Source organism: Crinia signifera, chromosome 2 (genome assembly GCF_055691185.1).
Source record: "Crinia signifera chromosome 2, ASM5569118v1, whole genome shotgun sequence".
NCBI classification, from domain to species: Eukaryota; Metazoa; Chordata; class Amphibia; order Anura; family Myobatrachidae; genus Crinia; species Crinia signifera.
The window spans coordinates 71139842-71211930 of NC_139218.1; the positions used below are offsets into that span (position 1 = coordinate 71139842).

At 45.5% G+C, this 72089-nt stretch overlaps 1 protein-coding gene across 1 annotated transcript; it reads left to right on the forward strand.

Moving 5' to 3' along the window:
• Positions 1 to 17499: 17499 nt before the first annotated feature.
• Positions 17500 to 30346, forward strand: DHRS13 (dehydrogenase/reductase 13). The gene is made up of 5 exons (XM_083172350.1): positions 17500 to 17929; positions 23922 to 24040; positions 25811 to 25934; positions 29080 to 29391; positions 29618 to 30346. The coding sequence occupies exons 1-5, from the start codon at positions 17800 to 17802 to the stop codon at positions 29878 to 29880; spliced, it is 948 nt and encodes a 315-aa protein (XP_083028476.1). The 5' UTR covers positions 17500 to 17799; the 3' UTR covers positions 29881 to 30346.
• Positions 30347 to 72089: the final 41743 nt, after the last annotated feature.

The window sequence follows — 72089 nt, forward strand, 5'->3', positions numbered from 1 at the left end:
ACTGACTGCAAGGAAAGGGTAAGTAGGAGGCTGCAAGCGACTAGCGAGGCAGGAGGGATCCTGGTCTGAATAAGCGAGGCAGTGTCCACGGCAACACTGTTGACCGGAACACCGCACTCTGCTATTTTAAGTCCCTGAAGCCGCCGGAGATCAGTGGCGGTCGGCACACGCAGTGTATCCACACACGTACGGCACCCCCGCCACCTGGGGGCTATCAGTTGAGACGCCGGCACCCCTAAGCTGCACCAGTCCCCCTCTCCGAAAACCCACAGAACAAAGTATGTGCAGCACATACTTTTTGTACCGTACTATGTGATGCGCGGGAGTGCGCATCGCATAGTACAGAACGAAGCCCGCGAAAACGGAGCGTGTATGTCGTTTTTTGTTTTTTTTTGTCTTTGAATACTTCTTTTTTTTTTTTTTTGTCTTTGAATACTGAATTGTATGCATCAGTTATCACTTCCTTTTTTAAGTAAATGCATTTAAGATTACCACTGCATTATTTCTACTATTATTTAAGTACAATACACTGTCCCTTCCATCTTGAGTAGCTTAAGCAACTAAGACAAAGCGCAACACTAACCTGCGATTTCTTTAAACTAGGAAAGTGTCGGAGTTGGGAGTTCTCTAGAGGTTCTCCATACCTTGTTTTTCATGATGACTCAGTGGAATTTCATGCTTGTGCAGGGTTTTTGCCAAAGGTGGTTTTGTCTTTCCACGTCAACCAGCCTATCATGGTTCCGGTTTTTCTGGAGGAATCTCCAGTGGCTAGGTCCTTGGATGTTGTGTAAACACTCTGCATTTATGTGGATAGCATAGCACATATATGGAAGACCAACACGCTATTTCTGCTTTATGATGCACAGAAACAGGGTTGGCCAGCTTCTAAGTAGCCTTTCGCATGTTGGATTTATTGGCAGAGTATTTGTATGATCGCGCTGTGTGGTTGTTAGACGACACACTTAGAAGATATAACCAGCTTTATATTCATTCAAGTGATAAGCTTGCAGTGTACAACGGTACTTCAGTGGTTAACTTCACATGCAATATAACTGATGCAGGAATCACAGTCACAGGTGTTACTTATCTGATCCGTTCAGCTTGTGCAGGGTTAATGGCAATGACCGGTTTACACTGGCGGTATCTCTCCCAGTAACGCTGCTGCTACACAGGATGGATCTCCCTGTGTAAGTGACACGCTGGTAACGAGGAATACAGCGGGGCTTGCTATTACACGCTCCGATGCACGTGGAGCGGTGAACCGGCATGGAGGATAGGACACACGCGCTAAAGGCACACACTATCACTTCCTGACTGAGAGGAAACCGCGCTGCCAGCAGGGTCAGGGGACTCTGCCCTGCTATTCGCTTTGCAAGCTGTCACTCAGGGTGACACTCTAACTACAGTGGCTGCAGAGGGACAAGGCAGTCTGTAGGCTGCTCACTAACCAGGGATATGGAGACAGACGTGGAGCGCTGCTTTCTAACACTCCCCCTCGCTCAAGGCTGTCTTCGGCTACATAAAAGAACATGATACAATACTTTGTCCTTTGTTATACCTGTAACCGAAAAATATGGTTAGAGAGAAAGACACTCAGAACATCAAAAAAACTTCAAATCAACATTTTTGGATTTAAACAAGTCCACAGTCCTTCACGAACTTAATAAGCAAGTTTGTTGACAGTCCTTTTGTAAGCATGTCAGCAACATTCTCTCCGCTTGCAACATATTCGACATCGATGGACTTGCTCTCCACTAGTTCTCTGATGAAGTGATGTCTAATCGCGATGTGTTTTGACCGTCCATGGTGCTTGGTACTACAGGAAAGATCTATCGCTCCCCTGTTATCACATGCGATGCTGATAGTCTCTTCTTCATAGAGTAGGCCTAATTCACACAAAGTCTCTTTGATCCAGAGTGCTTCCTTAGATGTCTCTGTAAGAGCCATGTACACGGCCTCAGTTGTTGACAGGGCAACAGTTGGTTGCTTTCTACTTGCCCAGCTAACTGCTGCTCCAGCCAATGTGAACAGATAACCGGTGTGGGAACGTCGATCATCTTCATCTGCTCCCCAGTCAGCATCACAAAAGACCTTTAAATTTGAGTTGTCTGTCTTTGTGAACTTTAATTTCAAGGAACTTGTACCTTTTAGGTATCTCAGAATCCTCTTCACTGCGATCCAGTGTTGCCTTCCAGGATTTATCGCAAATTGGCTCACCCGACTGACTGCATGAGTGATGTCTGGACGGGTTCCAATACTTGCATACATAAGACTTCCAACCACGTTTTTGTAAGGAACATCTTGCATTTCCTCTACCTCTTCTTGTGTGGTTGGTGACATACCTTTTGTCATCTTGATACTTTTGTCAATTGGTGTATTTACTGACTTGGATTCTGCCATCCCATACTTCAAAATTGTTGCCTCGATGTACATTTGTTGGTCGACTGTGACTGTTCCCTTTTGTAAGTCTTGAACAATTCTCATTCCCAATAAATGATTGGCTGGGCCTAGGTCTTTCAACTTGAATCTCTGTTTCAGTTGATCCCTCACACCTGCGATGTGATCTTCGTGACCTGCTATAAGTATATCATCCACATAGACTGCTATGATGAACAACTTTTCTACCAGAGTTTTGTGATAGAGGCAGTGGTCAGTCTCTGATCTAATAAAATTAATTTCAGGTAGTGCTGCATCCAATTTTATGTACCAGCAACGACCACTCTGTTTTAGGCCGTATATGGATTTCTTCAGAAGACACACCTTCTCTGTCTGGAGCTCATCCTCATTGTAATGATCTGGCGATTCCATATAGATTTCTTCAGCCAGTTCTCCATTTAGGAATGCTGAATCGAAGTCTAGTTGGTATAGCAGTAAGTTATGTAAGGTGGCGACTGCAATTACTAATCTAAGAGTGTTATACCTTGCAACTGGTGAGTATATCTCCCCATAGTCAATTCCGGATCTCTGTGTGTATCCCTTAGCAACAAGACGGGCTTTGTAATGGGCAACTTCTCCGTCCGAATTTAACTTCTTGCAGAAGACCCACTTGTTCTTGACTGTCTTGCGGTTGCTTGGCCTATCTACTATGGTCCAAGTGTTGTTCTCTTTCAGTGCTGATAGCTCTGTGTCTATTGCAGATTTCCATTTTGCCCAATCACTGCACGCTTTCGCTTCTCGAATACTCTGAGGTTCACTGAAAACAATGTTCGCATACTCTTCATCATACCTTCTAGCTGGTATGCCCTTGTTGCTTCTTACGGAAGCCCTGTTTGTTGGTTCGCTTCCCTCCTCTGTATTTTCCTTTTCAGGCATGCTTTCTATCTCGCATACCTCTACTAGTGCTTGCTTTTCTTGCTCTTCTGCTTTTGTGAGTGGTGCTGTTTCTTGAAATATCACATCTCTTGATTTCAGAAGACGTCTGTTCTCTGCATCCCAGAGCCTGTACCCTTTGCTCTCCTCACAATAGCCTAGCAGTATGCACTGTTTTGATTTTGGGTCGAGTTTCTTTCTCTTCTCCTTTGGTATATGCGCATAAGCTCTGCTCCCAAAGACACGGAGGTGACTGATGTCTGGCTTCTTCCCAGACCAGGCCTCTAAGGGGGTCTTTCCCTTCACGGCCACTGTAGGTGTTCTGTTTTTCAGGTATACTGCAGTAGATACAGCTTCTGCCCAAAAACTCTTCTCCAGGCCAGCATCGTTTACCATTGCTCGTGCTCTTTCAACGATTGTTCGGTTCGCCCTTTCACTTACGCCATTCTGTTCAGGCGTATAGGCCATCGTTAGCTGATGCTTTAAGCCATTCCTTTTGAGAAAATCAGTTAGTGCTTCATTTTCGTACTCTCCCCCATTGTCGGATCTCAGGGCTTTTAGCTTTAGGCCCGTCTGAGTTTCCACTAGGTTCTTGTACTCCACAATTTTCTTGACTACTTCACTTTTCTTCTTCATGAAGTATACATGTGTCATCCTTGTGGCATCATCGATGAGAGTCATGAAGTACTTGTAACCACTGGTTGACTCCTCTTCCATCGGTCCGCACACATCTGTGTGCACCAGAGCTAACTGTGATTCTGCTCTACCTGCTGACTTGGGAAATGGGTTGCGGACCTGCTTGCCTTTTATGCAACTCTCGCACACAGGTCTTTCGGTGTCTTTCACTGTGATCCCTGTTGCCATCCCATCAGCTAATTTCTGGACATTGTCATATCCTAAGTGTCCCAAACGCCTGTGCCAGAGTTCCATCGACTCATTTTCACCAGAGGCTGCCAAAGCTACACATTCATCTGTGTCTAGGACGTATAGTTGGTTGCATCGGGTTGCTGAAGCAATTACAGTCCCTCTTTCATTATGCACCATACACCTGCCCTTTGCAAACTGGACTCTGTAGCCTTTTGCCTCGAGTACGCTGATAGCGATGATGTTACTTCCCAATTCTGGTACATACAGGACGTCTTGGATATCTGTGACTACTGTCTGTCCCTCAATTCTTAGTCTCACTGTGATTGTCCCAACACTTGATGCAGTAAGGACCTTTTCACCAATCCCTGTAACTGTTGTGGGTGTACACTGTGTTAAAGAATTGAACCACTTCTTGTTGCAGCTGAAGTGTCTAGAGGCTCCCGAGTCCATATACCAGCAATCCCTCCTTGGCTTGTCTGCTACATTCAGTGCTGACTCGTTCTTCTTGTCATGTCGCTTGTGTGTACCACTAGTGTTCTTCATCCTGCATTCTGAAGCCTTGTGCCCTACTTTGTGGCACACATAACATTTGAACGTGCATTTCTTGGGTTTTGCACCCTTTGCTACTAAGGCAGAACCCTCAGCTATGGCGTCCTTGTGAATTCTTTCTTGGAACTGAAGTAGCTTAGCCCTCACAACTTCTGTTGTAAGCTTGGTTTCATTTGACTCTAGTGCGACAACTAGGAAGTCAAATTCTTCTGTCAAGTTCTGCAGCATTACCATCGCCACTTCTTCCTCATCCACTCTTGCTCCTACACATGCCAATTGCTGAGCTATCGATAGTATTTTATCGATGTAATCGTTCATGTCCTTGCATGCATTGAACTTTGTTCCATATAGTGTGCGTCTCAGACTTATCCTTCTCATCAGGCCTTTATTCTCATAAGCACCTTGTAGAGTTGTCCACATGTCCTTAGCGGACTCTTTCCCACAGATTGTAGAGTAAACATGCTGCTCCACAGCCAGGCCTATCGTGCAGATAGCTCTGTCTACCTCTTCTGGGTTTGGACTATCTCCTGGGGCTATTGTGACCTTCCATAGCTTCTCCCTTTTAAGCTGCATTTCCATAGCAAACTTCCATGTAGTGTAATTCTCTGAGCCCTTGAGTTTAGGAAAGTTCATGCTATGCCCTGTGCTGTGCATTCTCGTTAACTCTTTCACAAATGTCAATTCAGAAAGATTTCTTTGTGTTCTTTTATGTACTGCGCTAGCACTTGGTCTTTAGGGGGTTAATCTTCGCGCACGTGACGTGCTGGGCCCATAACCTATTGGCAGAGTATTTGTATGATCGTGCTGTGTGGTTGTTAGACGACACACTTAGAAGATATAACCAGCTTTAGATTTATTCAAGTGATAAGCTTGCAGTGTACAACGGTACTTCAGTGGTTAACTTCACATGCAATATAACTGATGCAGGAATCACAGTCACAGGTGTTACTTATCTGATCCGTTCAGCTTGTGCAGGGTTAATGGCAATGACTGGTTTACGCTGGTGGTACCTCTCCCAGTAACGCTGCTGCTACACAGGATGGATCTCCCTGTGTAAGTGACGCGCTGGTAACGAGGAATACAGCGGGGCTTGCTATTACACGCTCCGATGCACGTGGAGCGGTGAACCAGCATGGAGGATAGGACACACGCGCTAAAGGCACACACTATCACTTCCTGACTGAGAGGAAACCGCGCTGCCAGCAGGGTCAGGGGACTCTGCCCTGCTATTCGCTTCGAAAGCTGTCACTCAGGGTGACACTCTAACTACAGTGGCTGCAGAGGGACAAGGCAGTCTGTAGGCTGCTCACTAACCAGGGATATGGAGACAGACACGGAGCGCTGCTTTCTAACAGGATTTGTCTCTCTTATCCTCCAAGCATATTCGGTTGCCTCTTGACCCGTACAGTCTTCTGTTTACGCTCATTTCACTTGGTCGTGGGCTCTTATTGGTTGTCTTCTTTGCTGCTGTAATGTCGCTTTACAGTATGTTTGTTAAATTTTATCGGTTTGATACCATTGCAGCTTCTGAATCTGATTGGCCGAGCGGTGTTGCAGGGATCACAGTCTCCCACCCAGAATGGGAGCTCTGGGATATCCCCAACGCAGTGTTCCCAATAGGTAAAAGAAAAATGGGATTTTGCTACCCAACCATAAATCCCTTTCTTTGAATCCTTAGGGGACACTGGATGCCCACTCTGCGCTGTTTTCTATCCCTGCAGTTTTTGTTGTGATACAGTTGCTTTGCCTCGGTCTGTTCGTTTTTTGTTTTTTTCTGGTTTTCTTTCCTGGCTCTTAAGTTTGTCTCCTCTGTAGTTGATTCTGCCATCTTTCCTCTGGCACAGTTTCTTAACTGGTCGGAGGAGGATCCTGCCATACATATTTAAAGGGCCTAATAACCCATCTATACCCCAACATACATGCAGTGACTCGGTGTGTGTCCAATATGCGCTCAGAGATCCAGTTTTAGGGTTTTTGTTAAAAATACTTTCAACATCCAATGAGAAAATGCATCGATCTATGTAACTTCAAATAAATAAATAAATAAAATCACAAAGGCAGGGAGTCTTTGTTCCTTTAAGAACATCCTTACCCAGAAATGGTAGTTGGAGCCAAGGTGGTCAGATAGTGCAGGGTGATTTCTCTGGTTAGTCACAGCCTACATATATTGATGCATTTTATTATTGGAAGTTGAAAGTATTTTTAATAAAATAAACCCTAAAACCCAAGGCACTTCTATGTCTGAGCACCTATGGGACACACGCCGAATTACTGCATGTACCTTTCACTATTGGTCTTCTAGGGAATCCACAGGTATGTGTAACAGAGCGGTACGTGGGAGAGGAGTATCAGATTATATTATTGTGATTTATACCCCAATGTGTTATATCAGCCTCCAGTGTCCCTTATGGAATCAGAAAGATTTATCGGTAAGCACCGAAATCCTGCTTTCTGTGTAGCAGTGAAACAGGTCTTTTGCTACAAGCCAAGAAGTATTTTCAGCTCTCAGAAAGATTCTTTAGATGATGGTCGAATATGTTTGAGCTGAATCTGAAAAGAAAAGAGGGGTTGGATAAAGTGGACATCTTATTGATAAAATATATTTCATAGTACTTGGGTTTATCTATTTTAACTACAGAAGTGTGGGATGGGGATATAGTCAGCATCTCGACCACCGATGGGAGACTGGCGTGTGAATCCGGGCTGCTAGGATGTTGAATGGTGAGTCTGTGGGAAGCCGTAGCGTGCACATGGGGAAGGGGGCTTAGGTTTAGGCACAACTCGAGGTGGGGGGGGGAGGCATTTAGAAGGGGGCTAGTTAGGGTCAGGCTGTGGGGAAGGGAGGATTAGGTGGCTGGAAGGGGGGTGGTACATTTTACTTATCTGGCCACTGTCGAGATTCCCTACTTCAGAATGCCTGCTTCTGGATCTTGACCGTCGGCTATCCATCTATATCCTGTGGGAGGAAAGGTATTTGAATGTTCCCCTATTTGATAATGATATAAACAAATGGTTGATAAAATGCATGCAGTGGGTGGTGAACCGAACCCATCAACTTATGGTACTCTAGCTGCTGTGAAACTATACATCCCCACATGCAATGCTATAGATATATGCCCCTTTCCCACTGCAGGTATAAAACGGTAATTTGCCGATTTTTCAGCGTAAATTACCGTTTAAGGCTGCAGTGGGAAAGTGCCAGAGTTGAAATACCGGTTAAAGATAACCGGTATTTCAACCCGTTTTAAAAGCAGAGTCCTACACGGTTAAATACCGTTTTTAAGGCAGTGGGAATGCCTTTTAAACGGTATTTAAACTCCAGGCAGTCCCTGAGCCTAATGAGAACTAGTAAGTTCCCACTTGGCATGTGTCATGAGCGCCGTGCATAATAATAAGCCGCTCATTACATATGCGCATATGTAATGAGCGGCTCATTATTATGCTCTGCGCTCATGGTCTCTGAGGTGCTCAGTAGGAGGGAGGATGATGAGGAGTGCTGTGATGCGGGGAGCTGGCATCCCGGACTCTCACGCAGTGCACAGTGCTCCTAAGTCACTTACAATAAGTTCAGTCAATGGAAAGGTCCCACGCTGCGCAGTCGGTCCCTCGTCGCCGCTTTCCTTCAATGGTACAGGGTGTCCGCGGTGTCGATAATACTGGCGCACACTGGGTGGTGCCTGGTGTGTGCTCCCTTACAGCCGGGCTGCAGGTGCTGACAGGCGGCTGTAAGCAGTGCTGCAGGGCGCCGGAGCTCAGACACAGCGTGCACGAACTCCCGGGGCGCTAAGTGATGACGTCACCGGGAGCGAACAGCGCTATGGAGCTCCGGTTGCTATGCAAGCGGTGCTGAAGCCTGTGGGTTGCCCGATGTTACAGGGGGTCGGCTGGTCTCAGTGTCACCGACTGGGATTGCACAGCGCAGCACACTGGATGTTGTGAAGACTGGCAAGTGTCTGTGTCCTTCTGGGTGCTGGACTGGAATGTATTTTAAACGGTTCACTGCAATAGGAATGGTACTTAAACGGTATTTAAAACGGTAATCTGCTGCAGTGGGAATGCTAATACCGTTTTAAATACCGTTTAAAAATACCAGTACTTAAAACGGGTCTGCAGTGGGAAAGCAGCATTATAAATGTCCTGATAAACTGGAAGGACCTGCTGGAATGTACAGTTCCACAGCAGCTGTAGCGGTACATACTGCTTACACCTGAAAGTGGTGTATGCAATGTTTTTCTCCTTAGACATTCAACATTACAAGTCAATAAAATGACACCATTAAAACATATGCAAATATTCATAAAAGTAAAAAATGAGTACTAGAGAGATTTGTGCCTTCCTATATTATCTTTTGAAGCCAGCTTGATGATTTGTTATCTGTTATTTGACCAAGAGCCAATTTTTTGGGGGCCAAGTCTATTTGAAAACGAGTGACCTGCGATGTGCTAACCAGTGAAAGTGCAGGTGAATATCGGGAGATCAGCCTGTACCCCAAAAATGGCAGCTAACATAGGATAACAGTATAGTGGTACATGGGAGAGTATTATAAAAAAGATTTTGGGGACTTAAAATGTGGTAAATGTGTGTAATATGCATTTTATTAAAGCCAGCTTTTTTGTGTAAAATAAATGCACTCATAAGATTTGGGGTACATGAAAATGAGTACAAGCATACATTTGAACTGATTAAATATATATATTTTTTTTAAACCTTGCAAGAAATAACCGATACACTCATCCCAGTCATATCACCCCAATAAACCTGTCCCATACCTTATACCCTCGGATCCATAACATTGCACTTTTTTTTTACACCAAAACTGACATCTCATTATTGGCTAATTAAAAACTTCAAAGAATCTAATTAGTCATCAAGGAGGGGGGAGGGGGGGAGGTTCTAAGCCCTGAAATAAGTATTCTCCCCAACTTTTCACCTGGGCAAAGTGGGCAAAGTTGGTGAAGAGAGCTTTATCATATTAAAAAAAAAATAAGATAGCCGCAATAATGCGGTTTGTGAAAAAAAAAAATTTCACAAATTTTACGGCAAAACAGATAATCTCATCTAATATCCCCCTTATATCCCCCCTAAGCTGCATCCTTCCAGGCAGTAGTAGCTAGATGAATGTGGCAAAAGAGTGAACTGTGACATGCAGCTAATTCAGCCAAGATGGTTTGTAGGTTGAAAAGGATTGGGATAGTTTGGTCCACACTAGCATGTTGGTCGACATGGGTTTAGTTCGACAGGTCAATAGGTCAACACGAGCATTAGGTCGACAGTCAAAAGATCGACATGGGTTTTTAACTTTTTTTGACCCCATCGCTCGCCATGCTTTAGACACGGTGCCTTGCTGCACTCGGCACACTATTTTATTCTCCCACCACGCCCTAGTGGATGATAGGGCATGAAATACCGCTTGTCAGCTCAAAAAAAACAGTGAAAAACCCCATGTCGACATTTTGACTGTTGACCTACTGCTTGTGTTGACCTAATGACCTGTCGACCTAAACTCATGTCGACCTTGATCCAAGTCAGCCTAGAACCGTATCGACCTATCTCTATGTCGACCTAATGGTGTTGACCGACATACTGTAGACCCAATGACCGTATCCCGTTGAAAAAGTGCTCTATTCCTAAAAATGTTAAACCTTCCACAAGGGGACTTTGATATTAAAGAAAGTATTAATGCTTCAGATCTTCCATTTTATTTCAATGCTCTAGAAAAAAATAATTATTATTTGGTACTTGTGTATTATCAGGGCGCCGGCTACGCTACGTTTTCAACGTATGGCTAAGCTACGTTGTCTGCGTAGCCGGCGCCATGATAATACAGGAGGCAGGGTGATGTGGTTTATACTTACCCTCCTCTGGGCGGCGATCCCCGATGACTTCCCGGCAGCAGCGACGGTCACTCCCCGGAGGCAGCGACGGTCAATGCCCGGTGGCAGCGTTCAGTCACCCTCCTCCGGCACTCGCAGCAGACGCTGTACGTAATTCGGCGCATCACATGGTTTCCCTGCTCCCCCAGCGGCACTACGCTAATTGCGTACAGCGTCCGTGGTGAGTAGTTTACGTAGCCAGCATAGTGCTGTATTGGTATTCTGAATACACCACTACGTCAACTACGTAATGGGCACCCTGATAATACACAAGTACCTATTATTTTTCTCTAATTGCCTCAGGAAAAACAATGTCTCTCTTTTCATTTGATTTTAAGGGTCCAACTTTCCAGCAATCTGTAAAAATCTGGGTACACCCATATAGATTTATCTGTCCAATCTGTCTAGTGTGAACAGAAATCTGGTAATGGATGAAAGCAGATGACAATCAACCATTTGCTCCCAAATGCTGGAAATGGACCAAAATAATTATATGGACAAATCTGTTAGATCAAATTAATTTAACCAATTTTAATGAATGAACATTGTCTGTTTTCCAGCGTTTGGGAGATTTCCAGATTTTTGGTCCCACCAGAGAGATTGGACAAAAATCTTTAGATGTGTACCAAGTTTAAGAGATGCCCTAATGCTGAGGTGGCAAAAGGTTTTTCACTATGGCCCTAGACTTGTCAGTAAGAATATGCTCAATATTGGACATGTACCATAAGTGTGGATAAGAGATGCCTTTATGTTGAGATGGCCAAAGCATTGATTGCAATCGATTGTCAGCTGTGGACATGTGATGAGTTGAATACGGTGGCAGGGGATAATCAGGTTTATTCTTATTGGCTAGCTGCACCAACCTGAAGCCGCTGGGGCTAGCTGAAGCTGCGGCTGTCTCTAGTCATTGTTACAGCAAACGCCAATAGGAATTAGGCTGTTCTGACATTGTCATTCCTATAAAGCCAGATTGAAAGGTAGGGGTGAGGGGTGCATGGCTGCCGCAGCCAGGGTCCCTCTGCATACCAAGACTGGCGGGCATAGCAGTAATAACTTATAACCACTAACTGAGGCTGCTGCTGTGGACTGCCATGGCTGAGGGCAACAAAGGACTTTGAGACTGATGGTAACCGCTTAGTCTTTATGTGGAGTGTGGCAATTTAATGTATATTTTATCTGTTTTTTTCTTGTGGCAGACGTGTGTATCCCACCCCCTCCCCACCCACCGGCTTCAAAAGTCTGGCCACCTACTGAAGTCCACCAAGGGAGAATAAACCCCCTCCCACCCAAAAATAAAGTTTTTTTGGTTCACATTATGAAATAAACGAGTGTGGGTTGTTAGGTCTACACCAACTAGGTCGACATGGGTCTAGGTTGGCAGGACATTATGTCGACACAAGCATTAGGTCGACTTGGGCAAGGTCAACAGTCAAAAGGTCGACATGGGGTTTTCACTGTTTTTTTACCCGAATGTCGACATGGACACAGTTTGAAGTGCACCGCATCCCCTCGCATCTCTTGCTTCGCTCGCATCGCTTCGGGCACACTGTTTTATTCTTCCATCACGCCCTAGTGGATGGTAGGGCATGAAATACCGCCTGTCTTCACACAAAACTGAAAAACCCCATGTCGACATTTTGACTGTCGACCTAGCCCATGTCGACCTTGACCCATGTCGACCTTGCTGCCTGTTGACCTAGTGGTGTTGACCCAATGCTTGTCGGCCTAGTTGGTGTAGACCTAATGACCGTCTCCCAAATAAAACCCATCCAAAGCTTGTATAAACAAAACCACAAATCTTTCTTGATTTGTGTTATATCAACAGTTAAGTCCCATACACATTAGCGGCACTAAAAGATATCACTCAGAAAGGACTTTGGGCAATAACTTTTACTATATCTTCTAGTATGTACAGGCAATATCATTAACAACCTTCTTTTTTATTTATTTACCGTTTCTTATACAGCACAGCAGTTCCGTTTCGCTTTACAATGGTAGACACTGATAAAACAAACTGGGTAACGACAGACAGACTTGGAGGTTAGAGGGCCCTGCTGCAAGCTTACAATCCTCTTCCTCCTGCATGTATAGATGAGGGAGGTCCTTGTTAACAATTTCCATGCTGAAGCATGCTCTCCAGCGGTCCCTGCCTCTCCTCAAACCCGATGCCGCAGGAAGCACTCTCTACGCCCCCCACCTGCTGATTGCAATGAGCGATTGCATTATCTATCGAATTGCAGGAGCCATCGCATGTGGTATACCTCCTAAGTGTATGGGCTACATTAGATTGAGTTTTTGTTCCTCCGTCCGATGCTTTGTGGAGCTTGAGGTTTTTAATTTGGTATTAAGAAGCCTCATGGATTGTACATATGAACCAATGCATACCTCCCAACTGTCCCTGGGCTGGCAGCAGGTCTCCCGCAGCAGGGGGGGGGTACAGTTGGGAGACCACCCTGTCACCCGTGAATTCTGCAGCCTGAGGGGCTGGGGACATAGACAGCAGCTCAGAGAGCCACTAGCCATGTCCCACAGCGGCAAAAACAGGGGTGTGGCCTTGTGGGGATAGGCCATGCCCTGTACTGCTAGGTCACGCCTCCAACATTTCCGCGTCAGGTGTCCCTTTCACGCCTGCCCGATGTTGGGAGGTATGCCAATGCTTGAAGTTTCAGGTGGATGACACTACAAGTAACATTCCTAGAGCCAACTATCTCTGCAAGAATTGTTGATTTGCAAGCACTATAGAACAAATAACCCTTTCTATGATAACTAACCCAGTTTTTCTGTCAATAGTCATTATAATTGTTTCCTTCAATCGGGAGGCTGTTCTACAATCCATTTATCCACAGCCAGTAAATGAAAAAGATCGCTTAGAATACTCAGTGTTTCCCAAACCAGGTGATAACGCGCCAGCCAATTAGCCTCTAACTGTAATTTTTGAAACCCAGCCAGTAATGTGACGGTTAGGGCTGGGCCACACTATGGGCGGGATGTATTAAGGGAAAAATGCTGTAAAACCCCCGTTTTCGGGTGTTTTACCGTATTTTCAAATGTACTAAGACCCGGCACTCCGTCTTCGCCGGGCAGGGTATCGCCATCTTTGGGTGGCGATACCCTATAGAAGCATAGTGGGTGCTCTCACAACATCTAGAGCAGTGTTTTCCAACTGTCACGCTTTTTGTGGGGAATAGACGCTGTGCACATGTGCATGGCCATTGAGTCTATTCAGAGGGTCTGGGGGCACAGCCTGCAGCTTACACAGTGCTGTCCATGCCCCGTAGCGATAGAAAATGGGTTCTTTGCCTGCAACCATGGCATCCCAGCAAGGCCATGCCCACTTTGACAAGCCACACCCCTTTTTTTTGGACGTGTGCCATTTTCGACGACTGTTAAAAGAAGGGCTAATTCCAAGACGGACCCAGGTTGCACTGCAGTGTGAACGGATACCTCGGGTCCTGTTCATAGTATGGCGGAAGCAGTGCCAGCAGTCATACAGTGTCAGCTCCCAGCGCTGCCTCCTCCTCCACCCTTGATGATGCTTCGCCCCACCCCATCTGATGTCAGAGAACCGTCTCATTGCCGGATCACTGTTGGGGGCTAAACATCGCAAATGACTGGTTGCTCCCGGGCAGAGCTGTCCTTAGGCAAAGGCAAACTAGGCAATTGCCTAGGGCATTTGGAATGTCTAGGGGGCATCAGCAGCTTCTGCTGATTAAAATGATATGCAGCATGCCTATATTCTGTGTGTGAGTGAGGCTGTATCTGCATATGAATTAGTGTATTCATGGAAATCACTGTAACATAGCATTCCGTATTCAGGTACAGCCACAGTCGCACACAGAATATAGGCATGCCGCATATCATTTTAATCATCGGAAGTTCCTTGTGTGTGCTGGCCATAACAATGCAAATAAGACGAATTTTCAGCAAAAAAGGCACCCAACGTTAGCAGAACTGGCCAGGAGCTGCATGGCCTATTGAGTCAAGATGTATGAGGAAACATCTGTATCCAAGCAGAGGCAGAGGTCACAGTGTTAGCGGCTGTGCGAGTGCTGTCTGCGGGTGGGTTGGTTGTGCAATAGTGTTCGGCATATGTGTAAGGGGCATTATGTGTGTCATGTATAATTGCATTAAAAATGTGAGACATGTGTAACAGGCATTATGTGTGTCATGTGTATAAGGACATTAAAAATGTGCAACATATGTGTATTGGGCATTATGTGTGTCATGTGTATAAGGGCATTAATAAAGGTTGGCATAATGTGTAAGGGGCATTATGGTTATAAGGACATTAATAATGTGTGTCATGTGTAAGGGGCATTACTGTGTGGTATTATCAGGGGTGCCGAGAGAAAAGGGTAGGGGGTACAAATTACCCAGGCCAAAGTCTGATGGAAGGGCCCAGTGGAGGCCCCGTGCCCTATCCCCTTAAGTGACAGCAGCAGCTGCAGCTCTTCTCCTCTGCCCAGCACACACTGCTTTGTGCTGGGCTGCAGTGTGGCCATGGAGGTGCTTAAAATACAATATTTTCTCAGGATTTTTTTCCAAGGGTATAATGTGAATAATGTGAGGCGTAATGTATATAAGGTAAAGTGGTACTACTGTGGGATGTAACGTGAATAAGGAACACCATCGCATGATATAATGTGAATAAAGTTGCACTACTGTGTGGCATAATTTGAATTGGGGGTACTACTGTGTGGCCATGCCCCTTCCCAGCAAGAGCACACCCCTGTTTGGGCTGAGCACCGAATGTGTGCACTGTTTCTATTTAAAATATTGCGGGTAGGGGCACGAAAATGATGACTGCTATGATGAGGGTTGATGGTGCTGGGAAAAGGGGAGCAGGGTCAGAGGCGGAACTAGTGGCGGTGCTAGGGGACACCAGCCAAAATCTTGCCTAGGGCGTCATTTAGGCTAGGGCCCGCTCTGCTCCCGGGTTGGACCGTGTCCCTGGAGCGATGTGAAAAGGGTATTACAACACACAAATACCCCAGGACACTGTGCAGTGTGAACAGCGGTGCAAGTAGAATTTTTTTCTTGGTGGCACTGATAGCCTCCACCAAAAATGGGCGTGACCATGTGTCATGAGGGGCGTCTCACAAAGCTAGAGGAGTGACTAAATGACAATAGTAGCATGGCATCAGGAGCCAGGGAATGAGAAACAGGGAATGACTGGGGGTGGGTGTGCTCTTGCTTGGGGGAGAGCTGGGCAACTTTTGCTTACAATTGTGGAGCCTGCTCTTCATGCTGTCGGCGCCGCTGATGCCTATCAGTGTGCCTGTCAGTGTGACAGGCTAAATCAACAGTAGCTGCATACAGCACCAATCATAACGCTGGGTGGGTGGGCTGCGGATGCATTATATTTAGACTTAAAATAAAAATAGAATTGACAGTGGGTCAGGGGGTAAGTGGTACTGCGTACCTGCAACATATTTCTTATACCCCTTTCACACTTGCAAAAATATCCCGGGTTTTTGCACATGAACGAGCATCAACCCGGGATTTAGTGCAGTGTGAAAGGGTCTAGGACGAATATCCCGTGTTCAGCATTCCGGGATCTCTACCCAGGTCCTGACCTGGGTAGAACCCGGAATCGACACGGGATGCGGTCAGCGTTACCCAGATCCCGTTCACTGCAGTGAAATTGCCTCCCAGCGCCGCCCCGGCCAAGCCTCCACATGACGCCACCTGCCCGACTTCATTCCGGGTCGGGTGGCCAGTGTGAAGGGGTACATTCCCGGGTAGTGTCCCAGGAAGCATCCGGGAACACATTCCCGGGTATGATCCAGGTGTGCGAATGTGAAAGGGGTATTACAGGTACTCCGTACCTCGTCGTACCCCCTAACTTGCAACACTGAGTGTGAAAGGAACTGTTGGAATTTGCGATGTGAAAGGGCTATTAAAGGAGTATGAGGTAAGGTTGATAGCATGTTGCTCCACAACGGTTGTGGAACTATACCAGAAAAGGTACTTATGTAGTATCTGGGCTGCCGATCTTTTGATTGTATGCCTTAAGTTAAGGCATACAATCAGATGCGATGCGATATCGCATCACATCGCATACGACCATATCGCATGCGATGCTATGCGATGACCCGATTTTTCCATAGGACTCAATGTTAAAATGGACTGAGTCCATTTGAACATGGAATTCAATGGGAAAAAGGGGTCCTTTTCATACCCCTACTATCCAAGTGGGCATGGAGTTGGATATAAAGCTGTGGCGAGCGTAGCGAGCCACCGAGCCCGAAGCGTGGCGAGCGAAGCGTGGCGAGCCCCGCGAGGGGACGGTATTCTGTGTCCCCTCGCGGGGCTCGCTACGCTTCGGGCTCGGTGGCTCGCTACGCTCGCCACAGGTTTATATCCAACTCCATGCCCACTTGGATAGTAGGGGTATGAAAAGGACCCCTTTTCCCATTGAATTCCATGTTAAAATGGACTCAGTCCATTTTAACATTGAATCCTATGGAAAAATCGGGTCCATCGCATCGCATGCGATATGGTCGGGTGCGATGCGATGGACCCGATTTCAAAATCGGCAGCCCAGTTACTGCATAAGTACCCCAGAAAAGTGTGGCAGCATGCTGCATGCTGTAACTTGTCATGTCAGCAATGAGCCAAAGGCAAATTGTTCTAGGATGGATAGTCTGGAAGTCACTGAATGTCCCAGGTGGAAGTAGCAATGAAAAGCAGAACCTCCATGTAATGCAAGCAGCACTCTGTGATACTCTGTAGAGGACGCAGCGGCAGTACAAAGAAGGACAAGTGGAGTATACTGTTGACAGTGACTGTGACAGTGATTGGCACAGGGCACAGGCCGGTTAGCCTATGCACAGCGCACAGGGTACAAACGCAGCAGCTGTCACGTGACGGGACTTTTGTCACTCAAAAGCCCTAGTTTGTGCCCGTTGGGCCGCCGTAGCGGATAAGTAGCAGCGTGCAGAGCGGCCCGGGCGGCTCTGTACTGTACTGTAGCAGTGAGCACTAGTTACATAATAATAAGGGATAATGTGAGGCCGCTGTCCACTGTCACACTGCTGTAGAGGGGGGAGGGCGCTGATCATCAGACACGAAGCGGCCACGCCCCGGGAGATTACAGGGCAATCTGCTGCCTGGCTGTCCTGAGTCCTGAGAGAGACGCAATCAGTCAGAGTACAAGTTCTAGGTACTGACAGCACTCTCCGGGGAAAGAGCAGGAAACATGGCGGTCACTGTCATACTTGGGCTCGGAGTATCCGTGGGGCTCTACGTCTTGATCTACTATAACTTCATCAAAGGCAGGCAATGCAAGAGTGACACCAGCCTGAAAGGGAAGACTGTCATCGTGACAGGTGAGCCTGGCACACACCTGCACAGAGAGCCTGGCACACACACGCACACCTGCAAAGAGAACCTGGCACACACACCTGCACAGAGAGCCTGGCACACACACACCTGCAAAGAGAGCCTGGGACACACACCTGCACAGAGAGCCTGGCACACACACACACACCTGCAAAGAGAGCCTGGCGCACACACACCTGCACAGAGAGCCTGGCGCACACACACCTGCACAGAGAGCCTGGCACACACACACACCTGCACAGAGAGCCTGGCGCACACACACCTGCACAGAGAGCCTGGTGCGCACGCACACACCTGCACAGAGAGCCTGGCGCGCACGCACACACCTGCACAGAGAGCCTGGCGCGCACGCACACACCTGCACAGAGAGCCTGGCGCGCATGCACACACCTGCACAGAGAGCCTGGCGCGCACGCACACACCTGCACAGAGAGCCTGGCGCGCACGCACACACCTGCACAGAGAGCCTGGCGCGCACGCACACACCTGCACAGAGAGCCTGGTGCGCACGCACACACCTGCACAGAGAGCCTGGCGGGCACGCACACACCTGCACAGAGAGCCTGGCGGGCACGCACACACCTGCACAGAGAGCCTGGTGGGCACGCACACACCTGCACAGAGAGCCTGGAGGGCACGCACACACCTGCACAGAGAGCCTGGCGGGCACGCACACACCTGCACAGAGAGCGTGGCGCCCACGCACACACCTGCAAAGAGTGCCTGGCACACACCTGCACAGAGAGCCTGGCACACACACACACACACACACACCTCTTCTCCCTCTACACCACCTCTCTGGGCACCCTCATCAGCTCCTATGGTTTTCATTACCACCTTTATGCTGATGATACCCTAATCTATCTCTCCTCCCCCGACTTATCCCCATCACTCCTGTCCAAGGTCTCCGAATGCCTCACGGCCATCTCAGCCTGGATGACCCAACGCTTCCTGAAACTAAACATGGCCATCCCCCGAACATCCCCTCTTCTCGCACTATCTCCATCAGCATTGGTGAAACCGAGATCACGTCCACCGACCAAACGCGCTGTCTCGGTGTCATCATTGACTCCTCCCTCTCTTTCACCCCCCACATTCGTGCTCTCTCACAGTCTTGCCGCTTTCACCTACGCAACATCTCACGCATCAGACCATTCCTCTCCACTGACGCGACCAAAATTCTCATTCACTCTCTTGTCTTCTCCCCCCTTGACTACTGCAACATCCTTCTCTCTGGGCTACCTCTCACCCGCCTCGCACCTCTCCAATCCATTCTTAACGCTGCTGCTAGGCTCATCTTCCTCTCCCGCCGCTCTACCTCCGCCTCCCCCTCTGTCTATCTCTTCACTGGCTCCCCATTCCTTTCCGAGTTCTCTTTAAACTCCTCACCACCACCTACAAGGCTCTCTCCTCCTCCACAGCTCCCTACCTCTCTTCACTGATCTCTATCCACACTCCCTCCCGTCCTCTTCGCTCCATCGCTGACCGCCGACTGACCTCTCACCTAGTCACCTCCTCCCACTCCCGTGTCCAAGACTTCTCTCGCGCTGCCCCCCTGCACTGGAACAACCTCCCGCCACCCATCAGGCTATCTGATTCCCTTACCTCCTTCAAGTGCTCCCTCAAAACCCACTTTTTTCGACTATCCTATCCCTCCTCCTAACCTCTTTTGATCCTCCTATCCTGCCTCTGTTCCCCTCCGTTCCTACTTATCCTCATGTATTTCGTTCGTCCACCCACCTATTTTTAGTATGTTAACTCTTATGAGTAGGGTCCTCCTTCCTCACGTACTCACCCTACCTCATTACCTCACCTGTGCTCCTGTCCTGTTCTTCCCTTCCTCTACTTCATCTTCAGTCTCCTCGACAATTTTGACACCTACTTCTGAACTGATGCTGATTTTAGTTCTACCAGCTATACCCCTATTTATACTGTATTTTTCAACACACCCTGTACGTTACCTTGTAATTTGTTTTTTTGTTTGCTATGTACGGCGCTGCGGACACTTTGCGGCGCCTTATAAATAAACGTACTACTACCTGCACAGAGAGCCTGGCACCCACGCACACACCTGCACAGAGAGCCTGGCACACACCTGCACAGAGAGCTTGGCACACACGCACACACCTGCACAGAGAGCCTGGCACACACGCACACACCTGCACAGAGAGCCTGGCACACACACACCTGCACAGAGAGCCTGGCACACACACACACCTGCACAGAGAGCCTGGCACACACACACACCTGCACAGAGAGCCTGGCACACACACACACCTGCACAGAGAGCCTGGCACACACACACCTGCACAGAGAGCCTGACACACACACCTGCACAGAGAGCCTGACACACACACACACACACACACCGGCACAGAGAGCCTGACACACACACCTGCACAGAGAGCCCGACACACACACACACACACACCTGCACAGAGAGCCTGACACACACACACCTGCACAGAGAGCCTGGCGCACACACACACACACCTTCACAGAGATCCTGACACACACACACCTGCACAGAGAGCCTGGCGCACACACACACCTGCACCGAGCGCCTGGCACGCACACACCTGCACAGAGAGTGTTTTTTCGGAATACTTCAGATTTTTTTGATTCCCTGCCCCTTTTTTTCAAACATACCTCATCCCCAATGTCCACGGCAGCCTCAGGGATACTCTTTAGCGGCATCTTTGGTCCCAGGGGTGCGTTTCAAGAGTGCGCGGGCGCGCCGGTGATGTCACCGGTGTGCTTGCGTAATGCACCTCTGGGACCGAAGATGTTGCTGAAGAGGATCCTAAAGGCCTCCAGGGATGTCAGGTGACCATCGGGGCACCACCAGGGGACCAGGTATGTATGAAAAAAATCCCTTATCCAAAATGCTTGTGGTCCCGAGCATTTCGGATAAGGGATACTCAACCTGTACTGCCTCACAGCACTGAGATCATGGGTTTGATTCACACCATTGCTCTAAAGGTGCCCATACACGTTACAATTATTGTATACAATATTTTATACAATATCGCATCTCGGTTTTGCGATAAGATGAGATCTAGTACAAAGCACTGCGGAATCTGTGTGCACTATATAAGAAACTGTTAATAAATAAAATAAATAAAATAAATAAATAGTACAAAAAGTATGTGCATACATACTTTTTGTACTAGATCTCATCTCATCGCATCGCAAAACCGAGATGCGATGAGATGCGATATTGTATACAATAATTGTAACGTGTATGGGCACCTTTACTGTGTGGAGTTTGAATATTCTCCCCGTACTTACGTGGGTTTCCTCCGTGTACTCCGTTTTCCTCCCACAATCCAAAAATATACTGGTAGGTTAATTTGCTCCCAACAAAATAACCCTACAATGAATGTGTGTGCGTGTACATGTGGTAGGGAATATAGGGGCAGATGTATTAAGCCTTAACAAGAGATAAATGCAAGGGTGATAAGGAGAGATAAACGTCCAGCCAATCGCCTGCCAACTGCCATGTTACAGGCTGTGTTTGAAAAAAGTCAGTAGGGAGCTGATTGGCTGGACGGTTACCTCTCCTTATCACACTTGAATTTATCTCTTGTTGAGGCTTAATACATCTGCCCCATAGATTGTAAGCTCCACTGGGGCAGGGACTGATGTGAATATTCAAATATTCTCTGTAAAGCGCTGCGGAATATGTGTGCGCTATATAAGAAACTGATAATAAAATAAATAAGTGATAGAATCTGATTGGTTGATATTGGCAACATCACCTCTTTTATTTTTTTAGAAACTTTAGTAAAATGATCCCCTAGTGAGGGGGTTAGTGGCGCACAAGAGGCGTGAACCCTGCACAAGACCAGGGTTGGAGACTCGGAGTTTAAGATCCGGATCAGCCCTTTCACACAGGTGAAAACCCCGTGTAATAGAGCAAATCTCAGGTTCTAAATTTTAGACCAGAGATTTGCTCTCCTGTGTGAAGGGGGTCTGACAGCAGCCTCTGAATAACCCGGTATTTCAAAAGCCGGTAATTACCGGGTCATTCGGCCGCCGCTGTCTGAAAGCATTATTAGTGTCTGGTAAAAGGGGCACACATCTGCACATGATGGCTGTCATACTTTTTAGTGGAGGGTAAGAGGGGCACACCTACAGCAGAAGGCAGGCACACTCCCAGTTATGGATGAGAGGGGCACAGACATACAGAGAAAGCCTATTACTAAAGCTTAGAAAATTTACTAAAGCTTTTAAAAATAAAGAGATTATGTTGCCCATAACAACCAACAAGATTCTGTTTTCTTGGATGCAATTGAGAAGTGATAGAATCTGATAACTTATTTTTATTTTTGGAAGTTTTAGTAAATTTACCCCTTAGTGACTGATAAAAGGAGCAAACCCAGACCTGTACATGAAGACTGTTGTCCTCCTAGTGATGGATAAGCAGGGCACACGCCAGCAATATAATTGTACTCTGCAGCACAGAAAGGGTTCTGAACATGATAACAGAGATGGGCTCTGCAGGCAGGATCAAAGGGTGTGCACCTGGAACACTGACAAGAAGGTCATTGTTCCCCTTGCCACCTTCATCAGAGGGGAGGTTTCCTGATGACATTATTAATCACCAGATATGGGCCACATAAAATCTTGTGTGATGAATAAATGTGTTTTGTAACCTAACATGCTGACCTACAAATGACCATGCAGTGTCCAATGATAGGTAATAATTTGTCATAAGAGAGGGACACAACTAGGAGGTCACATGCCCCAGGTGCTGGATGTGATACCCATATGTGAATGTAGGGAGGGGCAGATGGAGCAGAGACAAACTACTGCCTTGCCTCAGGTGACAAAATCTTCATTTTAGCCCTGCATAAGAAGATGCCACGTGAGGGGGAGGCTGGGTTATTTATGTATTGTCCTTTCTGACTTGCTAGCTGCTGAAAAGGAGAGGTATTGGTCTTGGACATGCTACATCTGCCTTTATCACGTGAAGCTCATCAGTCCTATTAAAATTCTCAGTTTTGTAGTGCTGGCCTTGAGCTGGTCATACTTCCTTACCTTTGGTGGCATTGTGCTGCTTACCCATGGTGTCCTAACAGGTTTCCCACAGAAAGTGAGGTTTAAGAGGTGGTCCTACCAAGCGACGGGTTAGAGGAGCACACCTGCAGACAAAGGCTGATTTATCTAGTTATTTTCTAGATGTAGGTAACGGGTCTAATTGAATGAATTGATGATCCTGCCAAGGTAAATGCAGTAAGTAAATATGTGGGATGCAATGCTTTTTGTTCAAGGTACAATGGTTAGTGTTGCGATTTTAAAATGGTTTGTGGGCATTTCTTGGAAGGCAGTTTACATTGGCATTATAAGGTATCATAAGCAGTTTTCCCTATCGAAGTTTTGCCTACTCTATGCAATGGTTTTTCTACATGTTGCATCGGCAGTAACCTTACATTTAGCTGATGTTAAGGGCTTGGGGGCTTTTTTTTATTATGTCTGTACCTGATCTTAATTTAGTATCTTTAAAATAATTGAGTAAGGGAGCCTACACTTGTTGCGATTTTTGTTCACTTTCTAAGCAATCTGCCTAGATCGCTTAGAAATTAAGCACAAATCACTCTTTTTGTACACCCCATAGCGATGGCTATGTGAGGTCCCACTCATCATCGCCAAATCAGATCTTGTGTGCATGCAGACACAATCTAGTTAGATCACTTAGTGTGTATGGGTGATCTAGACAATAGGAAGTTTAATGAAAATGCCTTCACTAAATCACTTAGCACAAATCTCAATGTGTGTATAGAACAAGAACAGTAGTAATCACACAGTGGAAAGACTCCTCTTGGTAGTTATGTTATTTCACCAAAAAACAACTTGTGTTCTTAAAAATCAAGCAAATTAATGATCCCCTTAATGCATTAAGGAGTAGTCTCAACACTTCTACGTGCTGTAGTTTTAAATAATGAAATGATTGTATAATGATTCTCGGTTTTACAGGAGCAAATGTAGGAATTGGGAAAATGACTGCACTAGACATGGCCAAGCGGGGAGCTCGAGTCATTCTGGCTTGTCGTGTCAAAGAAACTGGGGAGGCGGCTGCATATGATATCCGTACCGTAAGTGCTGAACTCATGGAAGCTGGTTCATTACCAGGAAGGTGTTTGCTAGTGGAATACAATGGGTGAAATGTAATAGGATGAGAGAATCAGAGAGTAAGAAAGCTCCAGGTTTTTTTTAAAGCGCCAATCATTTATACTGCAAAATCAAACCGGTTTTGTAGTGTAAATGATTGCTGCTCTAAAAAAAATGGAGATTTCATACCAAATTTCTCACTTTATAAATCCTTTTAAATTTCACCCTTTGTCTTAGCATTGTTTTGACTCAAAAATAAACTAGCCGGTTTATTTATGTTCATTTTTAAGTCTGTACCAAAGACAGCCACAGAAATAAAACCAAAATGAATAAATGCCTTACAGCTAGCAATCAAGCTTGTCCATGAAATATATTACATTGCTGTGTGCACAATAATTTAAAGTTTTATATATATATATATATATATATATATATATATAATATAAGCTTTTATTGGCCTCCATCATGACGATTCATGCCATCACCCAGTGTGGATGGGGTAGCGATTACACCGTTAACTGCAGATTGCACCACCAAGGCCCATCCGAGGAACAAAGGGTTTCCCGAAGGGTATTTAGTGAAGAAAAACTTCACTAAATTAGGAGCACTAGGCAACTATCGTTTCCCCTGCTTTGTTTACAACTATCGTTTCTGTTTATTTATTTATTTATTTGCATATTCCGTTGTGCTCTACAATAGTAGACTGTGATGAGACAAACTGGGTAACAGACAGACTTGGGGGTTAGAGGGCCCTGCTGCAAGCTTACAATCTATAGGATATATCAAACTTAAGTTAGAAGGTCTTCAGGCAATTTTACCAAGTTGGTAGCAAGGCCAGCTCAAGGGTCATTTCAGTGGAATGGCTGCAGCACAGGAGCACCATCTCTTAAGGCCCCATAGGCTACCGTGATTTGGTCCAATTTCACCCGTTCCGGACGGATGGGGTTGAGAAATCGTCCTAAATCGGATGTGTCTGATTCGGAGGACAGACCCCCTGCTGGCCGTGGGGAAGAGGGGTCGCATGGATACTTTCTGTGTTCCACCCTGGAAGGACCTGGGCAGCTTGTGGATGATCAAATGGCCATACACTGCAGATTTAAGGGGCTCAGTGCGACTTCCAAATACGCTCCCTCCGCCTCCTTGTTACTGTGTCTCATTACAATGAGCCTGCTTTACAAAGACAAATATTCTTTTTGCACTATGTTCCCTCCAATATAGAATCTGCTCTATACTTTACGAAGAACACTATCAGTTTGCTCATACATTCTGGCAGTGCAAATGTCTGCTTCACTGCTGTTCTCTTGCTTTATAATCCCATGCAACTGTCCAGACATTTCAATAAATCCAGCCATGCAGCAGGCCCAAAGCTCCTCCTGCACTGCATTGTGGGCTGTTTGTACTGTGTAGATGGCCTTTACTGTATGTAGGTGATCTGTACACTTTACATTAAAGTTATTATTTCTACAGTTGTTTATGAGCTCTGATTGATTGATGGATGGGCAATGTGTCATAGCAGTAAGTGGGCAATAGGAAAACCTGTTGATAGGATCAGGTTGGTGCAGACCATTCATATTTTGTAAGAAATTCTCCCTTATACAAAACTGTACAAAGGTCACAACTTCCTTTTAAAGTAATGTGTGTGTGCGTGTGAGAGAGATGTTTGCGTGCATTGTTCTCTGTTGTCATGCATCACATGCTGACTTCTGAAATCAAAAGGCACTCTTCACAATTCTCCCATTTATGTTTCTCAACAGATATCTGGGAACAATCAGGTGCTTTTCATGAAGCTCAACCTGGCCTCTCTGGACTCCATTAGATCATTTTGCAAAACATTCCTGAGCAGCGAGCCTCGGCTGGATATACTGATAAACAATGCAGGTGGGAGAGCACGTGCCCCTGTGTACAGCAGAACCTGTGTCTCACAGCTGGGAGAATGACTTTGCACTTTTGTATGCTACATATCCTCACAAATCACATGGGAGAGGGATTGTGTATGATGTCACCAAACTGATTTACCAGTATTCAGAATCCATGAACAAATCAAGGAAGGGTTATGTATAAATAAGTAGACTCTATCTTGTGTATTATATGAATAATATACTAAATCTGTAACTCATTAAGACATCAGGGGCGAAATGTAATAGGGTGCGTTTTTTTAGACTAAAAAAAAATCGCACCAAATCGCACCTTTAAAAATCGCGTTTTTTGCCGCGAATTCGCATATGTAATGAGATGCGAATTAGCGGCAAAAAATGCGATTTGCCGCGATTTTTAGTCATGAAAATGTGCGCATTTTCAGTCATGAAAATGTGCGCATTTTCATAAATGCGATTTTGTGCAAAAAAAAAAAAGTAAAAAAAAAAATGGCGTGGGGTCCCCCCTCCTAAGCATAACCAGCCCCGGGCTCATTGAGCCGGACCTGGTTCCAAAAATACGGGGGGACAAAAAGCATAGGGGTCCCCCGTATTTCTGAAACCAGCCCCGGACTCTTGGACCGGTCCTGGTTCCAAAAATACGGGGGACAAAAAATCTGGGGGTCCCCCGTATTTTGAAACCAGCACCGGGCTCCAACAGCCCGCGGTGTCATGCCACAGCCGGGGGACACTTTTTATACAAGGTCCCCCGGCCAAAACATGAGCACCGTGGCTGGTCAGCCTTGGACGGGGTACCTGGAGGAGTGGGGACCCCCCCAATAAAGGGGTCCCCCCCCCCCAGGCTTCACCCGTCCAGGGCTGAAGCCCGGGGCTGTCACCGGCGTCCGTGGCCAGTGGACGCCGGCCTGATAGGGTTAAATCCATCATACATATCATTACATTGCTTTTTACCGGCGAACTACAAGTGCCAGCAGACCTCCCCCGCATGCTGGGACTTGGAGAACCACAAGTCCCAGCATGCAGGGCATTAATGGGCCCGCTGGGACTTGTAGTCCACCTGTAAAAAGAATGTTTATAAAAAACACACACACAGAGAAGTACAAGTTTATTACACACACACACCTCAATTTTACACCAGCGTTACTTACCATTCCTGGATCCAGCGCTGGTCTGGCTGCTTTACAGCCGGCTCCCCCCGCACTGACAGGCAGCGGGGAGAAGCGGCTGTCTCCGTCGCTTCTAACAGCCTCTGTAGCGCTGTCCGAGTGCTACAGAGGCTGAGAGCGTGATTGGCTGAGCTACAGTATGCGTCTCCATGGAGACGCATACTGTAGCTCAGCCAATCACGCTCTCAGCCTCTGTAGCACTCGGACAGCGCTACAGAGGCTGTTAGAAGCGACGGAGACAGCCGCTTCTCCCCGCTGCCTGTCAGTTCGGGGGGAGCCGGCTGTAAAGCAGCCAGACCAGCGCTGGATCCAGGAATGGTAAGTAACGCTGGTGTAAAATTGAGGTGTGTGTGTGTAATAAACTTGTACTTCTCTGTGTGTGTGTTTTTTATAAACATTCTTTTTACAGGTGGACTACAAGTCCCAGCGGGCCCATTAATGCCCCGCATGCTGGGACTTGTGGTTCTCCAAGTCCCAGCATGCGGGGGAGGTCTGCTGGCACTTGTAGTTCGCCTGTAAAAAGCAATGTAATGATATGTATGATGGATTTAACCCTATCAGGCCGGCGTCCACTGGCCACGGACGCCGGTGACAGCCCCGGGCTTCAGCCCTGGACGGGTGAAGCCTGGGGGGGGGGGACCCCTTTATTGGGGGGGTCCCCACTCCTCCAGGTACCCCGTCCAAGGCTGACCAGCCACGGTGCTCATGTTTTGGCCGGGGGACCTTGTATAAAAAGTGTCCCCCGGCTGTGGCATGACACCGCGGGCTGTTGGAGCCCGGTGCTGGTTTCAAAATACGGGGGACCCCCAGATTTTTTGTCCCCCGTATTTTTGGAACCAGGACCGGTCCAAGAGTCCGGGGCTGGTTTCAGAAATACGGGGGACCCCTATGCTTTTTGTCCCCCCGTATTTTTGGAACCAGGTCCGGCTCAATGAGCCCGGGGCTGGTTATGCTTAGGAGGGGGGACCCCACGTCGTTTTTTTTTTTATAAAAACACTTTTACACATTTTTATTAACAGAACCATGCACAGATCTCAATGATCTGTGCATGGTTCTGTCAAATTCGCCTGTCAGAACCTGGTCTATTTTTTTTGCGATTTTTGGTAACATTGACCAAAAATCGCACCCTATTACATTTGCGAGTTGTATACTTTATAATGGGAAAACATCTGGATGCGAATTGAAATGTGACTAAAAATCGCACTTCTAAAAGTGCGATTTCGCGGTAAAAAGTGCGATTTTTTACCGCGATTTTCAACCTATTAAATGTGCGATTTTCGGAAAATGTGCGATTTCGGCCGTTTTTGACCAAAAATCGCACATTTCTAAAAAAACGCACCCTATTACATTTCGCCCTAGAAGTCTTTTCATTACTGTATACTATTATATATCTCAGGAGGTGAGGTTTAAGGCCCCTATACACTGTGTGATTTGGGCCCCGATTCTGGTGGATTGGGGTGCGAAATTGGCCCAAAATTGCATATGTATGACATTTGATCCGATGCACGGTCCCATGTGGTCGGATCTGCCGAACATAAGATCTTTTGGAATCGGACCTTTCAGCGACAAATCGCTTTTTTGCACCCATGATGCATTGTGTCCGATTCTGTACATAGGTGTGTGCCAGTGGTCCTGTAACGCTGGCACACACCTATCTGCAGGTCCCAGCAGCGTGTGGCAGGCAGGCAGGACATTAGAAAGAAAAAAACAAAAGAATTTGCAGCTGCTGACTGGCTGGCTGAGAGATCTCTCTCAGCCAATCAGTGGCCACACATTCTTTTGAATGTTTTGCATGTGAAAAAAATGGCACATCAAGTGCCAAATCGCATGTGAAGCTGCCGGGTGGCTCAAGGAGGTATTGGATGCGACTTCTCACTTCGGAGTAGTCGCATAGTGTATGAGGGCCTTCAGAACGTTGTTCTCTCTAAATCTGGCAGCTCTTGGCCAATGCAATAAAAGTAAAGATGATCTTGTTTCTTCAAGGCATTGAAGGTAAAGGGAAGACTGAAGACGGTTTCAATTTGGTTTTTGGTGTCAATCATCTAGGACATTTCCTGTTGACTCATTTGCTTTTGGATCGTCTCAAGAAGTGCAGCCCCAGCCGCATTGTCGTGCTTGCATCGCGTGCCCATAAAAGAGGAAGAATCGACTTCAAGAACCTAAATCCACCAGGTGAAACATGGAAAGAGATATTCCAGTTATACTGTGACAGTAAACTCGCCAATGTTCTGTTTGCCCGAGAGTTGGCCAACCGATTACAGGGAACTGACGTGACTTGCTATTCCGTCCATCCAGGTAAGCCCAATATTGTGGAAAGCTTTTAGAAAGTCGTATTTTGATATATAAAAAAAATACACACAATTCTTTAGTCATCATTATAAATTTTTGTTTCCTAGTGAATACTTACACACTTAATGGATGTTTTTGTAGGATCGAACGCGCAGTTCTACATTAATAATTACGGTATAGTGCTTAAAAATGAAAACAGTCGTACTTCCCATGACTTTCTTTCTCTTAACAGGTGTGGTGCTCACTAACCTGGCACGCAGCTTACCTAACTGGCTTAAGGTACTGGCTTTCCCATTTGCTTGGCTTTTTTGCCTGTCACCAAATGATGGAGCTCAGACCTCCATTTACTGTGCGGTACAAGACGGAATTGAAATGTACAGTGGCCGCTACTTTGCCAACTGCCAGGTTCAGCAGCTCCAGCCCCATGCTCGGGATGATGCAGTGGCCAGGAAACTATGGGAAGTTAGCGAGGATCTCCTGGAACTGACCAAATAAAGCTTCCCGCATATCCTCTTACCTCAGAAGTCATCCAAATGAATGTCCCCTAATGTTCATGTAATTTGGAGACACCCCTTACTGTCATGAGAACATGGACCTATGCAATTCAGTGGAAACAAGTTTTACTGATGAATTAGTGATGGTAAGCTATTTTCCAGTATTAGCACTCGGCTTGTCTGAGGAGGAACAATGCACCGGTCATACAAAGCAGCGCTTATCACAATCTATATTCTAGTCGCCTTATTCCACTGTCATTGGCAACAAATAATATCCAGTTATGTAGAACCGGAGCTGCAGTACAATAGTGTACACTCAGTGATTGATATTCTGTCACCGGCTTTCACTGTGCATGAGATTCTTGTGTACATTATTATGGTCCGTTCACATGGGGCCAATGTTTTTACTTTGCGCATGCCCACGGTGAACAAACTTGCAGGGGGGGGGGGGGGGAGGGAGGACTGGCAATTAGCATATGGCAGGCATTCCCAACCACGGTCCTCAAGGCACACCAACAGTGCAAGTTTTAGTGATATCCAGCCTTCAGCACAGATGGTTTAATCAGAATCCATCAGATACTAATTAAATCACCTGTGCTCAAGCCTGGATATCTAGAAAACCTGCACTGTTGGTGTGCCTTGAGGACCGTGGTTGGGAATGCCTGGCATATGGGAATGGCCAGCTAATGCGGCCGTGACTGACATGTGGCCCACTTCCTCCTGGACGTGAACGCATATATAAAGTTGCTCATAGCACCTTCCACATCTTTTGATGGTCACTGACCATTGAAAGATCTGGGAGGTTCCACTGACATGCGAATGGATGTTTATGTGAAACATCTATTTGCATGTCGTGCAAATGTATGCACCCTGCGAATGGTGGGCCAGCGTACCATCCTTTGCAAGGCTGGGTTTGGTGGACTCGCAAAACAACCAGAATACCCACCCAGAGTATGTTGCCCGCACAAAGTCATTCCATTTCTTATAATGAATGAAGAGACTGCGTACTTATGGATGTTGGTTTAGACCACGTTTATGGCTGTAGCATGCACTTACAGAAACAGATCCATTGAACAAAAGAGTTTACAGGATCTTGAATTTATTATAGGTTTTTTGCTTTATAAATGGACACATTCCTTTTATAATTGCAGCGCGTGGGACCTTGTTTTATTAGCTACTGGAAACTGCTCCTTTCACAGTACAAATACCTGCTCTACCTTTTGCGGTCATATCCTGTTTTTTTGTATATTTGACTCATTTCTGACCCAACAATAATAAGCAAATCTAATAGGTTTCATCATTTTTGTAATTTAAACCTCTGCTTCTTTCTCACAAAGCTAAAGTATCTATCCCTCAAAAACAGTTTGGAAATATTCACCAATTTGGTATCACAAAGTAAATGGTAGTAAGCGGACACACACTGTGATTTTTAGGTTTTAAACTATATGCAAAGTAACAATATTAGCATGCATATGGTCTAGCGCAGGGAGAGACCACTCCAGTCCCCGAGAGCTACCAACGGCTAACGTTTTCCATGTCTCCTCCCGGAATCACAAGTGCAGTATTTAGCTCCACCTGAACTGTGAACTGTTGGTAGCTCTTGAGGGCTGGAGTTGGCTACCCCTGGTCTATGAGCGTTCCCACAGATCATTAACAACCCCCCTTTCATCAGCATACAGTCAAACTGACACCACGTTTGGAGATGTACCAGGATGATGTTTCTGAACTATATCATTACCTTCAGCTTGTGTCGACCTGCCAATGTCAATCTTGGGTATGTCAACCATTTATAGCTGTCGACCTAGTCACTGTTGACTATTAGTGGTCAACCTTGTGACTGTGGACCTAGACATTGTTGACCCACTATACCATAACCGGTTCTGGGGTCCTGCCATTACCATGACACACAGAATGCTTTACTTTCAGCAATCTGCCTAATGACCACACTTGTTACCTGGCCTGGACATCTTGATTCCTTGGGTAAGTTCAGTGAATTCATGTAGATGTCCAAAGCCTATTCTCTACAAAACAGGTTTTTTTTAAATGTATTTGTAACTTAGGAAATAGTGTAAGATAAAATGGGTTATTGGACGCTTAATAAAATGAATCATTAAAAGGACACCATCACATGTCTTTTTCCTCCGTGAACTGCAAAAGTGCAGTATACAGTATGAGGTGGACTGCCTGTGATTTACATTGCATGACAAGCTATTGTAGCTCAGTACTTCACTGTAGTACACTGAAGCCGCAAGTTCTAATTAATCACAGTGACCTTGTCATCAGGACCTGATTAAGTCTTGGAGGGGCCCGGGGCACTTAAAACAGGGGGGGGGGGGGGGGCAAGGTAAAGGTATATTAGATTGTGCACCTCCCAACACGACCTATTCTAGGAGGGACAAAATGCTCTTGACCTGCAATTCCCTCATAGCACATGACGCCACCGGTGTTGAGCTATTTAATATGTAAATAAGGAATTTTACAGATGATTCCAATAATAAATGAAGAGGGAAGGCCAGGTAGAGGGGATTTTGTACCTCCTGGAATAGGTCGTGTTGGGAAGACTGACTGAGAACCTGTGGTGTATATTAAATTTAAACCACTGGAGTTTAGTTTAAAAAAAAAAAATGTTTTATAAAGTTTCCTTGTAGTGCAACAAAGACAACTTAAACAATCTTAAAATACACATAGGAAAATAAAACCTTCTGTATCCTCTATCTTGTCACATGCAAGAATAGCAGCATATGCACTGGGACAGTGATCAAAAGAGCTAGTTATGTATCTGTGCTCTGGCTGGAGGGCCCCTTCACTGAGGGGGGGGGGGCAGAATACAGTATCCCCTGTGTTTCCATCACCCCCTTTAATCTGACAATGATTGTCATTGAGGATCATCATGTAGGTACTGTATGTAGTCTGAAACCTCTCAGGGAATATGTTATGTACAAGCAGTTTTATACATAGTAGACACCTCCAACCAGCATTATTTTTACTTATTGGGAGAAACTATACTAGAAAAAGAAATTGTATTTTGTAAAATAAAAACTTGTTTCTACAAGATTTTCACAAAATGTTTATAATGTATGTTTTGTATCTAAATTCATTTGCAAAGTCTATTTATACATAATTGTGTGGTTGGCTCGATTGGAAAATTACCCACTGCCACGGTTTTCAGGGGGTTGGGGACTTTTTTGTATTTTGTTTGCATCTTCTAGAATCTAAATTTGTTGTTTTTCCATGACACATAGTGTTAAAATAATCTTGAATAGTCTTATACCATAATCAAAAGGTACAAACACTTAAGCAGTGTTCTCTAAAGGCCCATACACACTTAACGATTTTCAGCTGAAAATCGGTCAAAACAGCCGTTTTGAGCGATTTTCAGATGAAAATCACCTAGTGTGTATGCCCCAGAGATTGGCGACTAGCGATGATGCGCGCTCCCGCATCATCGCTAGTAAAGTGGTTCATCTGCTGGTTTTACCAGCAGATGTGGCGATGATGGATGGTTTTTCATCCATCATCGCCATGTGTGTACGCTGCCCCGGGCTGAAAGATTAACCACTTTCAGCCCGGCGGCCCGCCCCGCTGCCTCCCCCCGCCCCCTCGCCAGTGTCATATACTCACCCTGCTGTTGTCCGACTCCACACCGCGCCGCTCGTCATCTCCGACTGCCTGCTGCTGCTGCATAGCCCTGCTCCCCCGCTGATCACCCGGCTCTCCCATCCCACAACACAAAGCCCTGCTGGCCCCGCCCCCCGCCCTGCTTAAAACGGAGCACACTGCTGGCCACCAATGTTAAGTCAGTAAAATATACATTGCTGACACAGGTCAGCAATGTATATATTGCTGGCACCACTGTGCACCAATGATTATTAATTAGCCAGTGATATATACATTGCTGACACAGGTCAGCAATGTATATATTGCTGGCACCACTGTGCACCAATGATGATTAATTAGCCAGTGATATATACATTGCTGGCACAGGTCAGCAATGTATATATTGCTGGCACCACTGTGCACCAATGATGATTAATTAGCCAGTGATATATACATTGCTGGCACAGGTCAGCAATGTATATATTGCTGGCACCACTGGGCACCAATGATTATTTATTAGCCAGTGATATATACATTGCTGGCACAGGTCAGCAATGTATATATTGCTGGCACCACTGGGCACCAATGATTATTTATTAGCCAGTGATATATACATTGCTGACACAGGTCAGCAATGTATATATTGCTGGCACCACTGTGCACCAATGATGATTAATTAGCCAGTAATATATACATTGCTGGCACAGGTCAGCAATGTATACAGATGTAGCGCCGCTCATCCTTGACCGGCGCCTGCCAGATCCCTTTCACTGGCGAGCGCTGGCGATAGGGACTGGGACGTGCGTGCGTCCCACACGCACGTGCGTCCCACAGGCACGTGCGTCCCAGTATCACGTCGGCTGGGCAGCGTCTCCCTGCCCGTCTTCGCTTCAGGGAGATGCTGCCCAGTTCGGGGAGGGGGTGGGGGTGTCAGGGTGGCGAGTGGGACCTGCGGGGGAGGCAGTGGGGACCCCCGCCAAGCTTTGTTGCCACAGGGCGCGCGAGCATCTCATGCGTGCACGCCCCTGGCGGTAGCCGGCCGCTGGTGGGGGCTGGCGATGGAATCGCCATCTCTGTAAAGATGTGGCTGGCTACATCTGTATATTCAGGGCCGTCTTAATGCAAGGGCTTGATGGGCAGTTGCCCTAGGGCCCCATAATTCTAGGGGCCCAAGTTCCAGTGGCGGACTGTGTCAGGTGGCAGGATGGCATGTGCCCCCCGAGCCAGTACACTATCCGTCACCTTCACCGGGCCATCCTCACGCTGCCGTCACCCACAATCCGTCACTATCACCCACTGCCCATCACCCTCACGCTGCTGTCACCCACTATCCATCACTATCACCCACTGCCCGTCACCCTCACGCTGCTGTCACCCACTATCCATCACTATCACCCACTACCCGTCACCCTCACGCTGCTGTCACCCACTATCCATCACTATCACCCACTGCCCGTCACCCTCACGCTGCTGTCACCCACTGCCCATCACCCTCATCCACCACCCTTATGCTACTTTCACCCACTATCCATCACTATCACCCACTGCCCATCACCTAATGGTGTGTGGTATAATGTGTAATGGGCATTATGGTGTGTTTAGTCCCCTGTCCCATAAAACCATGCCTTAAACTTTTCGCAGGCCAGAAATGAATATGTTACCACCGCCACTGCCCACCCCCCAATGTATATTTTGTTATGGCGTATACATTGCTCGCAAAAGTGAATTAATTTCTCCCTACGTGCACGGCTACAAATGAAATGTTTGCCCTGCACACGGGCAGGATTTTGCCCAGTCAGGGCGGTGTGGAGTTTTACTGATTGCTGTGCTTCGAATATACGCAGCCCAGCAATCAGTTCTGAATCAGGCACCAAGAACAGGAATGCACTGATTAAAATGGCCCCTGCTCCCACCCTTGGAATTCAAACCCCGCCCATTATGTAAATAGCCTTGTATATGAAAGATTTTCAGCAAAGTCTTTCACCTCCTGAAAATCTCTTGTTCTTTGAGGAAAATAGTTCAGTGTGTACGCACTACTTTGGTGAAAGATATATCTATCAAAGATTTTGGCAAAGTCTTTTGAAATGAAAGTCTACTAGTGTGTATGGGCCTTAAAAGGTAGCTCCCTAAATTGTTACAAAAAGTTTGTCGTATAGTAAATACTATAATAGATTTAAATGTTACCAGTTTTGCAATTTAATTATAGTTTAGCAAACTAACAATGTGTGTGAAGACTTGTAATCTTGTTTTAGAAATCAATTAAAAAAACTAACTAAAAAAAAAAAGCAAATAAGTAGTCCCTATTGGTTATTTAAATTAACTACAAATGGTTCTAAAGGTGTGTACATACGGTGACATTTTTGCTATGTACAATTCTGGCTATGCGATTTCCCTTGCACTCCCCAGAACCACATACTAGACTGTATACAATATAGGGTGGTATGCAATGTCGGGCGCTATTTTCGACCAGTGAAATAGCACCTGCCGCCTATTCAATGCTGCAGTTTCTGACAGCATTGAAGGCAGATTTCGACAAACCAGATCTGACTTTAAATGAAGTCAGATTTGTTTTGTTGGAAACGGCCGTGGATTGGCAAATTCATGGCCATTTCTAGACAATCCACGGCGGTTTTCGCCAATACGCCGGTTTTTCACCACTCGATGGGCGGAACATTGAATTCCATCTGTTGCATTGCAAGCGAGCTGCCCGAAAACAGACCAGGATTCCAACTGTCAGGACATTCCAACAGTCGGTATCCCACCTTGAATACCCTCCATAGTCACAATTGGATTGTCCTGCAGTCTGTTTTTTTTTCTTACAATACCGATCCTACTGGGATACTTATCAGGATCGCAAGCTGTATACACGCTATGTGATTTGTGCTGTTTTCTTCCAATTTTGACTATATATATTCAAAATCTGAAGCTCAAATTGCACAGTGTGTATGCACCTTTGGTTTTTATTGCATATCTTGTTTTACGCTGTTATCATCCATTCACTAGCTGTTCTGAAGTTTCCTGCCCGAATTTCACGCCTGGAGCACCCAGCCGCTCACTTACTCATACTTGCAATGCAGTTTCTGAATGACAAGTTTAATTGGCTGGAAAACGCAGCATTTGGAAGACCTTGAGTAGTCCTAATGTTGCTGCTGATATTGCTAATCAAACAAGCAAATTAACTCTGGGTGATATATCCTGACAGGTTTTATACTTTTCTTGTATAGTATGTATAGTCTTTTGTTTTGTATTTGCATAGCAAAATAATATATAAAAAAAAATATATATATATATATATATATATATATAATTTTTTTTTTCACAAATAGGTTGATGATTAATTTAGCCCTCCAAGTGTATTATTGAAGGAGGCAAAAGCTTCTGATTGATTTCACAAAGGAAATTGCATACACATGTCTGCTAAGAGTGCTTGGCATAAAAATTTTAGGTAAAAAAAAAAATAGGAATATCATTTAACAGCAAAGATGCTGGAACTTGCTTCCGTGGGTGGGAAAAAGTAAAGGAATAAGAATGTGTGTGTGTGTGTGTGTGTGTGTGTGTGTGTGTGTGTGTGTGTGTGTGTGTGTGTATGAGACAATGGAGACATAGGAGTCAAATCACTGATTCAGGTTGTCACCCGGTACTCATTGGCAAAAATCTTTATCTATATATCCCACTTGAGATCTATTTATCCTGTTGGAAAAAAGTGTTTTTCCATATACATAAAGAACTTAAGTGGATACACTACTTTCAAACTCTAAACCCATCTTCAATGGTTTAGATAACATAACCCCTGGTGAAGTCATTTATGATGAAACGCGTCGGGTATCATTGTATCTTGGAAGAATTGGATTATGGAATCCCTGTCTGATTCACTAATTTTATATGATTTTAATTGTTTTTGTCTACCCTTAAATTGTTTTAATAAGGTGGTGGACGATACTAAGCGCACATTATATCTTATCTCACGCTCTATTTATCTATCTACAATATATATATATATATGTCCTGTTGTCCGGCACTAGCAAAGGAAATTTTGCAGCTGCTTGAGGTGCCTCCAATTCCCCCTTATGGAAGGGAAATCAATAAGGTAATGGCTGTCCGTGGCACTCAAAAGACTTTCAACAACACGTGTAGTAACAAAAAGATACCCAAACACAGGTCAGGTAGGTCAACGTTTCGGGAGATTTAATCCCTTTTTCAAGACATAACAAATAAGTCAAAACATACTTACATATATAGACAGTCAAATGTGAATGACACCCAGTGCACCCGATCCAATTCCAGCTCCCCGGCGGAGACCCGATGACGTCATGAGCGCGACCCAGCGCCGACGCATCCAGCGTCTCCAGGGGGCGTGGACTACATCCTGTGTACCATCACCTAGGTGATGAAAACAAACAAAAGCTCGTAAGGCGGACATATCGAATGCTTTGCAATATAAACTGTATAAGAATGAAGTAAAGTAATAACAAATACAACTGGTCACCTAGTAAAGCGCTAAGTATATGAGGAATCTGGTATGGTCAATGAAGGAGATAAAGACATGTCATTAAAGAAAACACGAAAACGGCAAAAGTTCATTTAAACCTAATGGTTGTACGGTTTGTAGTTTATATATCAAGCGCGACTCCAGTTGTAGGAGTGCCCTGTCACGGTTGCCCCCTCTGGTATTCTCTGGAATGCAGTCAATAATTTTGTAGCGAATGCTGGAAAGGGAATGTGCCTTTTCTTTCCAGTGACGCGCTACAGGTTGATCAGATCCTTTTCCAAAAAGCGCCGCTCTGATGCTAGATTTATGCATCGCTATCCTCTCTTTAAATTTTCGAATAGTCTTTCCAATATATAATAACCCACAGGGGCACTTGATATAATATATAACGTACCTACTGGTACATGTGAGTGGAAAGTTAATTTTAATTTTGATACCCGATCTTGGATGGTGGAAAGTGCCTCCAGTTTCTAGATTACTGCACGTCACACAGCCAAGGCATTTGTAATTGCCATTTTTACGTCTTGTCACTCCTGTAACATCGTTGGAGTCAGAGATATCGTTATGGACAACGTAATCTTTAATGTTTTTTCCTCTTCTGTACGAGGGCAAGATTTTGCTGTTTTTAAAGGATGTTAAATTTTTATCCGTGGTCACAATCGCCCACATGGATCTTGCGGCTTTAATCAAAGTTTCACTGTTGGTAGCCTAGTTTTGTGTCCATACTATCTGGTTAACATCTTGTTTCTTCTTGACGTTCGTAAGTGCAGTTTCTCTGGGAATACTCAGTACTTTGTTTTTAGTTTTTAACAGTAATTTTAAAGGGTAGCCTCTATTAAGGAAATTTCTCAGCATTTTGTCAATTTCCAATTCCGCATCATTTAAGGAGGAACATATTCTCAGTGCTCTCAGGAACTGTGAATGGGGTAAACCCCACTTAAGTGCTGGTGGATGGTAACTGCTACCCAATAGCAGGGTGTTCCTATCAGTAGGTTTATGGTATACTGATGTCTGGAGCTGATTATCTTCAGTGATGGTTATCTGAACATCGAGGAAGTTTATTGACCTTTCGCTACTTTGGAATGTGAATTTGATATCAGGGTCCATCAAATTGATGGATTCCATAGTTGCAGTAAAGTCATCACTAGTACCATCCTAAAGGAGTATAATATCTTATATAATATCATCGATGTATCGATAAAATATCACGATTTTTTTTGCAGTATTAACATCAAAGAAGAACAGATCTTTTTCCACTTCATTCATAAAGATATTGGCGAAGCTAGGGGCCACGCAAGATCCCATAGCAACGCCAGATCTCTGAATGTAATACCCATTATTGAATAGGAAATAGTTCCTTGACAGTGCTAAATCTAAAAGTTGTATAAAGAACTGTGTGTCCGGACCATTGTAGATACCACTGGCTGTTACCGCACGTCTTACTGCTTCTATACCTCTTTGCAATGGTATACTAGTATACAGTGATACCACATCAACTGTGCATAGTAGGAGTTTTTTGGGAAGAGGAGATAATGATTGTAAATGGAGAAGAAGTGAGGTGGTGTCCTTAAGGTATGTCATTTGTTTTTGTACGATAGGTTGCAAGAAAAAGTCCAAAAACTGCGCTGTAGTGTAAAACAGGGAATCTCTCGCCTCAATGATTGGGCGGCCCGGTGGTGAAATAGCATCTTTGTGGAGTTTTGGAAGAGTGTAGAGGATCGGTATTTTTGGGGACTCGATGGATAATGCCTCTCTGATATCATTGGGAATCAGGCCACACGATACGCCTTGCTCTAAGAGAGAATCCAGTTCTTTTTTGAATTGGATGGTTGGATCGGATTGTAAGGGGCCATACACATTGGTGTCTTCAAGTTGTCGATAGATTTCACGTTTGTAGTCCACCAAATTTTGTACCACGATCCCACCTCCTTTATCCGCTGAACGGATAGTTATATCTCCATAGGACTTTAAATCTTGCAGTGCTTTATGTTCGTCTCTGGTCATATTCGGCCAGGTTGGATTTTCAGTGACACTATTCTCTTGGATAACTTTTTCCATATAGTTGGTGAAACTCTTTATAGCACAGTTAGTTGAGGATGAATCAAAGGTTGATTATTCCCAGAGAAACTGCACTTACGAACGTCAAGAAGAAACAAGATGTTAACCAGATAGTATGGACACAAAACTATGCTACCAACAGTGAAACTTTGATTAAAGCCGCAAGATCCATGTGGGCGATTGTGACCACGGATAAAAATTTAACATCCTTAAAAAACAGCAAAATCTTGCCCTCGTACAGAAGAGGAAAAAACATTAAAGATTACGTTGTCCATAACGATATCTCTGACTCCAACGATGTTACAGGAGTGACAAGATGTAAAAATGGCAATTACAAATGCCTTGGCTGTGTGACGTGCAGTAATCTAGAAACTGGAGGCACTTTCCACCATCCAAGATCGGGTATCAAAATTAAAATGAACTTTCCACTCACATGTACCAGTAGGTACGTTATATATTATATCAAGTGCCCCTGTGGGTTATTATATATTGGAAAGACTATTCGAAAATTTAAAGAGAGGATAGCGATGCATAAATCTAGCATCAGAGCGGCGCTTTTTGGAAAAGGATCTGATCAACCTGTAGCGCGTCACTGGAAAGAAAAGGCACATTCCCTTTCCAGCATTCGCTACAAAATTATTGACTGCATTCCAGAGAATACCAGAGGGGGCAACCGTGACAGGGCACTCCTACAACTGGAGTCGCGCTGGATATATAAACTACAAACCGTACAACCATTAGGTTTAAATGAACTTTTGCCGTTTTCGTGTTTTCTTTAATGACATGTCTTTATCTCCTTAATTGACCATACCAGATTCCTCATATACTTAGCGCTTTACTAGGTGACCAGTTGTATTTGTTATTACTTTACTTCATTCTTATACAGTTTATATTGCAAAGCATTCGATATGTCCGCCTTACGAGCTTTTGTTTGTTTTCATCACCTAGGTGATGGTACACAGGATGTAGTCCACGCCCCCTGGAGACGCTGGATGCGTCGGCGCTGGGTCGCGCTCATGACGTCATCGGGTCTCCACCGGGGAGCTGGACTTGGATCGGGTGCACTGGGTGTCATTCACATTTGACTGTCTATATATGTAAGTATGTTTTGACTTATTTGTTATGTCTTGAAAAAGGGATTAAATCTCCCGAAACGTTGACCTACCTGACCTGTGTTTGGGTATCTTTTTGTTACTACACGTGTTGTTGAAAGTCTTTTGAGTGCAACGGACAGCCATAACTATATATATATATATATATATATATATATATATATATATATATATATATATATATAGTTTTTGTAGTTCCGCACTGCCAGCCAATAATGAGAAAAGTAGTGGTGCTCCATTAAGGCGACACAATGTGTCCCAATTTATAGCAAGGTTGGATACTCCAATAAGGGCACTCACCAAAATTATGAAGAGTTTATTCAGGGTACATTACCAATCAGAAATTGTAGGTCTACGTTTCGGCCACCAGGTGGCCTTTGTCAAGACAGGTCAGCATTGACGTCCTCACAGTACAAGAGTCAGGATACACTGACACTAGTTCAACTTGCTCCTTATAAAGCACTTCAATTCTAATTACATAATGCACAGCTGTGTCAAGCAGTACGGATACCTAATGTGGTCATTATACAGCGTACCATGTGGCCAAAACGAGTCATCCGATAGGCTGTTTCTTACTGCTCTCAGGGAATCAAAGATGGCCGTGCGTTCCACAAGGTTTGCGGTGCGTTCCACCGGCTCATTAGGTGTTTAAAGGCATGTAGCGCTAATATTATGCGGCGGTTTGGATGTTTAGGTGTTAGTTGCGGCTCCTGTAAGGTGTACATCACCTCAGTTGCCCTCAGAACGTTACTATAAAGTGTAACCCCACGTTTGGGTATAATTTCAAGATGGCCGTGCGTGTCACCTAGTTAAGGATGCATTCCAGTGGTGTTACATTTATTCCCTGTCAGTGTCTTACGCATAAGGAGTAATTATGCTAGTGTCAGTTCACAGTCGGATTAGTGCTATCAAATAAGTACCAATAGCATCATTCATAATCATGTTATATATAAAAGAAAATCAAAGGATAAAGATATAAAGAATAAGAAAAAGCATATTACAGAAATATGGACATGGGTATATCTATTCTCGATATTCACAACATATTCTATAGGTTATATGTAGGCACAATATTTATATTAAAATTATATATGCACATCAATTAATCTCTGTCGTGTACCTCCATTTAAATCATTAATCAGGCTGGAGCCTATAGCCACCTTATAGAGAGTATTTGTCATATACCGAAACCAAAAGGCATGTGAGGATAGAATATATTATCCTCTATCAGATCAAAAAAAATAAAATTAAAGACGGGATGTACTTCAGGTTAGTGCCATCCTTTTCATCACATCACCACCGGTCACCAATACCACCAGATGTTTAAAGAAAGCAATTTAGTGGATTATTTTCATTCAAGCCCCTAGGGGCCACAGTGTCCAGGTCAAAAATCCATTGGGCCTCTCATTGTCTTAGAGTCTTCACACGATCGCCACCCCTCGGGGGTATAGGGACATGGTCTATTAACATTGATTTAATGGACGCCACCTGATGTCCAAATTCCATACAATGTTTGGCCACTGGTTTATCAGTTTTGCCTGTGTCAAGTCGAATGGTGTAGCGGTGGTTCGCCATTCGCTCTCGAAAGGATCGTGTCGTCATGCCTACGTAGTAGGCTCCACAAGGGCACATCAGGATATATATTATGAATGCCGACGTACATGTTAAGCGATGTTTAATCTTGAATCTCTTCCCACTGTGTGGGTGCGCCACAGTATTTCCAACGAGCATAGCGTTGCATGTGGTACATCCCTTGCATCGTACACAGCCTGGTTTGCCAGATCGAAGCCATTGGCTCCCCTTTGGGGTAGGTCTTAGGGTGGGACGCATAAGGATTTGTTGGATATTGGCATTTTTTCGGTATGCCATCATGGGGGGGGATGTTTGTGCAGCCTCAGTGCTGTATCACTTTCAAGAATCGGCCAATGTTTTGTATGGTCGAAGGTGTTAAGATGTACCAAACACTCATCCTTATCCTGTACTGGTTTAGGATTGAGGTGACGGACTCTTGCTTTTGTGAGGCACCTGTCTATTACTTGTGGCGAGTACCCTCTCTGTAAGAAACGTATCCTCATTTCTTCTGTTGGGTCCAACACAGTGCCTGAGCCTATCCGATTCACTCACACCATCGACCACCAAACCATCACATTTTTGGATGTGACCATTTTCAGGGATGGCAACTCTCTGGGTTTCAAACTATACCGTTAAACAACGGATAGAAATACTCTGTTACAAGCAAGAAGCCAGCACCCAGTCCATCTTAAGGAAAGTCTGCCCATATCACAATTCCTAAGGGTACTGCGCACTAACTCATCAGAGGCACTAGCAACAAGCCAACTTGAAGCTACCTGTTACCAGTAACAACACGGGAGAAGCCGTGGACAAGACCGCCGATCCGCCCCTCCCCCCCCCCCCCGCCCCATACCCCGGGCCGGACCAGTGCACTGCAGGATCAAGGGTAAGAGGCAAGGAGTGGGACGCCGCTCCTTGTCACACACACTCACACTCACCCTCGCCCCCATTGACACTCCGTACACCAAAGGCAACCGGGACAGGGACCAGCCTGACCCACCAACACGGACTCTGACCCCGCTGCACACAGGGGGAGACATAAGCCCCAGTTGTGCACCTTATGGTAGAAGGGGATCTGTTGATTACCCTCATTCCCGAAAGGGCTCCCCCTGCACCCAGCAGAGGTCCACCCAGATCGGGACTGTGACACCTGAACTATCCACCCCAGGGCCAGGATAGTCCTGACACTGCACCCTCATTGCGAGGCAAGGGTGACACCCACCCACGGGATTTTGAACAGTCCCACCACCCACCCATTTACCCTCTTAGAGGCATTTTCCAATAAAGTTCACATTACGCTGACCTACCACTCTGACTGTATTTGTTGCACCCTATTCACCACGCATATCACACACACGCAACCCCCCTTGAGTGCGCAATCCAACCACCAGAAACCACATTATGTTCTCTGCTTCAGCCTGAATCAGAAGCCTTGGCGTTAGCAGAAAAGTTGAAGTCTGCGGCTGAATACGCCTGTGAGGCTGGAGAAGAGGGTGCCAAAATGGGGTCAAAAGTGTTGGCCATTTCGGTAACAGCCAGGAGAGCTTTATGGCTTAAGGCTTGGTAAGCTGATAGCGAGTCCAAGAAGTTTCTAGAAGCACTGGCTTTTAAGGGAGAACTGCTTTTTGGCTCAGAACTTAAAACCCTTATCAAGCAGGGCACAGGGGAAAGAGCACGTTTTTCCCACTATGGCGGCCAAGTAGGGAGATTCTAGGTTTGCAGCTTTTCGCTCATCCTTTCGTCCTTCCTTTCGCGGACATGCTTCCAATAGAGGGCAGTCTGGTAGAGGAAGATTCCCATTTGGCAAAGGAAAGGTTTCCAAGTCCTGTTTTGGAGCCTTTGCAAGGAAACAGGCTACCAAGGGGGAGAAGAAGCCCTCCACATGATGTGAGGGAGGCTCCCCGTTCTGGGTACAGAGTGGGGGGTCACCTCCTGCTGTACCAGGACGCTTGGGTTCCTTCCACCCACGATCCTTGGGTTTACAATGTAGTTTCCCAAGTATACAGAATAAATCTATGGGGCGTCCCTCCAAAAAGATTTCTTCCAACACCCTTACAGAGGGAAGCTCACTTGAGAAAAGCCCTATTAGGGGCGGTGACATCTCTTCTCGAGAAGGGGATGGTGATTTCGGTACCTCGGGAGGAAAGAAAGAACGGGTTTTACTCCATTCTTTTCTTGGTCCCCAAACCAGATGGATCTTTCAGGCCTATCCTAAACCTGAAATCATTAAACCTGTATTTGTGGGTGGATCACTTCATGATGGAATCTTTAAGGATGGTACTCTTGAGCATGGAACCCGGAAAACTCCTAGGATAAGTGGACATTCAAGATGCCTATCAGCATGTGCCTATTTGCAGAGAACATCAGTCTTTGCTGCGTTTTGCAATAGGCAATCTCAATCTGCAGTTTCAGGCCCTCCCTTTCGGGCTGGCTACAGCACAAGGGTGTTCACAAAGGTGATGTCGGTCATGGCAGCGGCTCTCAGACTCAAAGGAATTGTGATTATTCAGTATTTGGATGATCTCTTGTTCAAGGCGGAGTCAGCAGAGAAGTTGCAAGAACATCTTTTGTTTGCAACTCAATTCTTCCAAACCATGGGTGGATATTAAATCTAACAAAGTCCCATCTGTGTCCTACCCAGAGACTACAGTTTTTGGGAGTGATTCTGGACACGCACCTTCATCATATCTTTTTTTCCGGAGGCAAAGGCCAGAGACATTCGTCTATTAGTGTTGGCCATTCTTCGACCAGCCCTTCGGTTTGGCAGTGTCTGAACTGTTGGGCAAGATGGTAGCGACTTTCGAAACCCTTCAGTATGCAAGGTTTCATTTGAGGCCTTTCCAATGTAACAAACTTTCCAGTTGGTCAGGGAATCCAAAGTCCATGAAACAGGAAACTGTTCTTCTATCTCAAGGGACGATAGACTCATTACTGTGGTGGACGGATCTGGAATCCCTCCAATTGGGCCGCTCCCTTCAGTCGTGGGATTGGTTGGTGGTCACAACTGATGCCAGTCTCAGGGGCTGGGGAGCAGTGACTCTGAGTCTAAGGTTACAGGGTCTGTGGTCCAGTTCGGAGTCATCCTTGTCACTCAATATACAGTACTGGAGCTTTGCCCGGTCTGGAAGATGCTTCTGCAGGCAAAGAAGTTTCTGAAGGGGTATCCCATTTGAATTCAGTCAGATATTTCGGTGGGCGGAAACAAATATTCCGGCTTTATCCATTCCGGGAAATCGGAATGCGGAAGCGGATTTCCTCAGCAGAGCAGATCAGGTCTACTGGAGGGAGAATGGGCGTTACATCCGGAGGTGTTCCAGGAAATTGTCTCCCTTTAGGGGCTCCCAGTGGTGGATTTGATGGCGTCCAGACAAAATCGTCAGGTGTCCAAGTTCTGTTCCAGAACCAGGGATCCGACAGCGTGGGCAGTGGATGCCATGACAGTTCCGTGGTGCTTCAGCCTCGCATGTCTCTTCCCACCGTTTCCCATGTTGGCTGGGGTCCTCAAGAGAGTGAGGACACAAAGGGCAAAGGACATTCTAATAGCTCTGGATTGGCACAGGAGGTCTTGGTATTTCGACATTCTGAGCTTGTCGACCGCATCATGGCGTCTTCCGCTTTCGAACAGACCTTGCTCGTCTCAATTTGATGGTCTGGCTTTTGAAACCTCCCTCTTAAAGCAGAAGGGTTTCTCTGAGGCAGTTATCCGAACTATGATTAGTGCATGGAAACCGGTTTCAGCAGCAAATTATTATAGAGTCTGGAAGATGTACAGGTACTTGTTTCCTAGCACGGTGCCCATGATTTTGAGTGTATTGATCGGGTCGGAAAAATTGCGTCGATCTCATCGCATGCCAACCAAATCACATGCGATGCGATCGATGCGTTTTTTACATTGGAATCAATGTAAAATGGTCGCTGAGACCCAATTTTACATTGAATTCAATGTAAAGAGCCCCCAAACCCCCCATTTTAATAGCAACCCCCCCCCCCTGATGGGTGAAATGGCACCCCATTGTTAACGCCACCCCGCTATTGACGCCAACCCGAAGCGTGGCGAGCCCGCGAGGGGCGGCGGTACTCGTCATCTGACCTTTTCATACCCTCCGTCGGCGTGGAGTTGATTTTATATAGTGTGGCGAGCGCAGCGAGCAGACGCGCATAAATTCACAGGTATACGCGTCCCCTTGCCACGCTTCGGGCTCGGTGACTCGCTGCGCTCGCCACACTATATAAGTTCAACTCCACGCCGACGTGGATAGTGGGGGTATGAAAAGGTCGGAGGACGCGTACTGCCGCCCCTAGCGGGCTCGCTGCGCTCGCCACGCTTTGGGTTGTCGTCAATAGTGGGGTGGCGTTAACAATGGGGGGGGGGGGCATTAACCATACTTTCTAACCAAATACAATGAGAAATTGGCCATATTGGCCCGTTTCCCTTTGTTCCCTATGTAAAATCGGGTTGATCGCGTCGATCGCATCGCAGCCCATTATAATGGGCCGCGATCAACCCGATTTTAACTTTAAAAATCATTTAACATTATTCTCTATGGGAAAATCGAGTTGATCACGTTGGTCACATCGCGCCCCATTATAATGGGCCGCGATGGACCCGATCAACGCGATTTTCTCTTTTACCGGCAAATGCACTGGTGATTGACAGAAAATCAGGTCCATCGCGTCCATCGCATGCCTTAAGTACCTTAAACTTAAGGCATGCGATCAACCCGACGGGTGCCGTGCTAGGAAACAAGTACCGATGTACATTTAGGTGGTGTGCGAGACAGACCTCTAGATTTAAGGTTTCTATACTTCTGGAATTTTTTCCAGGATGAATTTTCCAATGGGTTAAGCCTACAATCCTTGAAGGTGCAGTTGTCCGCTTTGTTCATTTTCTTTAAAAAGAAAGTGGCTTTGTTGCCAGAGGTTCAGACATTCCTCCAGGGGGTTACCCGTCTTAAACCTCTGTATAGACAACCAGTGGCGCCTTGGGATCTGTCACTGGTGTTGGCAGTACTGCAGAAACCACCGTTTGAACAGTTAAGGTTGACTGACCTTAAGTTTCTTACCTGGAAACTGACGTTTCTATTGGCTACTGCAGTGGTTCCCAAACTGTATGCCTAGGCTCCCTGGGGTTGCCTCGGGACACTTGCAGGGGTGCCTCAGGTTGGTCGTCCAGGACCAATTCAAATTATTTATGATCAATTATTTCTGGACAAAACCAGTGCTGGTGGCTGCCAATCATAAAATGTGTACAATCAGAACCAAATCCTGCCCTTTACCACATAACTGAATCTAAGAAGCACATATAAACACAAACTTCTTCTTTTGCTATATATTTTTGGGGGCCTAGGGGTGCCTTGGAAAAATTCTGATACTCTAGGGTGCCGTGATTAGAAAAAGATTGGGAACCACTGGGCTACTGCTTCGGCTAGACATGTGTCTGAATTAGGGGCCTTGTCTTGCAAGTCTTCTTTTCTGGTGTTTCATGAAGATATGGCTATTTTGAGAACAGTTCCAAAATTTTTGCCTAAAGTGGTGTCCACTTTTCATTTAAACCAGGAGATTGTGCTCCCGGTGTTTTATCCTCCAGAGGAGCTTAGAAACAGGGACAAACTACAGAAATTGGATGTTGTTTGAGCGCTGCGCGTTTATGTGGACAGAGTGAAGGAGTTTCGTAAAAATGACTTGTTACTAATACTGTATGACGTACATAAGAGAGGGTGGCCAACTTCTAAGCAGACCATTGCTAGGTGGTTAAGGTTGGTTATTGCCTTTGCCTATACAAAATTTGTCAGACCAGTGCCCTCCAGAATTAATGCTCATACCACCAGGTCAGTTGCTTCCTCTTGGGCTGTGCATCATGGGGATACTGCAGAGCAAGTATGCAGGGCTGCCACTTGGTCCTCTGTTAACAATTTCACCAAATTCTACAGGTTCAGAGGACGCTTCATTTGGGCGAGCAGGGATGAGAACTGCGGGCCTGAGGGTACCTTCCAAAAGGACCGGCTGTTGAACATCCCATGGTTGAGCTGTGTCACCAGGATGGATGAAAGAGAAAAGGGGATTTTTGTAAGAACTTACCATTCGAATCTCTTTCTCTGAATCCATCCTGGTGACACAGCGATCCCTCACGCTCAGTAAGTTATACCGTTTCATGTGTTGTCATGTTATATGGTTATTATTTGATTGTGCATATTAATATGTTCAGGCGTTCTATTGAGTAATGTATCCTAGTGTGCTCTGGAAGTTGAACTGAGGAATGCTGGGATGCAGAAGGGAGGAGCCTGCCTCTCTCAAGGACCCTCCTACATCCCATGGTTGAGCTGTGTCACCAGGATGGATTCAGAGAAAGGGATTCAAACGGTAAGTTCTTACAAAAATCCCCTTATTGCTTAACTCAAACCGACAAGAATGGGCCAGAGCTTGGACGTGGGGTGCAAAGGAGAGGGAGGAGTCAAGAGTGACAACCAAGCAGCGGAGTTGTGGAACGGAGGAGATGATGGTGTTGTTAACAGTGATAGAGATATTAGTAGGAGGTCTAGCTCTGAGGATGTGAAGAGCTACACAGCAGCACCAGAAAATCTGGAACAACCAGAGGAGTTTGGACAGTTGCCTTCTGTGGAAGTACCTCCAATTCACTTCAGGGTAAATGCACATGCAAACGAGGCCAGGGAGGAATACCTGGCCTATTTTAACCCCTTCATTGGTAATTCCAAGAATTTTCCAGGCTATGCCTTAATGCCCAGACTGGCAAGCCCGGGAAATTCTCGGGATTTCCAGTGTTTAGCGCCGGGCAGCACTGCTGAGTTTATCGCTGAACTCAGCTTGTTTCAGTGCTGCCCGACTCCCTCCCCTCTGCCGTGCCTCCTCCTCCCCCTCCCATCCGGCTTTTGTTTTGAAGTCCCTGGCGCCGGCTTATGACAAGTCGGCTGTCGGGGACAGGGACAAGGTGTGGGGGTGCAGTTTCGGGCAGCGGCTGATTAACAGTTCAGCAGTGCTGCCTGGACAGTGGTGGTTTTTTTAAGGAAGCACTCCCCATAAAAAAACTTGCCCAGTGGGGAGTGCTCCCAACCCCCCCCCCCCCCCCCCCCCCACACACACACACACACACCACCGCCACCACCACCAAAGGGGGTTAATGGGGTAAGTGCAGTCCCTTGGCAGGAGGATGACATCCACTAAAGTGAAGTGAAGTGGTTTGGAGTGGATTTCACTGGACTGTGGCGCTTTTAAATAAACTATTGTGATACTTTAAAAAATGAATTTGGTACCAAAAAATTACACTATACCTACATTATCTAGGTATACCTGCTGTGCATATACCTGCTGGGGTAGTCCTCAGGAGGTAGGAGAACCTGGATCTAGCTGGCTCCTGCTCCCAGGAGGTGGGAATAGTGCCACAGAGTGGGCTATATATCTGATCTGTGACCCATCCCTGCACCGGACCTTTTCGACTGTTCCATCTTTTTATGTTCTTTGGCAAACACAGTCCGGAGGTTCTGCAGCTTTTTCTTTTCCAACTCCTGGTAAAGCATAAAATGGCTGAAGCATAAAATGGTCAGCAGTACTTCCCCAACTACTCAATGGATGCATTATGCTTCACTTTGTTAAAGTATTTCCTGGACTTTACTCACCCAGGTAATCGTGACTTCGGTACAGGTCTATCAACCCTCTCACAAAGTCCAATTCTTTATCCGAAGACATATCTATATAAGAAATGAAAAAATAAGGGGTTATTTATGGTTCGTTATTTATCTGTTATGGTAAAAATAGTTTTTTAAATAAAGTTTATTTTTTAAAGATGTATGATCATTAAGCAAACATTAATGGTATACAATTGGGATACATTAGTGAGGTGTCCATTAGCGGGTATAAACCACTTTTGGCCTACAGAAATGAATGGTATACAATTGTGGTACATTGGCATATAAGAAAGGTGGGCATAAGCGGGTACAAAACACTTTGGCCCTGCAGAGCAATGGTATGCAATTGTGCTGCAGTGGTGTATGGGCATCACCAGGTAAAAAAAAAACAACAACACTTTGAGGGATGTACATTGGTTGCCAGTATACACAGTGGGATAAACATTGGTGTATAGTTTGGTTACATATTATATACATTGACATACCTCCCAACTTTGGTGTAAGTTGAGTAGGAACATTTGTGGCATTTCCGCTAGGTCACGACCCATTTTTGTCACTGTGGAGGCATGGCTAAGAGGTGCCTTTTCGGGTGCCCTATCTGGCAAGCAGGGGATGGGGCCGATGATGTAATGCAAAAGTGGACAAGATAGGGTCGGGCTTAATGAATGTGTTGAGGGCGTGGTCATTGCGTCATCATGGCCACACGTATGCTGTGCAATACCGGTATTACATGTATTGACTAGCTGGGGTGGGGCTATGATGGTGCAATTATGTGTGAATCATGTCATTTGGTCCAAACAGACACCAGTCACCCATTGCAGGGGGATTGCCCACCCTTCTGGGGTGGCGGGAGGTGGACCTGATTTTTGGGATTCCCTTGGCCATTCCAGGAGGGTAGGCAAGTACGGTGCAATCATTGCTAGGTCCCTGCTTATAAACTGTTTGTGGCAATGGGGGAGGGTGCCAGTCTAGCAATAAGCAATCTCAGTAGTCAAGTATGTAAATATATACAGAATATACACCATATGGGAAATGGGGCTCTAGACTGCACACCCTGACTCCAATGAAAGGTGCTACCTTCCTGAGATTCATAGTTACATACATAGATTTTATGACACCTTACACTCTGTAACACTTCACTTATGTGACCTGCTCGACAGAGTTGAACTCAACATTGGTGGACAGGTTCATATTTGTGGCCAAATGTATGCTAACAATCTCTTAAGTAAATATACTAAGGTAATATATGTATTATGTTAGGAGTAATGAGTGTATGTAACTATGAATCTCAGCAAGGTAGCACCTCTTATTACAATCAGGATGTGCCGGCTAGCGCTCCATTTCTCATAAATGTGAACCTACTTGCTACCACAATAACGCTGAGCAGGATCCCAATATGAAATAATAAATGTTGGCCACGATGCTGCTGCTGACGCTGTGACGCTGTGTGGGTGGGAATGTCCATAAATGCCAGTCACGTGATTCCTGTGACACATTGCATGCGACTTATCAGAGGTACAAAAATCACTGAATTGCCTGCGATTCTGTGGCAGCCATGGTGAACTTCGACTCAGATACGATGCGCATGGGTATGCCTATCAGATCGTAATCAGCGTTAAACACACAACATTTGACTTTTACGGAATTTCTTGTCCCGATGTGTCAAAATCAGGTTAAAAGGGATTAAATCGCACTAGTGTATGGGCACCTTAAGTCCCCCCACTAGTGCCTAACCCCCTTTTCCTTGGGCACCCACTAGCTATCTCAGCATACTTACTGATTGCAGGGCCAGATTAACAATGAGCCTGATGGAGCTACAGCTCTGCATTTTGTAGCTGAGGGCTGGGGCTTTCCAACGAGCCTGGCCCTGCGTAGCTAGCCCCCCAGGAACCGGAGATACCGCCAGGCAAAGTTGGAAAGGTTTCCCCTAGGACAGTGGTTCCAAAACTGTGCGCCGCAGCTACCTGGGGTGCCGCAGCGCTGACACAGGGGTGCCGCGGCCTATGTCCATGCAAGGCAGCCACATGTATGTACTGGGCAGGGCAGAGTCAGCCGGGGGTGGTGTACGGCAGAGATGTGCTTGGATAAAGGAAGACTGCGATGGGGGCGCGATGTGTAATGACCGGAGTCAGCCAAGGCAGGTGAATGTGCTTGGGTGAGCGGAGGCAGCCTACACGTTTGGGGAGGGGGGCGAGAAGAGGGGAGGAGAGGTCATGGCGGCTGTCAGAGGAGCAGAATAGTGCTGCACTGGCTGGCAATCACCCTGCCAGCAGCGCCGCCGTCCTTTGCTTCCCCAGCGGTTACTGGTCACAGTACCCGGAAGCCAGCGGACGCCGAACAGGAGACCCTGCGGGTGGCATACTAAAAACCCTACTAAAGTATGGTGATGCGATTCAGACATGGAGCTGGGGTGCCATAGGAGAAGTCTGGAACTAATGTATATCAAATATTTTTTTTCTTAGATTTATGTATGTTTATTATATTTGCAAACAAACTAATAAGTATTTTTTAGCTGATCTAAATACTAATAGCATTATTTTGACCGAACTACTTTAACCCCTTCATGACAGAGCCAGTTTGTGCCTTCATGACAGAGCCCTTTTTTTCAAATCTGACATGTCTCACTTAAGTGGGGATAACTTTTTTTTGCTTTTACTTATCCCAGTGATTTTGAGATTGTTTTCTCGTGACACATTGTACTTCAAGTTAGTGGTAAATTTTCGTCGATACAGTCTGTGTTTTTTTGTAAAAAATACCAAAATATCGTGAAAAAATGGAAAATTTAGCAATATGCAAAATGTCACATTTTCTGCTTGTGAGACATATAATCATACCACTTAAAATAGTTAATAACTAACAAAGACCATATGTCTACTTTATGTTGCAATCATTATTTCAACCTCCTTTTCATTTTTTTGGACACTAGGAGGCTTCAAATATGACTAGCAAATTCTCAAATTTTCATGAAAATTTTAAACACTGATTTTTTTAGGGACCAGTTCAGTTTTGATGTGACTTTGAGGGACTTGTATGTGAGACACCCCCATAAATGATGCCATTTCAAAAACTGCACCCCTCACAGTATTCAAAACAGCATTTTGGAAGTTTGTTAACCCTTTAGGTGTTTCACAGGAATTAAAACAAAGTGTAGGTGAAATTTCAAAATTTCTTTTTTTTTGCAGAGTTTCAATTTTAATACATTTTTCTAACGAATACAGTAGATTTTACTAGAGAAATGTGACTAAAAATTGATTCCCCCAATTCTTTTGTTTTCAAAAATATCCTATATGTGGCCCTAGTGTGCACGTTGACCAAACCACAGGCTTCATAATAGAAGGAGCACCTACTTGATTTTGGAGCCTCCTTTTTATGAGATTTTTTTTTAGGCACCATGTAGGTTTCTAGGCACCATAAGTGCTAAAAGTTAGGAACCTCCCCCACAAGTCACCCCATTTTGCAATCTACACCCCTCAGGGAATTCATCTAGGGGTATAGTGTACATTTCAAACCCCCAGGGGTTTCACCAATTTTGGTACAACTGGGATGTGAAAATGGAAAATTACATTTTTTTACACAAACATGCAGTTCTGGCTCAAAATTTTTCATTTTCACAAGGAATGAAGGAGACAAAGCACCCCAAAATCTGTGCCCCAATTTCTCCCGAGTACGGCAATGCCTCACATGTGACCAAAAAATACCAGTTGGGTGCATGGCAGGACTCAGAAGGGAAGGAGTGATTTTTGGATTTTGCAGCACAGATTTTGGTGGAATGAATGGTGGGTGCTATGTTGCACCAATACAGTGGAACCCCCCCACAAGTCACCCCATTTTGCAAAGTACACCCCTCAGGGAATTCATCTAGGGGTATAGTGTACATTTCAAACCCCCAGGGGTTTCACCAATTTTGGTACAACTGGGATGTGAAAATGGAAAATTACATTTTTTTACACAAACATGCAGTTCTGGCTCAAAATTTTTCATTTTCACAAGGAATGAAGGAGACAAAGCACCCCAAAATCTGTGCCCCAATTTCTCCCGAGTACGGCAATGCCTCACATGTGACCAAAAAATACCAGTTGGGTGCATGGCAGGACTCAGAAGGGAAGGAGTGATTTTTGGATTTTGCAGCAAAGATTTTGGTGGAATGAATGGTGGGTGCTATGTTGCATTAGCAAGACTCCCAAAGCACCAATACAGTGGAACCCCCCCACAAGTCACCCCATTTTGCAAAGTACACCCCTCAGGGAATTCATCTAGGGGTATAGTGTACATTTCAAACCCCCAGGGGTTTCATCAATTTTGATACAACTGGGCAGTGAAAATGAAAAATTACATTTTTTTACACAAAAATGTACTTCTGGCTCAAAATTTTTCATTTTCACAAGGAATGAAGGAGACAAAGCACCCCAAAATCTGTGCCCCCATTTCTCCAGAGTACGGCAATGCCTCACATGTGACAAAAAAATACCAGTTGGGTGCATGGCAGGACTTAGAAGGGAAGGAGTGATTTTTGGATTTTGCAGCTCAGATTCTGGTGGAATTTTGGTGGGTGCTATGTCGCATTAGCAAGACCCCCCAAGCACCAATACAGTGGAACCCCCCCACAAGTGACCCCATTTTGCAAACTACACCCCTCAGGGAATTCATCTAGGGGTATAGTGTACATTTCAAACCCCCAGGGGTTTCACCAATTTTGGTACAACTGGGATGTGAAAATGGAAAATTACATTTTTTTACACAAACATGCAGTTCTGGCTCAAAATTTTTCATTTTCACAAGGAATGAAGGAGACAAAGCACCCCAAAATCTGTGCCCCAATTTCTCCCGAGTACGGCAATGCCTCACATGTGACCAAAAAATACCAGTTGGGTGCATGGCAGGACTTAGAAGGGAAGGAGTGATTTTTGGATTTTGCAGCTCAGATTCTGGTGGAATTTTGGTGGGTGCTATGTCGCATTAGCAAGACCCCCCAAGCACCAATACAGTGGAACCCCCCCACAAGTGACCCCATTTTGCAAACTACACCCCTCAGGGAATTCATCTAGGGGTATAGTGTACATTTCAAACCCCCAGGGGTTTCATCAATTTTGGTACAACTGGGCAGTGAAAATGAAAAAAATACATTTTTTTACACAAAAATGTACTTCTGGCTCAAAATTTTTCATTTTCACAAGGAATGAAGGAGACAAAGCACCCCAAAATCTGTGCCCCCATTTCTCCAGAGTACGGCAATGCCTCACATGTGACCAAAAAATACCAGTTGGGTGCATGGCAGGACTCAGAAGGGAAGGAGTGATTTTTGGATTTTGGAGCACAGATTTTGGTGGAATGAATGGTGGGTGCTATGTTGCATTACCAATACAGTGGAACCCCCCCACAAGTGACCCCATTTTGCAAACTACACCCCTCAGGGAATTCATCTAGGGGTATAGTGTACATTTCAAACCCCCAGGGGTTTCATCAATTTTGGTACAACTGGGCAGTGAAAATGAAAAAAATACATTTTTTTACACAAAAATGTAATTCTGGCTCAAAATTTTTCATTTTCACAAGGAATGAAGGAGACAAAGCACCCCAAAATCTGTGCCCCCATTTCTCCAGAGTACGGCAATGCCTCACATGTGACCAAAAAATACCAGTTGGGTGCATGGCAGGACTCAGAAGGGAAGGAGTGATTTTTGGATTTTGGAGCACAGATTTTGGTGGAATGAATGGTGGGTGCTATGTTGCATTACCAATACAGTGGAACCCCCCCACAAGTGACCCCATTTTGCAAACTACACCCCTCAGGGAATTCATCTAGGGGTATAGTGTACATTTCAAACCCCCAGGGGTTTCATCAATTTTGGTACAACTGGGCAGTGAAAATGAAAAAAATACATTTTTTTACACAAAAATGTACTTCTGGCTCAAAATTTTTCATTTTCACAAGGAATGAAGGAGACAAAGCACCCCAAAATCTGTGCCCCCATTTCTCCAGAGTACGGCAATGCCTCACATGTGACCAAAAAATACCAGTTGGGTGCATGGCAGGACTCAGAAGGGAATGAGTGATTTTTGGATTTTGCAGCTCAGATTCTGGTGGAATGAATGGTGGGTGCTATGTGGCATTAGCAAGACCCCCGAAGCACGGTGAAATGATGAACCTAATAATCCATAGATGTGTGGTATATTTTGAAACACTCCTTTATACATAGGCCGGGTTTGTCGGGGCAAGTTTCACAGTGGAAAATAGTTTCCTTTCTTATTCCCTTTTTATAGCAAACTTTGCACCTTTTTTGTGTCCTGCCCTTTCTTGCAGTGGAGGGGATTTCGTTGGGAAAATGCTGCCCTGGTACAATACGGGGGCCAGTACTAGAAGTACTGGGGCCCTCTGCCTGCTGATTCCCAAATATTAGGCTCTTTATGACTTCCTCTTGAAAGTGCATAAATGTCCCCCTCTGGCCGGTAGAACGGAATAGCACGTAAGCGTTATACAGTGCCATCTGGATGATATACACGGCCAGCTTCTTGTACCAGATATTTGTTTTCCGCAGGGCACTGTACGGCTTCAGTACCTGATCTGAAAGATCCACTCCGCCCATGTACTTATTGTAATCTAGGATACAATTTGGTTTTGAGGTGTGGGTACTGGTACCTCGTACAGGGATGGAGGTGGTACTGTCTCCATGAATTGTTGTCAGTATAAGGACATCCCTCTTGTCCTTATATTTGACCAACAACATATTTTCGGTGCATATTCCCCTGCTTTCACCCCTTCTCATTACTTGGGCAATGTGCGTTTTGGGGAGGCCTCTTTGGTTCTTGCGCACAGTACCGCAAGCTGCTGTACCTCTTGAACCAAGGGCCTTAAACAGGGGGATGCTGGTGTAAAAGTTATCCACATAGAGGTGATAACCCTTATCCAGGAAGGGGTGCATTAAATCCCAGACAATTTTTCCACTAACACCTACGAGGGAGGGGGGGCATTCTGGTGGTTCAATTCTTGAATCCTTCCCTTCATATACCCTAAACTTGTGGGTGTACCCTGTGGTGCTTTCACACAGCTTATACATTTTTAGGCCATACCTTGCCCTCTTACTGGGAAGGTACTGGCGGAATTTAACCCTTCCTTTAAAATGTATAAGGGACTCGTCGATACTAATACATTTATCAGGGATGTATAGCTCTGCAAATTTGGCACTGAAATGATCAATGACCGGCCTGACTTTGAATAGCCTGTCAAAGGTGGGATCATCTCTGGGTGGGCACTGTGCATTATCGGTGTAATGTATAAATTTATGGATTGCCTCAAAACGAGCCCGGGGCATGGCCATACGGTGAAATGGGGTGCTGTACAGAACATCTGTACTCCAATATTGCCTAATTTGTGGCTTTTTTACTATGCCCATATGTAACACCAGACCCCAAAACGTCATCATCTCTACTGCATCTACCGGGGTCCACCTAGCAAATGATGACGTGGGGTTTTGAGCAATAAACTGCTGGGCATATAAATTAGTTTGGTCCACCATTAAATTTATTAAATCATCAGAGAAAAATAATTTGAAAAAGTCAATTTCTCTGAGACCTGTTGAATCAAATTGGATTCCTGGGATGGCCAAAAACTCAGGAACCTGGGGCTCAAAATTGTCTGGTGGTGGGGTCCATACGAGATCAATTATTGGGGGGGGGGTCTCAGCTGCTCTACGGGGGCGTCTTTGAGGGGGTCCCTCATCACCAGAGGAGGAAGAGGAGCTTAAGACGAATCCTTCAAATTCCCCGCTTGCCTCACTGGCTGTGTCAGAGTCAGAGGCAAGCATGGCATATGCCTCCTCCACTGAATACATTCTTCTGGATGACTGGGATGACATTTGGGATGCCATTTATATTTTTGTGTTACTGGTAGTGAAATGTTTCAACACGTGTATAGTGTAGGGGGGGGTACAAACTTTATTTCAACCCGGGGGGTATGTAGTGTGTAGTGTGTATGTAGTGCAGAAAAAAAAAAATACAAAAAAAAAAAATTGAAGGGTTAAAAAAAAAAAAAAATGGAAGGGGTTAAAAAAAAAAAAATGGAAGGGGTTAAAAAAAAAAAAAAGGTCCTGCGCCAAAAATTGAGCACAGATGTTGGTCAGTAACGTCCGTCACTGAACAGCGCTCAAAGGCAACAGGAATTTGATCAAAAAAAAAAAAAATAGATCAACCCTGTGCCGAAAAAGCTGATCAGTGATGTACGTCACTGATCAGCGCACAGTGGCCACAGGACACACACAAAATCACAGTGTGTGTAAAAAAAAAATTTAAAAAAGACCCCACAGCACTCACAAAAAATAAAAAAAGGTGATCAGTGATGCGACACTGATTACCAGTGAGGGGCAGCAGGTGCACAACCTTTGGTGCAACTGACAGTGCAACTGGCAGCAACTGACAGGTATATATAAAAAAAAAAAACCTCTGTACCCCCAAAAAGTTGCTGATCACCTCAGATATAGTGATCAGCACAAAAGGCGGGGGCAGCAGACACAAAATTTAGCACTCTCTATCACTCTCTGTCACTATCTCTCTCTATCTCTCTATCTCTCACTATCTATCACTCTATGACACTGCAGCAGCAGCACTGACAGGTATATATATATATAAAAAAAAACCTGCGCCCCCAAAAAGTTGCTGATCAGTTAATTTATACTGATCAGCACAAAAGGGGGGGCAGCAGTCAGTTATATAAAAAATATATAGCACAATCTGTCACTATCTCTCTATCTCTTTATCACTCTCTCTCTCTCTATCTATCTATAGCTCTATCACACTGCAGCAGCACAAAATATAGCACTAGGCCTCTCTATCTCTCTCTATCTCTCTCTATCTCTTTCAGTTATATAAAAAATATATAGCACAATCTGTCACTATCTCTCTATCTCTCTCTATCTCTCTATCTATAGCTCTATCACACTGCAGCAGCACAAAATATAGCACTAGGCCTCTCTATCTCTCTCTATCTCTCTCTATCTCTCTCTCTCTATCTCTCTATCTAATAACTCGCAGCAGCACAAGATATCACAGGATGTCACAAGATGTCACAAGAATAAGCAATATCTAGGCAGTGATCAGGTAAGTATTTGGATGGGTTCTGGTCAGTAGTGGCGGCAGCTGGGCACGGTGACCGCACTGCACGCTATTCCAGACCGGAATGGCGTCTGCAGTGCAGTCACCGTTAGTTTAAATCCCCCTCCTTGGCTGTGATTGGTCCGTCGGTCCGACGAACCAATCACGGCCTTTGGGGGCGGGCGGGGTGAGGTGGGGTGACACCAGTGTCACCCTTACACCCCGCGGTGATTGGTGCTGTACTTTACAGCACCAATCACCTCCGATCCCGTGTCACCGGCGAACGTTATTCGCCGGTGACACAGAAAACGCTGTGAATGGCTGTTCACACTGAACAGCCAATCACAGCGATCGCCGACGGGGGGGCGGCATCGCAGCCCCCCCTGGGCATGCACGGACATGTCTGCTGTCAGGGACAGCAGACATCGTCCCTCTGTCACTGCGTCTCTAGACGCAGTGACAGTTTTAAGCCATGACGTATATATACGTCAACGGTCGGGAAGTACTTCCCGGCCATGACGTATATATACGTCAAATGTCGTGAAGGGGTTAAAAAAGGGACAGTTCAGTAATTATCTTGACTAAAGGGTGCCTTGAAAAAGTCATGGAGACCCAAATGGTGCCTTGCACCAAAAAAGTTTTGGGAACCACTGCCCTAGGATAACATGGGACCTGCTAATTCCGCCCCCCCACCCGGTTCAAACAGCTGCCAGTTCCCCCTCCGGCATCACAGAAGCTCAAGGTTAATTTCATTTGAATTCTAATCGCTGGGCCTTCAATCTGGCTCATCCATATGGGTTAATTGGTTCCAGAGATATTGCGGATAAACCGATTTTTTTCATGGCTTTTCATGTTGTTTGAGGGCAGATTTCTCTGGAACCAATTGGCCCAGTTTCACGGGACCAAAATCATTCGAAGCCCACTCAAAAGTTCAATCAGGGCCGGCACCACCACTAGGCAGCTTTAGGCGTTTACCTAGGGCGCGGCCACTGGGTACTGAGCCACCGAGGAGACCAGAAAGAAAGCTGGCAAGTACAGGACACCCAGCCAGGAATTCAACTAAGCAGGTAGCAGCCAGGCGAGTCAGTGAGCCATACGACCCCACCCCCCCCCCCTGCCTGGACAGCGGCAATCCATGGAAGGCACCTGATGAACCGCCCCCCCCCCCATGCTGGACAGCAGCAATCCGCTGCCCCCCCTGCTGCTCAGCCATAGAGAGCCCCAGGCAACCCCCCCCCCCGCCCGCACACCCCCAGCGGGCACCACCCATGAACTACCGCTCACGCAATCCCCCCCCCAGCTTGCCAGCTTCTGCTGCTGCAGCTTTCCTCCTGGTCTCCTCTGCAGTGTCAGAGGCAGAATGCAGGTAGCGAGGCGGGTCTGACATCTGAACTACTGTACCAGAGGGTGGGTGGAGGGGGGCGTGTGGGCGGGGGGTCACCTGAGGCAGTGCTTGCACCGGCCCTGAGTTCAATATGATACTGGTCTCATGTAAATGGGTCAGTTGGTTCCGAAGATATAGCCGGTTGGTTAAAGGGAAGGGGGGAAGTTCCTCTCCCCCTGACACCAGAAAATGCAGGGACTAGGCTGGTGTAAAAGGGGCCAGTCCCTGCATGATCCTGGGATGATGTTCCCAGGTAAGTCCCTGCATTTTCTGGTGTGAAAGGGGTATTATTTCAAATAGCCAGGACCTGCAGTGCTCTGAATATAGCCTGGCAGCCCCCTGCTCTCTGCCTGGCTGTCAATGGCTGTCACTTCTACTTGGTGGCGGCTGTCCCCCAGTTACCGAGAGCATGTATTCCCCATTGGCAATGAGCATGTAATCCCACATGGCAACGAGCATGGAACCCCTGGCAATGAGCATGGACTCTCTGGCAATGAGCATGTAGGTAAGTAGCACTTATGTAGCATGATTTTTAAGAGGCATTATGGTGTTTGCCATAATATGTTATGGACATTATGGTGTGTGGCTTAACATGTAATGGGCATTATAATGTAAATTTTTACTGCCCCTGTTTATGAATGCATATTGTGATTTTATTTCTCAATCCATTTGGTATAGTGTGTATTTAAGCTCATTCCATGTGGCAAAAACACACGCCTACATGTCGGCCGCGTCCGTGCAGATGGACTTCCACATAAGAGGGAGTGGCGTCGGTATGCATCCACATGACCGTGTGCAGTCGGAACTCAAATATTTATCACGGTATTTCTGCGTCCGAAAGGACAGACAGGCGACCGTGCGCACTGAGTTTGTGTTTTTCCGACCACAGCACTAATCCATTCGGAAGTCATGCTTAAACCACATGAAACAATTATCCAATAAGGCTAACTCTTATGTTATGTATTAGTTTTTATTACATTCAATTAAATGCAATTTTATGCTTAAACACATTACTTGCAATTGACATTAACCCTTACAACATGTTTAGTTCCAATATGCCATTTTTGGACTCTTTGGGGGAAATTTACTTAAGGAAATTTGTAAAAAATAGGTGTATTTTTATTTAGAAATACACTTATTTTTGACATTTACTATCCCGAAAATACGGCAATTCGTATTCGTATTGATAGCACATCAATACGAATTGCCGTATTTTCGGGATAGTAAATGTCAAAAATAAGTGTATTTCTGGATACAAATACATCTATTTTTTTACAAATTTCCTTTAGTAAATTTACCCCTTTACCTGTGTTTATGTGTGCGTACTATTTATTTGTTGCAATCCAAATGCAAGCACAACATAATCACATTTTAAAACCACCCATATTAATCGCAAAATTGCCACAGTTGTATACACATTAACAGCCAGATGTATCAAGCTTCAAAAGTGATAAATTGGAGAGTGATAAATAACCAGCCAATCAGCTGCTACCTGTCATTTTTCAAACCCAGCCTGTGACATGGTAGCTAGGAGCTGATTGGCTGGTTGTTTATCACTCTCCATTTTATCACTTTTTGAAGCTTGATACATCTGGCCCTATGTGTTAAAAACATTATGCATATTACATGTTTTTTCATAGTAATTTAGTGTTGTGTCATGCAATGATGATGTCACTTGAATAGAACAACATCTCAGTACATATGTGAGCCTATGCGTGACTGACCTTTACCTCTAATTTATGTTAGATTTTGACTTAAATGTGTGTGTATGTGTACATGTGTTTGCTCAAGCAATGTGTGCTGTTACCATTGTATACATTCATGCATTATTTGTGATAGTCACATTTATGGCCTTCACACATTAAGCTAACCCATTTCACACAAACACATACTCATTCACACCCACTCATACTCATTCACACCCACTCATAATCATTTACACCCACTCATACTCATTTACACCCACTAATACTTTAACTGTATCCATTGTAACCCTCATTCTGTCTCTCATGGACAAATAAGAGCAGAAGCAGGCGATTATGTGTTTAATGCTAAAATACTCACATCTTTCTAATTGGCGCCTCAGACACTGGAGGAGGTCTGGCTGACGCCTCCGCAAGTCAGACCATTGCCATCATCGGGCGATGGTCCTCCGCACGTGTGTGCGGGCGAATATTTTGCGCATGGCAGCAAGGTAGGCCTGACACTTATCTCTATTGGAGACGTAGGGCCCCCCGCCTTCCCCAGCCTCCGCTCTATGACAGGCAGCTCCGCATTGGAGAAGGGTGCTGCCCTCTGTGCAGACATTTTTGCAATGGCGCATTAAACAAATACAGTAACATATAACAATAATCCTGCCCTCTGATTGGTTGTTAAGGGTGTTATTTGGTATTAACTTTATTTATAATATGTCTATTATAAATGGCATCGCATCACATGCCAAGGCATCGCATTACTTACTGTATGCATTTATGTATACGCGTATATTTACTAAAATGTACACAGACACATATGCGCAGGTCCCCTGACTACATAATTATTTTCTTCACAGTGCTGACCATAGCTGCCTGCCTTACTCAACTATTACTTGCAACAAATAGTCCACAACATATAATGGATAAATGCAAAAAACATTGCATACAAAACCCCAAAAAAACATTACTGTTCAATAACAATACACATAATAATCAACTCACCTGACATGCTGCCAAACATCAACTATATACAAAAATAAATTAGAACATAGTTTAGTTAATTTTCAAAACAAGCAAAGCATTATCTGGTTGCAACCACACTGGTACCCCGGAACAATACACCACAAGGAAGAAATAGACCACATGTGCAGTGTTCCTAAATCTTACATAATGCATAATGTCACCTTTGTGACCCATATTGGTTGCCATATGTAGTTTAAAGGTATTCAAGTATTTAATAATGTTACACTGTATTTGGAACATTCACACAGATACCTGAAGTAGTCCCGCAGTTGGTATCCCCGGATGTTTTTAGGGGTGCAGGATGGGGGCAGGGCCACCTCTTGCGGCTCAGATGTTGTCACTTCCCACTCTTGAAAGGGGACATTACACCTCACAGCGATTATTGTGCAAAAAGCAACACACCCCCACAATCCTCTACACCAGGGGTGGCCAACCCGTCAGAGGTAAAGAGCCGAAAAATATCGGTAGTCAAGCTAAAGAGCCGACATCATGCGCGCGCCGAAGGCGCAAATGCGCCCAAAAAAAGGGGTGGTCTATTTTGACCCTTTGGGTGGGTGTGATACAAATATGCCTCCAATAGTGCAGTGCCATATATACATATGCCCCCATGGTGCCAGGTATGCACCACACGGTGCCGGGTATGCCCCTACGGTGCCAGAAAGCTGGTATGCCCCCACAGTGCCACAAACTGATATGCCCCCACAGTGCAAATATCCCAGCAGCAGCACTCACCGTTGTTGCAGCTGCTGCCAGGCAGGGAGAGGACAGTTTGTCGTCCCCCTGCAGTCCGACTCCTGTCATGTCACTGAGGGGAGGGGAGGAGAGCACACAAGCACAGCACAGCGCACGTCTCCTTCCCCCCTCACTTCCCTGTGACTGGTCTGTCCACCAATCAAAGCTCGCTGGCTGGCTCCTGATTGGCTGCTGGCCACGGCCCAGCCACAAGGATGCACAGTAAGGGGTAGGAGAGATGCGCAATGCGCGCTCTCCTCCCCTCAGAAGGAGAAGGGATTCAGGGAACCGGGAGCAGTGGGGACTGGCACTGGCGGCGGGCAGTGGGAGCAGGAGCCGCACTTTACAAGGGGGAGAGCCGCATGAGGCTCAAGAGCCTCGGGTTGGCCACCACTGCTCTACACCATTTCTGACGAATATTGCAGGTCGCCACCAGTGCGGTGTCGCACACGAAAACAGCCCTTTAATAGGCCAATTGTGCGCTCCACCACTTGCCTGGTGGCAACATGCACCCCATTGTATGCCTCCTGCTGGCCCGATGTTGGGGAGCTGTAAGGGGTAAGCAGCCAAGGCGTGCAGGGGTAACCGGAGTCACCCAGAACCCACACATCATGGCCTTCCAGCTCTTGGAGTCTTTGCCAAGTCCCAGTTTGTTGGATAACATGAGAGTCATGGGCACTTCCGGGAAAGTTCGAGTTGAAGGCAAGTATTTCCATGGATGGGCCACATACCACCATGACATTGAGCAAGTGGAACATCTTCCTATTCCGATATATCTTCTCGCTCCATGATGGTGGCACAAATGGAACATGGGTCCCATCCACAGCCCCTTTCACATTAGATAATCCAGCAAGTTGTTGAAATGCCTGCTGACTCCTATCAAGGGTATCTCTGGCAAAAGACATGGCCTTGAAGTGCCCCTTGTGCCTAAACATGGCAGACATTACACGCCTCAGGATTCTGCAGAAAGCAGGCTGGGATATCCCTGCAAGTACTGCCACTACTTGCTGGAAGGATACTGAGGCGCAGAAATGCAACACCGCCAACACCTGGGTGAGAGGCGGTATTGCTGTCTTGAGCCAATGATGAGGTTCCAGATCACTCTCTATTAAAGAGAGAGTCTCTAGGATAACATTTGGGGGTAACCAGTACCTAGTAAGTACCTCCTCATCGGGCATCCCAAAGAGTGTCACCCGTGAGCGGAAGATTCTAGCCCGACCTGGTCTCCTTTGGCGCCGAGTGGGTGGAGCCGCAAGTAGCCTCTGTCCATGGACAACATATACCATTGCTGCTTCCGCTACCTAAATTACAGTGATCAAATTACTGCTACACCAAATAAATTAAATGGACACAATAAACATTTTAATGTAAATATAATACCATACATACAGGCGAGGGACGGCCTGTCATCTCCATAATTGTAAAGTGTGATAAATGGGTTCTGAAACAATGGAAATGACAGTGCACTTCACAGACAACTGTTTGCTAAATATATATGTAATACACATGTACTACATTGCCACTATTGACAAAAGTATTTGAACAAAATGTGTCACTCCCACCATGTTTTACAACACATGGAGGTAGGTGAATAAAAATTATACAGCATTCAATATGCTAAAGGGGGGACAGGTAATAATGCATGATTGATTGCAAAAATGTGTTATTAAAAAATGTTGGTGTTGTAGGGAAACACCTTTTACACAAAACCTGAAGCATCTAGTAAACAATGTACAGGTATAAACAGAAATCATGTATAAACTTACCTTGCACCACTACACAGTGAAGAGAGTGGGTCACAACTACATAGCAACAATCCAATATATATATAGGCCACTCACATGTGTTTGGCCTAACATTAGTAAATTGTAGGTGATGTGGTGTGGAATGTCTAATCATCTGGAATGGGTTGTTACCATTTTCTATCACTATAACAAAAGGCTACACAAATGGAAAGACACATCTGAGTGAGTTAAGATGTGTAAATGCAATAACATGTTGTATTGACTACATGTGAAATTGGGCAGTATATAATAAAGTAATTGCACACGTGCGTCGGTTCATACGATATTAACGGCAAAAGTCCGGCGTTATTTACGCCTGGTTTTGCAAAATTTCTAAAAACCCCGCCGTGGGTTTTGCGGAGTTACCGCAAAATGTGTTACATTGCCGTACGGAACGCTGAGCGGGAGGATGTCTGCAAGGTTGGATCATGGGTATTTATACAGGTGCTACCATAAGGACATTGGCATTTCTGATCCAGAGCTTATCCAAGCTAAACTGGCGTCAATGACTGACAATGTGAGACAGAGGACAAATGTGTCCCTCAGAAATGAGCCACAAAGTAGCACCTCACAGGCAGGACCATCTAAAGCAGGGCTGGGCAACACCGGCCCTCCAGATGTTGATGAACTACACATCCCAGCATGCCTTGCATCAGTTTCAGCATGGCCACATAGCAAAACTAATGCAAAGCATCCTGGGATGTGTAGTTCATCAACATCTGGAGGGCCAGTGGGTACTTGTGAGTTATCCGGGCTGCCGATTTTTTCATCGCGCCCGAAATCGTGGGCATCGCGTCGGTCGTGGCCGTTATAAGGAGCCGCGACGCGATGCCCACGATTTCCCATAGACAGTAATGTTAAAAGACACTGTTAATGTCTATTAAATATGACCAAAGAAACAATAAGTGAAAAGCGCAGGTTACGTATTATGTCCGTAACCTGCGTACCTTTTAAACCTAGCTACGTGCGAACAAAACGTAGCGCAGTGTAGCGTACCTTTATTGTGTATTATACACCAAAGAACCAATACCTTAATAAGAGATCCCTTCGCAGTACTTTGTCTCTAATCTGCGAATATACCTTTAAGGACAGTGTCCGTAATATACCTTATCGCTAAATGCGAATAACAGACACAACCACAGTATAGAAGTAAGGAGATAGGAACTCCGTAAAAAGATGTATTTAAGTCCCTAATGGACAAAAGGGGGTTACAGGAATAGAAAATACAGGTATAACAAGTGATACAATAGTCTAACAATGAGTATAATAAACAGGCTCTACTAGGGGAAGAAAAACAGATACAGGATACAATCAGCCAACAATATGATAAAAGAAAGTACAGTGAATGCAACCGTTTACCGTTTCATCAAATATGCGCAGCGCAGTCCGGTCGGAGCTCGCTATCGTTCAGGGTTGAACTATAGCCCGGTCGAAGGTCAGGGAAAGGAAGATGTGCTGAAGTGACCAAGGCCGCCCTGGGTCACCTATCTTATAGGGTCAGAAGGGGGAGGTCAAAGGCCATTCCTATTGGTCGGAGGTCGTATGTCAGGTCCTCTGTGATTGGGGGTAAAATGATGCACCTGGTTTGAATAGGTGCAGGGGAGTGAACTTTGGAGTCCTTTGTTACGTCAGGGGTTGTAAATAGCAGCACGAACCGGTTACAACTAGATTCTTTTGTTATACACTTTTCAACAGAAACTGTCTTAGGAATATGGATTTTGTCCATAACTATCGGGCCGTATGAATTGCGAAATATTCGCAATGACCGGAATACTGCGCATGAGAAACGGAACGTAACGGTACTAAACATGATACAGACGGATGTATGCAATGCTAACTAAGCTATGTGTGGCGTTCTAAACCTTTAACTATATTTTATTTAGTGTCAGTATGTTCTTATGAATTTATGTGTAATAGTATGGCTACGTTTCTGGTCCACTTTGTCACACAGACTCGGGTATGGAAACTTTATTTGCGCAACTCTGCGAACCAAAATGGCGGCCATACTGTCCTAAAATGGCGTGTATGCAACTCGACTTTAACAGTCCACCCTTTAACAGTAAATATAAAACTGTTACAGTACAAAACATTTTACACATCAATACAGAAATTCATAATCCTAACAGAGAAATTGGGATCCGTGAATTGAACATATAAGGGGAGTAAACCATCTGCTCTTTGGCCGATCCAGGATCATGGATAAACGATGGGCCGCATTTATCGAACAATCTACTCAGGGTGACGAAGGATAATGTACAATTTTTGGGATAAAAATAAAAACAAGGGAGGTTACAACATATACACGTTCACAAATATGGTTTCTTTAAAGGGAGGTGGTTTCGATTCTAGGGTCATATACCAAACCCTGGTCTTCCTCTGCATCTCTCGTTCTTACACTCATGATTTCGGTACGTTTTGTCTTTCCCCGGGTCACCACCTTTAAACATTTGAACAGTAACACAAAGACTATGATGGCACCACCGATACAGAGAAGGAGTTTTCCTATGTTAGCTATGATTCCTTGCGCCCATTCTCCTAAACCGGAGAACCAGTGCATTGGATTCAACCAGGAGGTCCATTTGTTGACTTTGTTACCTATTTCTGCCAGGCTGATATTGTGTTCCCTTCTAAATTCCCATTTAAGCTGAAGAATCTCATCCATCCGATGATCGATGATTTCTTCTGGGTCTTCAGTATTGTTGGTGATATATGTACAACATTTCACCCCAAACTGTGTAGAGAGGGTGACACAATATCCTCCTGTCATAGCTGTCAGATAGTTCAACACCATCCGATGTTGGACTAGCTCTCTTTTATATGCTTGTAACTCCTTCCCAGTGTATCTAAAGGTGTCATCATAAATCTCAGTGATGTTATCTACCAAGCTGGCTAATGCTTGGATATACTTAAAATTTATGACTCCTCTGGCGGTATGGGTGATATCTAATGCGATGAGGAGTTGGATACCGAATGACTCGTGTATCATTTCAGAAGCTAGGGGTTCTTTCTTGATTGTTAAATCCCTTTTATGGATTTGATCATAATGGGTATGAGTGTAAGGAGGAGGTATACCTCTGTGTATGCTTACCATCTCCTCATGTGTGAGGGTCATCACTTCAGGTAACACTCTACCTAAATAACAAATTCCAACGTAGTTCATGGAGAGCCATTTGTACGCCCTTCTACCACAAATATAATAAACATCGTCAGGGAGAAAATAAGGGACAGAGTATTTCATGGTTTTGTCACACATTATCCATAAGAACATTCCTGTCCCCTGCTCCCTGACTCGTTCCTCACAGGTTTCTGGCTGTAGGGTCATATTACAGTAGCCGGCTGATACTCTGCCGGCCATCATTTTACTTTTCTTCACCGTGTAGACATATTTATAGTGTCTCCCACTGGTTCGGATCTTTAACAATAATTCCTTATCAATAGGCTCTCCATCTGGATGCTGGGAGTAAGTTATTGTCTGGTTGTGCCATGTCACTTCCCAAGTACCAATCGTTCTGGAACTCGAGAAGTTCATACATACCAGGGACTTATCCACTTGGTATGGGTGTAATCTAAGACTAGGGGACCTGGTATACAGGTATCTCTTATCCAGTGGCCTCCCTTTATTTAATACGCTTATCTCCGAAATATTAAGCGGGTATGGGACTAGGCCTACACTACTCCTTTTATGTAGCACTTGTGAACACACCCAGCATTCTGTTTGGTTTAAGACCTTACCCACTAGTGAGTGGTAATCACTCAAGGGATGTCGGCCTGTAGTTGCCTTACTTGTCGACTGACATCGCTGGATGCATTCTTCCATTTTCGGTTGACAATATCTACAGACACAGTACTCACCAGACAATAACTCATCACATAGCCCTTGAACTACGTTTTCCTCATACCTTTTACCTTCTCCTGTTATGGGTAAAGTATCAAGCTGGTTTAGGGATTCTACTTCACCCATATCTGGGTCCATTATTACACTGTCAGAACTCCGCTCCGATCGCTCTAGAATGTGGCAGCCACCGAGTATCCTTGGATGAAGAAGAGGAAACAGAAAGAAAACAAAGAAATAGATGTATAACTGTGAACCTGTTGCTTGGAGTCCTTCCATCATCTCTACCAGGGGACTTTTATTTGCTCTGCTCTTGGACTTTTGCTCGCTCAGGTTGCTCGACCTTGGCTGCCTTTCAGTCTTCCCGGAACAATGCTTCTAGCGACACTTCTTCTCTTTCGCTCTCTGCACTCGGGAACTCTGGGTTACTGGCTTTCTTGCAGTGGGACGAATGTATCCAAGTCTCTCTCTCTGCGACTTTAATTGATGTAGTGCTGGTCAACAAAACTTGGTACGGTCCTTCCCAACGGTCTATCAAACAACCTGAGCGTAAAAAATTTCGGATCATAACAAAGTCTCCTGGTTTAAGATTATGACAATTCTCGGTAGGCATATCAGGTGTCAATAAATTCAGCTCCTTTTGTTGTTTCCTTAGCTGTTTGTTTAGCTTTAGGATATACTGTACAGTTAGCTCATTGTTACATTTGAGATCATCCTGTGGGTCTATCATGACGTGTGGCTGCCGACCAAACAATATCTCGAAGGGGGACAAGTTGAGCGGAGCCCTGGGAGTGGTCCTAATGCTATACAGCACAATAGGCAATGCCTCTGGCCATAACAACCCTGTTTCAGCCATAACTTTACCCAATTTGTTCTTAATAGTACCATTCATTCTCTCAACTTTGGCGCTCGCCTGGGGACGATATGGAGTATGAAGTTTACTATTAATCCCCAGGAGTTTACACATGATTTGGAAGACCTCTCCTGTGAAATGAGTGCCTCTGTCACTCTCAATGACCTTTGGGATACCATATCTACAGACAAACTCCTGACATATTTTCTTTGCTGTAAAGGTAGCAGTGTTGGAGGCAGCGGGGAAAGCCTCCACCCAGCTGGAAAACATGTCAACACATACTAATACATATTTCAAATTTCTACAGGGTGGTAACTGTATGAAGTCGATTTGTATTACCTGGAAAGGGCCTTCTGTAGGAGGGATGTGGGATGGCTCTGTTGGGATGGATTTTCCAACGTTCTTCCTCAAACAGGTGAGGCATGACATTGCCACTCTACCTGCTTGAGAAGCGAACCCTGGTGCACACCAGTAGGCCTTTACCAGCTTGCACATACCTTCCTTCCCAAGATGTGTCAGCCCATGGGCCGCCTCGGCTAGACTAGGAAGGTATGCCCTGGGGGCCACTGGTTTCCCGTGTCCATCTCTCCAAAGTCCGGTGGACTCTTGGCCACATCCCTTCGACTTCCATACTGCTCTTTCCTGTGGGGAACACAAATTCTGCATGTCTATCAGTTTGGATGTGGATACCATGTTCAGTGTACAAAGGTTTGTAGGATGGGTGAAAATATTTACAGGGTATGCGGCCCTTTTCGCTGCCTCATCAGCGCGGCTGTTACCAAGTGACACCGGGTCCTTCTCTGATGTGTGAGCTTTGCACTTGATAACAGCCACTCTGTCTGGAAGCTGGATAGCTCCCAGAAGTCTCCTAATGTATGTCGCATGCGCCACTGGTGTGCCAGCCGCCGTCATGACATTTCGGAGGCGCCATAGGGCTCCAAAATCATGCACTACTCCGAAAGCATATCTGGAGTCGGTATATATGTTAACTGAATTTCCTTTGGCCAGTTCACATGCTCTGGTCAGTGCCACCAGTTCCGCTACTTGTGCTGAGTGAGGTGGTCCCAAGGGTTCAGCTTCCACAATACCTTCTCCATCTACTACCGCGTAGCCTGTGCACAGCTCTCCCGTCTCCGTCTGTCTATGACAGCTACCATCAGTGAATAAGGTTATGTCTACCTCACTTAATGGGCTGTCGCTTATGTCAGGACGTGCTGTAAAGGTCTGATTCAGGTAGGTCATGCAATCATGCTTGTCCTCACCCTTACTAAACTCTGCTTTACCATATTCAGCAACATTCCCATCACCCTCCACCCTTTGTGCCTTGGAGGGCACATGAGGAAGGAATGTGGCTGG

What these genes read in the sequence shown, in the direction of transcription:
- DHRS13 (XM_083172350.1), top strand. Translation starts at nt 17,800, where the DNA reads ATGGCGGTCACTGTCATACTTGGGCTCGGAGTATCCGTGGGGCTCTAC. An exon ending in GAAGACTGTCATCGTGACAG is followed by an intron (nt 17,930 to 23,921) that starts GTGAGCCTGGCA and finishes TCGGTTTTACAG; the next exon opens with GAGCAAATGTAGGAATTGGG. An exon ending in CTGCATATGATATCCGTACC is followed by an intron (nt 24,041 to 25,810) that starts GTAAGTGCTGAA and finishes GTTTCTCAACAG; the next exon opens with ATATCTGGGAACAATCAGGT.